Source organism: Pelophylax lessonae (assembly GCF_965119305.1).
Source record: "Pelophylax lessonae genome assembly, chromosome: 11".
NCBI classification, from domain to species: Eukaryota; Metazoa; Chordata; class Amphibia; order Anura; family Ranidae; genus Pelophylax; species Pelophylax lessonae.
In genome coordinates, this window is record NC_138778.1 from 159,501,783 (window position 1) to 159,573,871 (window position 72,089).

The window sequence follows — 72,089 nt, forward strand, 5'->3', positions numbered from 1 at the left end:
AGAAGACTTAATTCTTCCATACAAGTGGCAGTATGGGTAAAAGCAGTGTGTCTGCTTCCACAAGTAATCTGGTGAGGCCAAGTGAGAGCTAACCTTACCTACTGTGAATAGTTCATTTGGAATATCCCACTATTCCCTTCTCCCATCCAAGTTCCACAATAAATGTTAAACCAAATACCCTGGACTAGTGGACTGTTTATTGAGTAACGAGCAAATGTGAAAAAACCCCAGCAAATGTCTGCAGGTAATCAGAGGGAGGCCTAAGAAGTCAACATGCAGCAAGCCCTATGGGGACAGTGCTACAGTTATATTACAGCGTTATTCCAAAATGGAGTAAATTCATTATTTTCCTCAAAATTCTACAAACAATACCCCATAATAACAACATTTTATTGAAATCTTTGCAAATTTATTAAAAATAAAAAAAATCACTTGTACATAAATATTTACGGCCTTTGCCATGACACTCAAAATTGAGCTTAGATGCATCTGTTTCCACTGATCAATCTTGAGATGTTTCTACAACTTGATTGGAGTCAACCTGTGGTAAATTCAGTTGATTGGGCATGATTTGGAAAGACACACGTGTCTATAAAAGGTCCCACAGTTAACAGTGTGTGTCAGAGCACAAACCAAGCCATGAGGTCCAAATAATTGTCTGTAGACCTCCTAAACAGAATTGGAGCGAGGCACAGATATGGAGAAGGGTACAGAAACATTTCTGCAGCATTGAAGGTCCCAAGGAGCACAGTGGCCTCCATCACATGTGAATGGGAAAATTTTGGAACCACCAGGACTCTTCCTAGAGCGGGCAGCCTGGTCAAATTGAGAAATCAGGGGACAAGAGCATTATTCAGGGAGGTGACCAAAAACCCGATGGTCACTCTGACAGAGTTCCAGCTTTTCTCTGTGGAGAGAGGAGAACCTTCCAAAAGAACAACCATCTCTGCAGCACTCCACCAATAAGGCCTGTATGGTAGAGTGGCCAGGTGGAAGCCACTCCTCAGTAAAAGGTACATGACAGCCCGCCTGGAGTTTGCCAAAAGGCACCTGAAGGATTCTCAGACCATGAGAAACAAAATTCTCTGATCTGTTGAAACAAGGATTGAACTCTTTGGCCTAAATGGCAAGCTTCATGTCTGGAGGAAACCAGGCACCGCTCATCACCTAGCCAATACCATTCCTACAGTGAAGCATGGTGGTGGCAGCATCATGCTGTGAGGATGTTTTTCAGCTGCTAAAACTGGAAGACAGGTCAAGGGATAGATGAATGCAGCAATGTACAGAGAAATCCTTGATGAAAACCTGCTCCAGAGTGCTCTGGACCTCAAACTGGGGGGAAGGTTCATCTTCCAACAGGACAATGACCCTAAGCACACAGCCAAGATGGCAAGTGTATTGCTTACAGCATCATTGTGTCACTTCTGGTCCGAGACCATGGAGCGCATTTGCGGTCCCGTACCTCCTGATTTTTATGCTGAACATTATTTTAAACAATGTAAGTGCATTTTAACAGAAGTTTCATAATAAATGGTTAAAACAGATTTACACTATGGGGCTTGCCTGCTGTTGTCTCTGCATGTGAGAGATTTGGATGGACATAGTTTCATAGCACGTCACTTTTTTCCTGTATTTTTTTACGGATACTAAGGAAATTTTTTTGGACATGGCACTTGCCACTTTACTGCATTTTTACCTTCTTTTGCGCAGAGATATATTTTGATTGACTGCACAGCTTATGATTTTTTTTATTTCTACTTGTGCAGAGACATATTTTGAATGCTTGCACAGTTTATGGTCCTTGGATTAATTATTTAAGAATTTGTAATATGTATATTTATTTATACTTTGCTCAAATTTCACTTTATACCTTTGTCACTTCACAAACACACCAACTTTAGGTGTATTGAAAGGGGCACACACTAAAAACAAGTAGCGCCACACCCACTTCACGAACCTCATTTTGCTCACTTTGTTGGCTCATGTCTCAAGTAATACTGATTCTTTAATGCCCCCGTAAGGACTGCCAGTTATTCACTCTACCCCCCTGAGTTACCAGCACATTGTAGTCATGACAGAAACAACTTCTTAATTCCTCCATACTGCTCACTCCAATAATCAGTCCAGGGGTATTTGGTTGTTTTGTGGTTTATTGTAAATTGGGAATAGGAGAAGGAAACAGTGGGATTTAACTATAAACAATGTTGAGGACTCCTATCTTCTGATACAGCCAGGCTGTTGATTCACCCTGCAACTTTGGATGACTTTGGATTGAGTCTCCTTTCCTCATACGACTCGGTGAACAAACAAATTATCTTCAGGACACTCTCCCCAGTATCCTCTTTCTCTGCTGACACCTGTCCAGTGACTATCCGACAAGCAGGGGTGGCCCTCCTCTGGTTAGACCCCTTGACACAAGTCCCTGTACTCACGATACTGCAGTCCTAGGGTCTCCAGTGTCTCCCCTCTCAATCAGCTCTCCTGGACCTCCTGTGACCGCATGATACCTCTACAGAGGAGGCAGCTGCCCCCCTCCCTCCGGGACTCTGCTCTCCAGCCAAAGACCCCACAACACATGTGCTCCTGGATTTTATACAGTATCCCAGAATGCACCGAGGCGACTTTCCCTCTTCCAATCACCAGGACTGTTTTAATAGCCTATGCACCCATTCGTCAGGTTTCCTCCCACAGTCCAACATGCCTCCCTATTGGACCAGCGTGAAACACTCTTCTGACTGAATGAATCACATACTGAGCAGACCTCACTAATAGATCCTGCACCCTGATAGGCAGAGAGCAATATAGATTTACCTGCAGCTCCTCTGGTAAGCAGACAGAGCTCAAAACTATACTCTCTCACTAGCACCTACCTAGGAGGGTGCTACATATTATAAAGATTATATCCTTATTCATTATTTTTCAGCTGATGCACTTTCACTTAATAGGGTGTAACATATTACCAAGGCTCAGTTTACATATATGCGAATTGGATGCAGTAAACAGGCCAGGGTCAGTTAACGTGGAAGGTAGAGTCATGGTCAATTGAGGCAGCAAGCAAATGATCTGCACAAGTATTCGAAACGGGGATATGGCAGGCTGTTAAAAACAAGGGGAACTAATAACTTAGGGATGTGTAATAACTTCTGAAGCATTCTCTGATGCATAGGCCCGGTTAGGAGGGACATTGGGGACAATGATAATTGGTGTCTCTTCTACCTCCCCCTCTGCTGCATACACAACATTTTTTGGGGTGCCTTCTTTCTGATTCTGTGGGTGGAATGTTTTCTGGAAAATGTTGCTCATGAAGTCGACCGACACAATCACAGCAAATGCTTCCTAGGGGGATCCTTGCTGGTAGATCAGGGCAGTGCCAATTTCTTCAATAAATTTTAAGGAAGGTGCTAGGTCTTTCTGGTAATTTTGAATAGATGGCGTACACACTGTACATCGCCATATGAAAAGGTAAATGGCAACTTTTTTTTACACCAGTATAGGGACTTTCTAATTGATAAATAGGGCTGTAGCATCTGTTCATTTAAATCCACCCCACCCAATGAACAGATTATAATTGTGGACACATTCAGGCTTTCTAATTGGACCATGTCTTCCATGATTCTCCACCAAGGTGTCATTGTGGATAGTGGACAGGATGTAGACATCTCTCTTACCCCTCTACTTTATGGCCAACACTTCCTCTGTCCTCGGACATGCTGATTACCTCCTTTGTAGCCTTGTTGTCACAAAATTTTGTGGCAAGCCGTTCCTGTTTTTTTCTGGTATTTGCTGCAATGTAAAGTAGTGGGTGTACAGCTTGTATAAAAGTGTAAATAGGCTGTCCCCTCAAAATAACTCAACATACAGTCATTAATGTCTAAACCGCTGGCAAGTAAGTAAAAATGTCCAAAGTGAGCTCAATTAGCCATTTACCGATGTCATGTGACTCATTAGTGTTACAAGGTCTCAGGTGTGAATGGGGAGCAGGTGTGTTAAATTTGGTGGTATTGCTCTCACCCTTTCATACTGGTCACTGGAAGTTCAACATGTCACCTAATGGCAAAGAACTCTGAGGATCTGAAAAATTTGATTTTTGACTTACCGTAAAATCCATTTCTCTGATGTTCATTGACGGACACAGATCCTGGTCTTCCTAACCATAGGTTTATACTACCCCCTACAGGAGTAGGACACTAGGCAGAAAAAAAGTCTGGCTACGCCTATGGGCAGTCCCAAGGGGTATAATCTCTCTCTCTGCTATGGTTCTCAGTTTTGTTACAAGCAGTGTCAGAAGAATTACAACTCCATAGAGGGGTGAATGCTGTGTCCATCAATGAACATCAGAGAAATGGATTTTATGGTAAGTGAAAAATCACATTTTCTCTTTTGTTCATTGAAAGACATAGCTCCTGATCCTCTTAACCATTAGGACGTTCCAAAGCAGTGTTAAACATGAGGGGCGGGAACAGCAAAAAAAATTCCCAAGGCTAACTATATCCAGCCAGATGAACAGGAACTCAACCAAAACAACCTTGCGGCCAAAGGAAACAGCTGCAGATGCCAACACATCCACTTCCTAGAACTTTGTGAAAGTGTAAAAGTGTGCACCGATGACCAGGAGGCCGCCTTGCAAACCCACGTCACTGACTACTGATGAAGGAAAGCCCAGGAGGCACCGAGCACCCGAGAAAAATGCAACTCGACAGGGAAAGAAGGAACCTGACCCTGGATGGAATTGACCTGAACAACCATCTGGAAATGGTCGCAGAGGAAATGGACAATCCTCTCCGAGGCCCATACGTGAGCACAAATAGTGAGTCTGACTCTCTAAAAGACTCCGTAGCTGCCAGGTACACCCTAATTGCCCCGTCAACATCCAGGGCATACAAAGCAATTTCCTTCAGATGTGTTGGCCTGGGACATCGAGAAGACAACACAATGTCTTCATTCAAATGAATATCAGAGACAACCTGAGGAAGGAATGATGGACAGGGGCACCTAATCACTGTGAACCACCAGTAAGGTGAACGACAGGATAACACCGCCAATTTTCACATCCTGCCTGAAGAGGTGAAAGCCACCAAAAAGGGCACTTTCTGGGACAGCGTAACCAGGGGAATCTCCCAAAGATTCTCAAAAAGAGGCTTCTGGAGAACTGACAGCACCAAATCGAGGTCCCAAAGCGGCAACAGAGACCGCACTGGAGGTGTCAAATGCCTAACTCCCTGAAGAAAAATACGCACCAGAGAATATGTGGCCAAGGCCCCTTGAAATAAGACCGCTAAGGCCGACACCTGAACCTTGAACCCATTGAAGGAAGGTAAAGATCTGAGCCACCAAACAAAACAAGGATGAACCCCAAGAGACTCACACCATGCAATGTACATCTTCCACGTACGACAGTAGATCTTCCTAAGAGTAGGTTTCCTAGCTTTTAACAGCGTTGGAAACACCAACTCACAACTGTAAAGCAGGATGGAAGATTGGGACAGCAGATCCTCCCTGGGACGGAGCTCCAAAGGAACGTTGGCGACCAGCCGCACCAAATTGGCGTACCAAGTCTGGCGAGGCCAGTCTGGGGCCACAAAGATGACCGGAATCCCTTCTGCCTCGATCCTGGATAGAATTTGTGGCAGAAGCTTGAGAGGAGGGAAGACGTAAATCAGACGATACTGACCCCACAAGGCCCCCAGCTCATCTGTGGCCTCCACCAGAGAATCCCGTGACTGAGCCACAAACCTCTGCACCATTCTGTTGAGCCAGGGAGCCAACAGATCCACCTCGGGGATGCCCTACTGGAGACACAACTGATGAAATATCTGTGAATGAAGGGACCACTCTCGCTTGTCCAACGCCTGCCAACTGAGGTAATCTGCCCCGCCAATCTTCCACCCGGGAAGGTCTACGGAATGAACCGTTCTGCCCAAATTAGAATGCCGGCTACCTCCAGAGCCGCCAGGACACATCTTGTGCCCCCCCCCCAGTGACTGACCTATGCCACGGCCAAGGAATTGTCTGATTGAATACGCACTAGACATCCCTGAAGACGATCTGTGTTCCAGGCACAATCTGATCGCGTTCCAAGACTTATCAGTAGCCTGGACTCTTCCAGTGTCCAGATCCCCTGAGTAGAATAGTAGTGGTCAGGTAGGTCAGTGTAGGTGTCGGTATAGTGATCAGGTCGGTTAGTGCAGGAATCAGGTAAGTTAGTGTAGGAATAAGGTAGGTCTGTGTAGGTGTCAGTGTAGTGGTCAGGTAGGTTAGTGTAGGAAAAAGGTAGGTCTCTGTAGTGGCCAGTGTAGGTGTCAGAATCGTAATCTAGTAGGTCAGTGTAGTGGTCAGTATAGGAATCAGGCAGGTCAGTGTCAGTATGGTAATCAGGTAGGTCAGTGCAGTGGTCTGTGTATTGGTCAGGTAGGTCTGTCTAGTGGTCAGTATAGTAATCAGGTAGGTTAATGTAGGAATCAGGTAGGTTAGTGTAGATGTCAGTATAGTAATCAGGTAGGTCAGTGGAGTGGTCTGTGTAGTGGTCAGTGTAGGAATAAGGTAGGTCTCTGTAGTGGTCAGGTAGGTTAGTGTAGGTGTCATAGTGATCAGGTAGGTTAGTCTAGGAATCAGATAGGTCTGTGTAGTGTTTAGGTAGGTCAGTATAGTAATCAGGTAGGTCTGTGTAGGGGGCGCAAAGTCGCAAACTACTTACCTTGGCATAAAAAGCACAGAGAAAGAGTCCATCTACACATTGATACAGTCACCTATACCATCCAATATGTCTATGCTCTGAATTTCCCCTGAGGAAAAAATCAATATAGATTTTGAAACATGTCGGGATGTCTATATATTGAGGTTTGGTCAGTTCTCCCACTTCAGGAGACTGACTACATGCCTTAGACCATGAGCAGAATCTGTAACAGTTTGGTATTGTGCTATATATCGTGTCTTGATATTATGTGATGTTTATTGGATAATACGTGCACTGATATACAGATATTTTTTTATCTTTTGGTAAATAGTTTTTACTCCATTATACTCTCTTTAATACTTTTTTTTCACCTATTGGAGGGTCATGTCCATTTAAATCCCTGAGGGACTCTTTTTGCTTTGTGTTTTTATGCCGGTTATTTGGGGAGGTGACTGTATGCCGCCTTTAGTCGCACACACCTATCCAGTTTTCATATTTCAAATTACTTACCTTGCCCCGGGCGCTGACAACCCATGCTACGCCACTGTCCAAGAAGGAAGCCTCTTCTAAAGATGATGCACAAGAAAGCCCACAAACAGTGTGCTGCAGACAAGCAGATTAAGGACATGGATTACTGGAACCATGTCCTGTGGTCTGAAGAGACCAAGATAAACTTATTTGGTTCGGATGGTGTCAAGCGTGCGTGGTGGCAAACAGGTGAGGAGTACAAACACAAGTGTGTCTTGCCTACAGTCAAGCATGGTGGTGGGAGTGTCATGGTCTGGGGCTGCATGAGTGCTGCCAGCACTGGGGAGCTAAAGTTCACTAAGGGAACCATGAATGCCAACATGTACTGTGACATACTGAAGCAGAGCATGATCCCCTCCCTTTGGAGACTGGGCTGCAGGGCAGTATTCCAACATAATAATGACCCCAAACACATCTCCAAGACGAGCACTGCCTTGCTAAAGAAGCTGAGGTAAAGGGGATGGCCTGGCCAAGCATGTTTCCAGACCTAAACCCTAATGAGCATCTGTGGGGTATCCTCAAAGGGAAGGTGGAGGAGCGCAAGGTCTCTAACATCCACCAGCTCGGTGAGGTCGTCATGGAGGAGTGGAAGAGGACTCCAATGGCAACCTGTGAAGCTCTGGTGAACTCCATGCCTAAAAGGGTTAAGGCAGTGCTGGAAAATAATGGTGGCCACACAAAATATTGAAACTTTGGGCCCAATTTGGACATTTCACTTATGGGTGTACTCACTTTTGTTGCCAGCAGTTTAGACATTAATGGCTGTGTGTTGTTATTTTGAGGGGACAGCAAATTTACACTGTTATTCAAGCTGTACTGTACACTCACTACTCTACATTGTAGCAAAGTGTCATAAAATATTTAAAAAAAATGGAGGGGTGTACTCACTTTTGTGAGTGTGTGTGAGATAGAGATATATATATATATATATATATATACACACACACACACACACACACACACACACACACACACACACACACACACACACACATATATATATATATAAAATATATCACACATACATTTACAGTATTTTTGTCACTAATACAGAACTATGGTGGGTCCCTGTGTACAAACATGGTGCACTAGTCTCTACAGTATATCTCTGTGGCCCACACAATACACTGGAATTATCCATGAGTTTTGTTTTTTTGTGATCGATGCTAAACTCTTTAGTCCCTTCAGTTTTTATACACAATAGCCTGTAAACTGAGATCTAGGAAATATAGGAATAGTCACTTCTGATTAGGACGTCAGCAGCAGGAAAAGCCATTCCACTACTGGGCACCCATCCTAAAGTCAGTGCTTTGATAAATACAATGGCTGCCGCCATCTTTTTAAAAAGCTTTTAAAAAGCTGGCTGCCATGCTAATGCAATGGCTTCAATATTTACTGTCCATCCCTGGACATAGATTGCATGCAAGGCCAAACATCTATCCCTAACAGCAGGTAACTGCTGGATGTGAGGACATTAAGCCCCAGTTCACACTGCCTTGACTTTGAATCCGACATGTCGGTGCAACTTCATCGTGGCTTGCACACAACTTCTTTTACAGAAGTCAATGCAAATCGCATTGAAGAAGTCGGAAAAAAATTAAAATAAATAGTGCAGGAACGACAGAGCGACTCAAGTCCCTCCTATAAAAGTGATTCCATTACCACTAATGGGACTTTAAACTCTCTCAAGTCGCATAACAAGTTGCAGCAGTTTGAACCAGGGCTTACAGCCGCAGACAGCCCCAGCTTCTTTCAGCCTACCATTGAGTTGTACAAGCTTGAATGGCTCCTGCTGATTGGAACACCTGGGATCCTGGCCAAAGGTATCCATAGTATACATACCTCAGCATTAGCAATTTAGGATGTGTAAAATGAGGCCCCATTCCTACATATTTGCCTTAGCACAGGTATCCAGTAAGAAAACGATTGAACATTTCACTAACATAGGTGGTCAGGAGAAGGGGGACCTTAATTCCTAGAACTACCCATGTTTCAGGCTGCACTAGTTTTATAAACCTCTTCTTGAAAATGGAAAAGATACAGTTGCATATACACATTTTAGTATGCTGAACACAAGTATGAGAAAAGACTAAAATGATGGTTTCATAAAATATTTTATATTTAGCACAACCTCTGATATACACACAAATATTTACACAATGGTTTCCACTGTATGACAGTAAAGTATGTACAGATGTATACGTATATAAATATACACATTAGTCCACAGGTCTTGCTCTCATAAGTGCTGATCCCGTCTCTTTACCATTTCCTGGCTTTTATAAGTCTCATATACTGCACACGCCAATCCACGGATACATCACCGTCACAAAGTAAACTCGCGACACAATGAGCGTTTTGCAACCCCCAATCTCTCTTGAGGTCTCTGCTAAGTGATCTAGTTTTCTGCAGGGAGTGACAGAGTCTGTGATGCCATCCTTACATGACCATCCTTAGTTTAGTGCCTGTACTTAACCAGTCGCTTATTGAAGTCAGTGTGTGTCCACACGGAATGACAGCAGTTTTTCGGAGTGCATGCTGTTTAGGGTTCGCAAGTCTGGAAGTCGCAGCAGCAGTTTGGTAAACCGTGAAGTGTCGTTTGGAGTGTTTTTCAGGATGAGGGAACGGAGGGCGCGTATCAAAGTCTCTTGCAGCTGCTCTACCAATGAAGCGTTTTCCATTCCGGAGCGATCTGCAACAAAGGAATTGAAAAAACCCTCAAAAATGTATTCTGGATTTTTTTTTAGTTTCTACACCATAATTTTTCTTTAAAAATATTGATACAACAAATTTTTCCTACACTTAGACTTTTTTGTATTTTAGCACTAAAGAAAAAAAAAAAAAAAAAAAAAAAAAATTGACAATTCTAGTTCAATCTGCAACCATCTATTTTCTAAAAGTGGCAAGGAAATTTAAATATGGCTTTCTTGTATGGGTTCCATGCACTGGTACAACACTGGGACAAAATCATGTAACTATAGCTGGAAGACAAGACCATCCTCTTCAGGAAAGAAATGGAATCCATGTGCAAGTTTCAAAAGAAATGGCAGCAGGTAGGATTCAGCAATGAAGTTTAAAGGGGTTGTAAAGTCAGAAAGCTTTTTCTCTTAATGCATCCTATACATTAAGATATAAAGCCTGTGTGCAGCAGTCCCCCTAATACTTACTTGAGCCCTCCCCTTGCTATCCAGCGATGTCCGAGAGTGCCTCAACCGTCTCTCGTGATTGGCGAGACACAGCAGTGGCGACATTGGCTCCCGCTGCTGTCAAACTCTAGCCAATCAGGAGATAGAAGGGGCAGGACCAAACAGCAACTCTATGTCTGAATGGATACACAGAGCCGCAGCTCGGCTCGGGTGCCCCCATAGCAAGGTGCTTACTGTGAGGGCACGCAACAGGAGGGCGGGGCCAGGAGCTCCAGCCAGGGACCAGAGAAGAAGAGGATCTGGGCTGCCCTGTGCAAAAGCACTGCACAGAGCAGGTAAGTATAACATGTTTATTTTATTAGAAAAAAAAAAAACCCACAAGGCTTTACAATCACTTTAATAAAATGAGTGTAATGTACAGTATGCAAGCAAAACTAAAATTGTTTTTGAGCTTTGCTGGAAGGTTTATGCGTAAACATTAGCTTGCTGTAACAATGTGGTCAGAGATGTTCACTGATTAGTGCCCTTTTTATACAGTTCTACACACCTGCCAATCACCTGATTCAATTTCTGCTAGCTTTGCTAGTATTAAAGCCAACTAAGTGCAAAAAGGGAAAGTTATCAAGAGCTCATGCAACCAAGAAGTCATCAATACGGCAGCAGTAGACGGCTTTAAGCCTAGCACACACGGGCCGAATGTTGGGCGACATCATCTGGTTCAATAGAAACTGGACGATTGTGGCCCGTGTGTGTATGGCTGCCCGGCTTCTGATCAGCGCTCTCAGCCAATGACTGCGAGCACTGACCAGAGTGTTCTGGTGGGGGGAGGGGGGATCAGAGCACAACCACTCAGAAGGGAAGATCGCTTTACTAACTTCGGATCATTAGTGCAGTGGCTCCGACCTGAGCCGTCAGTTTTTTTTGGGTTGAAAAAAAAAAAAAACAAAAAAAAAAAAAAAAAAACAAACAAACAAACAAACAAAAAACAAAACGGATAGGACTGTGTACTAGGTTTTAAGTACTAGGTTTTAAGATCAAGGCAAACGAACCCAGTTCATTCTACCATGCACCTCAATCTTCATTATATGTTGTAAAAAGAAAAAAAAAAAAAAATGAATACCTATTTTTTGCTCTGTGTAATGGTTTTGCAAACAGCAGCCCCGATCCCACTCTTCTCCTTGGGTCCTCTACTGCCGCTCCTGGCTCCTCCCCCCATGCCAAGTGTCCCTGTAGCAAGGCGCTTGCTATAGGGGCACTATCACAGGCTCGATCCTGAACCACCCTCGATGTGTCCATTGACACACAGAGCACAGCTTGGTTGTGCCTCCCGCTATCTGCTCTCTGGCTGTGATTGACAGAAGCAGGAGCCAATGGCTCCCGCAGCTGCCTCTCTGTCCAGTGAGGAGGGAGAGAGCTGCTGCTCTTGGGCACATCGCTGGATTGAAGTCAGGCTCAGGAGGAGGTTGCATATACAAGTTTTTTTTTACCTGAATGCAGAGAATGCATGAAGGTAAAAAAAAAACATCTGCCTTTAGAACCACTGTAAAATTATCTCCAAAGCCAATCACAAACCTGAAGCATGCAGAGGAAAAAAAGATTCTCAATTTCCAGTAAAATGGTGCAATACTGACCTGCAGATACCAGTACAAGTGCAGTGAAGATGCCCAACTCCTCCTGACTTAGGTTGAGAGATGCCAGCTTTTCACTGAAATCAAACATTGAGCTGAGAAGCTCTCCCATTCCCATGGCTTGAAGTTCTGGCAGAGAGTATGTTGCTCCACTCAGGAACCTCAGAGAACGCTCCCGCACATCAAACAGGGTAGCAAACCGCACCATGAGGACCTATAATGTGAAAGAACATAGGGGCATGAGATAAACAAAAAGCCAGAAGAATGTAATTATGGGGTAAAACTTGCAGAGGCTATAAACTAGGTATTTTTTATGCTAGGCTGACACTAGACAAATGACGTACAGTACATATTAGGTTACCCCTGAATAAGAATATAACTGCTCTTTCAAAGTAATGGAAAGCTGCAACACATTTGGGCCTATGTGTTTTTGTCTACAACCAATGTCTGCTTGGGGTCATCTGGCCTCCACTGGGCAGTTGAGGCAATGGTATAATAGCCACTGCCAAAATTAACCACATGAATATTTAAGTACATGAGGCAGTTATTGGAAGATCCCATTAATTTGTGGTTTTGCCTACTAAAAATAATTTTCTCTAAATATGCTTGTACAAGTCTGTGCGATCAATGATGAACTACAGGAAGTCCTGCTTGCTGGATTTGGACAGTTATTACCTCATAACCTATGCTGGCCTTGAACAACTGTCTGATAAATAAGGGACATGAGACTTTCATTTGGGAAAAATAATTACTGAGCAATATGCCCACAGGCAAATCACTCACCTCAAATGTACCAGCTTTCAGCAGGGTGACCTGGTCTTGTTGTGTTAGGTTCTGGAACCCGGGAATGTGACGTGCAAATTCCACCACCTCTCGTACAGCTGGTGTAAAACTAAGTGAGAACTCTTCCCAAACTTCCTGCACAGAGCGAAGAGGACTCCCACGGGGCAAAGCGTTCATTGGACAGGCCTGGAAAGAGGTATTAAGAAATCATTAGCATTACCCTGACCACGGAGAACCAAACTGAAATATACTTGTGTATTTGCCAGTATACATGAGGTACTTTCAAAAACATTTTCCGAATTATAAAATGTACAGGTCTAGCAAAGACAAAGTGGAACAGTAGTTAAGCGATCCCCGTGCACCCACCCTGCTCCCTAAAGTCATAATAAGGAACACAAATCCTGAAATCCATTTGTACTGAAACATAGGATACTACAATGGGCAGGCATGTCACTGAATTCCTAGGCCTTGGGATCTTGTGACCACATGACTGGGCAAAATAGCTGCTTTCACCAAGTGTAGCAAAAATAAATGTGACTGAAATCAGATATTAGAGAAATCACCCTGCTCTTACCAGAAGCACGCTGCGCCCGCCTCTGGAATCTCCACTGTCCTGTGCCCAACATGGAGGTGGTGGGTTGTTATGCTGCTGCTCCCAAGATGCAATGTTTCTACTGATTTTTTCATGGGCATACACAAAAATCTGTCGATGAGCTTGGGTCACCTGACCAATGACGTCATCAACGTGGTCTGGGCTGGGGGATCGAGGTGGTGTGAGTTGTTGGGGGTAGTGTGGGTAAACTTCTGGCATGGAAGGAGGTGAAGGACAGGAGGCTGGTGCCACATGGAGAGGAGAGGAAGGCCGAATCTGTTGGGGCTGAAGAGGGACAGGGCTCCTTCGGCCAAAATGTCCTCCAGTGATGTGGCTCATTGCACTGTGCATTTCAGCCAACATACGCTGCTTCTCCCTCTTTGGGATTCGACCAAACCGCACAGCTGGAGAAAAAGAAAAGAAAAACCATGCGTTAGCCTACTGAAGATCATGTCAACTTTAGATGTCCAAATCATATGGAGCCTCATTTATCAAAGTGTCTTAAAACAGTTGTTTTTTGATGCCTACAACACCCAGATTATTCTTTATGTTTTCAAAGAAGCCACATTAAAAAATGTTCTATGCATGACAGTGACAGCTATTTTTATTTAGACACTTTGTAAAATGAACCCTGAACAGAAACAAACGCTATGCCAAAAGGAACTTACCATCCCTAGACATGCCCACTGAGAGACACTTGCGGAAGCGGCACTGCTGACAGCGGTTCCTATTAATGCGCACAATGGAGCAGGTCTCATTCTTCAGACATTTTTTGTATTGAATGTTCTGCTGAATGCTGCGCCGGAAAAATCCCTTTAAAGAGAAAAGAAACGGGGGTGTCACAAAGATAATAATCTTTTATTTTTTTTTTGTTTTACTACACCAATTACAAGATGAAAACTTTATTTTTTTTTATTTTTTTTTTTTTTTAAATCAGGAAAATGTGTTATGGTTTAAAACCCTTAATGTAACAATACAATACAATCACAGTGCATTGGCAATCCTCCCTTTTTTTTGCATTTGCATTTGTGGGCATAGAAGTCATATAAATATTGGTATCTATATACAGTCAGACCATTACATATATATCAGAAATTATACTACTGTAATGCAACCCAACTAATAATCTACAAGAAGTGCAGCTATTGTTATGCAACTGTTAAAGACATATCTTCATTTTCAAAATAATTTTTTTAAGATAAAAATAGACAAAAGACCTAACTCCATAATATATTTCCAACAATTCCTAGATTTCTGAAAGCAGAGGATGGTGGTGAGATCGTACGTTTTTTTTTTTTTTTTTTTTTAACGTAGATTAAGTGTCCATTCACACTGGTACGACTTGGTAGGCGACTTGGTCAGCCTGACAAGTCATGCACCATCGCTCCCATAGTGTAGTACAGGAGCCGTTCTAATAGGAGCGACACAAGTCGCTCCGACTTAGAAAAAGAGTCCTGTACTACTTCGGGGCGACCTGGAGGCGACTTGCATAGACATTCATGTTAAGAAGTCCGTGCAAGTCGTGCCGAAGTCGTGCTGCACGCGACTTCACAGGTCGCCCCCGAAGTCGGAGCGACCTAATGTGAACGGGGGCTTAGTGTTAGAAATGTAGTTTGGCTGCATATGTGGATATCCAAAAGAAATAAACTCTTGTGTAAGGAAAGGTTTGAGAAACGTGGATATACGGCTTATCCTTTACATCCAACATTAGAAATAGGCCTATTAAAAACTGTATGGTACAAAGAACAATGACAGGTTTGTTATCTTTAATACCTGCAATCTGGAATGGAAAAAAGATATTCAAAGCAATCATTCTCACTACCGGCTAAAACTAGAACCTCCCTAGATACCACTAATCGGCTATCAATTTCCCAGCAACCAAACACCTATTAAAGATTAAAAGAATTTTTTCTTAAAGAGAACTAGTATTTAAAAGGTCACTCTTATGTGACCTGCATCTTCATTCCTAGATTTAAATTAAATGAATCTGGAGCTCAGAGTTAGCAATAAAAAGTCCCCTTAAGTGTAACACTTGCTATCCTGTCAAATGCTTAACCTCAAGCTGAGAAGACACGTTGTCTCCCTGCTCATGAGTGTACATAACAGCTTAGGAATTGTGTAGGTAAAGTGGAACTTCACTCTCCAAATCAACATTGATAATTTTTAATGCTAATCCTGCTAGCATTAGTAAACAGATAAGTAAATATGATATACTTTACCGTTATAAAACTTTTTTTTTTTATTATAATATATATATATATATATATATATATATATATATATATATATATTTCTCCAGTTACTTCCTGGTTTCTTGCCAAGGCAAATGTCATACATTACAGAAATGGATTACATGGGAGGAGGAGTTTTCTCAGCTAGGCATGCCTTGCTGCCTGCACCTGCCCTTACTCAAGATGGCCAGAGTCAGAAATGCAGGGGGGGGGGGGGTTTCAAAGTGATTCATCAACAAATTAAAGCATGGAGACATGGATGAGTGGGGGGTGGTTTGGCTTTGAATATCAAAAATGAATTAAATATTGTTCGTGGTGTTTAGATGCAGTGTAGTTCTGCTTTATGAACCAAATGTACCTACAACCCTTCAGCGAGGCGTTGAAGGTAGCAGTCAACAGACTGCCAGAATTATCAATTCATAATTCAATCCATCACACATTTATCACCTTCTGAGTCAGACTCACCTTGCAGCCTTCGCAGGCATGTACACCATAGTGAAATCCAGAGGCTACATCTCCACAGACTTTACACAACAAGACCATGCCATTCAGCTCTGGAAAAAAACATAAAATAGCCATAAGTACAAACATCACGACATTATATTAGGTGTCATATGTTATGTGGCACAGGTCATGCTATTTTGAGGTTCATGTAGTTTATTCAGGGAACACATATGATATACAGATCAACAAAGAAAATTCTGCTCTTAGATGCACAAAAGAGTGCATGGTCACATGCAAATAAACAGATATACTTCCAATGACACGTATACTGCACCTATAACCTGATAAGACTCGAATAAAGAAAGGAGTCGTCGATAACGAGGGCAGAAATTTTTGAGAAAATGCTGCTCCAGTCTTTCTCCAGTGCTGCTCACATAACCAAATAGCATTTCTGATGTTTCGACTGGCTGACCTTCACTTACAGCAGAATTCATGTGCTTAAATGGGTTTTGTTTATGGGAGAAGCACTGGAGCAGCTTTGCCAAAAGACAAGTATGCTTGTAGGACTAGGGATAAAAGTCAACTAAAGATTTATGCAATAATTGACTTTTCCCTTTAAAAGTCAAACCAGGCCTTGCATCTTCCACTGTCCTATGCGCCCAATCGGTCCTGAATGTGATTGACAGCCTCTCAGACCAATAAGAAAGTTTGATAGGTAGAAGGCTTCAGAATCAGTTTTACTTTTACATGAAAAGTTGAGACTATACAACTTCAGCTGCCTATATTGTTTGGATCAACTGATTGTTTTGGCCTATGGTTTTCCCTGAAGGCAAACATTGCTTCTAAATTGCCCAGGTTTGTGACAGGCTTCAGTGGGTCCTAATTCGAAAAACATTATTCTGCTTTTTAATTTTACAGGTTAACGTTGCAAAGGATTAAGCGTTTACTCACTTGTAATGTTGCTGGAAGTTTTGCTAGGTGAAACCCTGCTGCCATCATCAAGAGCAACATGAAGCCCTCCAGGAGAGGAAGCCAAGCCATAGGTTGATCGTGGAGAGGTCTCTCCTAAGGAGCTGGAGGGACTGGCACTGTAAGAGTTAGTTGGCGAGGGGGGCAAGTATGATGGATAATGTGTGGCGCCACCCTGAGGGCTCCCTGTTGGGCATTCACTGTATAGAGACAAGGGGCTGGTCCGGCTGGGGGAGGAACCACTGGAACCAACATAGCTTATGACGCCCCCTAGAAAGATACAGATAGAACAAGGTAAGGACACAGCCATAACAAGCCTTTTAAGAATCCATTTTCACAATGTGCATGCAATCTATGATTCAAAAGGAACCTGCATCACTATTGGGCCATACGAGTTTAATTTTCTAATCATAAACATTATGCTCTGACTTTATTAGATCAAGATGTGCTTCGGTCATCTCCCAGTGTTTTATATTAATATATTGGATTCTCATAACTGCTTCTGATGTGTAGCTTAAAATATGCAGCATTCAACCTCTTAATCTGTCTTGATTGTCTTTGATGGTTTCCATTAGTCTTAGCCAACTAAACTCCCCATTCGATGGTGCCTGCATAGTTCCAGGACAAATGTCACTTGGCAAAGCCAAAAGCAGGACACCAATGATTTTTTTTTTTTTTTTAGCCATCTTCTAGAGCATTCTGAGCATCACCATAATAAGGGTTCCCTTCTTCCTACTGACCACCAATGTAAAAGGCATATTTCCCCATTGACCCAGTTTTAGAAAGGGTTCCCCAAGACCTGAAATTTATTTTATGGGTTTTCCTGGGGTAAGAAGATTGAGAAAGGCTACTCTAGGTAGTACAGTGACTCTAAATGGCCAAATCTCAGGGAAGAGCATATTTAATTAGTAGAATGCAAAGAGAAAAGATGCTCAGGAACCACACAACCCAACCAGCAACAAGCTTTTATGAGCCTGATCTTAATACTTATTAAAGACCTTTCATTTGTTTGGTTGGCAACGATTATAGAACCACATCTAGCACAAGGGCTCATTCCCAATAGATGCACTGTCATGAATTTGGCTACAATTCTTTACTGCAGGAAAAATGCAAAAAAACAAGGAGGAAAAAAATTGATTGTATTAAACACGAGGTGCTCCTACCAGTGCATTGCTTTGCAAACTTGGCAATTGCTTTGAACTTGGCAATTTGGATGCAATGACCTGCATACTGCCATTTAAGTATTTTTATACACAACTTGTCTAAAATGCATGTCAACGCAAGGTACGTTAAAATGTCCTATTGTGTGGCTGAACCTTAAAGAATTTACGAGTATAGTGTCTGCAAATTATGTTCTCAAACATGACTTTAGAATATAAAAAGGGAAATAGGATTGGGAAGAAAAAAAAAACCTTTTCCTTTATAAATTTTCCTCAAAGCCTTCAGCACACTGGTTAATGAAAGGTTAATGTCTCGCAAGAGGTGGAGCATCTAGGACTCTGCAGTGCAGGAGCCGCTCAGCATGCTGGGTAATACATGCAGAAAGGGAAAGGCGAGCAAAGGAACTCCCTTCCACCCACATGCCTGGAATTCACCCTGTTAATGGTTAGCTGTTCTGGTGACAGGTTAGATTTGTAAGCAGCTAACTGCATACATGAAGGCAATAAATCTGGACAAGTTTCAGCAATAGCAACCTGGTTTCTAATCACCTATATAAACATCTAATTGATGCATACTGTTGGCAACAATCATTGCCTGGAGCAAATTGATCGCAAGAGGAACCAAGGTAAAATAGGGCAACCTGGCTTGTGCATAACAATTAGGGAACAGCAGAGACAAACAGCCCTACTAATCCCAATAGCTACATTTGGCAACACTAAACCCTCCATATTATTTTTTTCGAAGTATAATTTTTTAAAAAAAAGTAAACATTCCTTTCACAGCTATGTCCCCACAGGGTGGCACTGGCACAACAAATCAGCGAGGATATTGATGATGTCACTGCAGACATTACGGCATTCTCCCTAGCTTTTCCTTAGGGTAAATACAACGGAGGAGGACTTAAAATCTGCAGCAAGAAAAAGGGGGCTTTTTTTTTTTTTTTTTTTTTACTGTAGAAACCAGGTTCCAGCTGTCATTTTTCCAGCCTAGTTAGAATAAGACAAATAGAATGGTTGCTATGGGCAATCCAGATCCTTTACCCCTGTAGTTCTAATAAATGAAACCCATTGAGCGTATCTAGACTACGTGCTTTAGAAATCTCTCCATGTTCCAATCTACCTCCTTTTCTTTCCTCCCAACCCTTCCTGAGACAGCCCGAATCTCACCAAGGAAACTCACAACTATGCATCCCATACCTACCTATGCATGTTAGGCTGATGTCAGATTGGCCATTCTGCTGCTAGAGACAAATCGCCAGTGTCAGGATTGCTAAAAAGGCTGCTTGCCTTTTGAATTGCTCCCCTCAGTAGCCAGATGCAGCGAACGGTCGATCTGTCGTTGGCCTGTGCGCTGCTAAATCTCACTCACTAGCGATGGAAGCGACATCTCACTGCCTCAGCTACTGAGCGAGCAAATCCATAGGGACAAACGGGCTTCCCCATAGCGATCCTGCCACCGATGACTTAGACAAAATGTCCATCTGACTTAAGCCTTAGTGCAGTGTCACACATGCAACTATTTGGCCTCATGCACATAGAGCTTAAAAAAATAAAAAATAAAACCGCCAAGGCATTACGTTTTTTTTTTTTTGCCTGTAAAAGCACCTTAATATCAGGCTATATGTGCCCATGTACACAAGCGTTTTCAGGCATATTAGAAAGGGAGAGACTTCGGGATAACAGCTGAAGAGCAGAAAAAAATGCGCCAAGGAGCATAAATGCTTGACGCATTCAGGTGCGTCTAGCATTTCAGTGTTAATGAATTCCAATGGTCAGAATTCATTAATATTCTGGCTAATAGAATGAATTCCAATGGTCAGAATTCATTAATATTCTGGCTAATATAATGGATTAACAGTCAAACACTAGATGTGCATAAAACAAGTGCAATATACACCTTTTTAAAAATAAATAAAATTTAAGCATTTTTTTTTTTCCTGCCAGAAGTTCTGGTGTTGAGAGGAGCTCAAAGACATGCTTTGTGTGAGGAGCCCTAAAGCAATGATCGGTGACAGATGCAAAAACTTTATTACAATTTGTAGCTGTCTACATAGTTGCTACAATGTTTCACTATGCAGCAATCCATCACTAGTGTGCCATTATCATTAGCGGCTGAACTGGATAACTTAAGTAGTTATCTTCTCTAGTGATTGTACCTCCAAAACTATCAACTGAGCTAAAAAAAAAAAAAAAAACAATTCTGAAACACAGAGCCATCACTGAATAAAATGTGTTTTCTCCTAGCAACAAAAACTAAGGAGAGCAACTTTCTCGCTGTATTAAACAGTGTAGAAGGCTTCACACACATTTCCATGCATGAATGTATAATGTTCCAAGGAAGCAGTCAGCAGGAAAAAATAAATTAAGAAACACTTTGCCTGCTGCATTTTCACCCAAACGCAGCGCACAAAACACGGTGCATGCCTTTTGATGCACTATACAGCAGGGGGCAGCTTCTTATAAGTGTCCATTCACATTTATGAATTTTCCACTAAAATCAACAGAAATGCTTCTACTCATGTTAATGCAAAAGTGTGATTGGACTCTGTGTCTAGGAAGAAATTCTAAAAAGGAGTGAAAATGAAACCCACATCACCATAAGTGAACATGGATATCAGTTACACATTATCACACTGCACAAGTGTAGAGCCAACCTTTAAGGGCCCGTTCACTTCAAATCACATCCATTGGGCTGAATTGCTCCACACAGGCCCAATGCAATATTTGCTATAAAGTCAGGTAACACCAATGTGTTACTTTGGTATACACCAGATTGAGATAAAACACGCTACATTTACACCAGTATGCTGCAATGCACGTGAAGGAAGAGAAAATATTGCATGTTGGGTCCTGCTTGGGGAAAAAAAAACAACACTTCACAATGCAAACACACACACACACACACACATTATATATATATATATATATATAAACTCTTGTGCATTTAGCGTGCAGCAATGCAAGCTAAAAGCAACTGATGTGATTTGAATCCTGATAGAATATATATAATCTCTATCTATATCTCTATCTATAGTCCCTGCTATCCAAATGGCCTGCCTTGGACAGCCTTTCCCCCAGAAGCCTGAATTCACACTACCGTCTGTTGCATTAAGCTTGTCTTAAACGTATTTGAATTGATGTACACTGACATCCATGTTTTAAGGCACTCTATTGCCTCAAGGGTTTTTTTTTTCCCCCTCCTTCTTATGCCGCAGGAGCCAAAATTCAATATATTATTTCCATCTTTTGCATTACACTGCACCTAAATGCAGCATGTTCTCTTTTCTCACAATAATGTAATATTCTGTAAATGGAAACCATTCATGTTCCTGCAAACCACTTGCACATGCCCCATTCCCTTGGCACATTGTATTACTGACATATTTGTAAAATGCTGTTGCTCTTAAGCAATACTATCTCAGCCCAATGCAAAACCATTGACCTACTAATAGCCAACTCCGTCATAGTGATTCTTAAAATTTGTGCACAAAGTATTTTAACAAAAGTGAAGAGAAGCAAAAGGCTTCTTATCAGAAATACCAGACAGAGCTTCACAATTTCCTTTAGACTGCTGTAGCTCAGAATGACCACACACCAACACACCGCACATCTATTTTAAGATCACAATACACATTTCCAAAATTGATTTTCTATTGTAGGTTATTTTAGCAAGGCTTGGTGGACCCAAAACCTATCTGTTCTACTTGTCTGTCATAGGTAGAAATGTAGATCTGACTAGTATTTATTTCTCAACAGGTAAATGGGAAATTCATGCTCATATTAAAAAAGGAAAAAGAAAAGCTTTATTTAGCCATTACTTATGGCTGATATAATGCTTGACTAATGTAACTGCAATTCAGCAGCCTTGCTCCAGTCAGTGAAGTCAATGAATGAGCAGATATTCATTGACAAGATCTCTCTGCTCATACCTTATCCCCCATAGTGATTCATAAATACTAATACTACTACTTATTGCTACTCTGCCAAGTTTAGGATCAGATCAAAGCTTATCCAGCATCTTGGTAAATTGGAGGTGGCTTTTGTAAGGCATGCAGAAAAATAAATGACTCAATAAAAAAGGATGGGGGGGGGGGGGGGGTGTATCGGATATGCATGCCTGTTTCTGGTTACTTTCAAAGATACTGAAACCGAGGTGCAAATCTACCCAATTTGCTTTGTCAGACATTGCTGGCAACAGGGACCTATATAAGATATTCCATAGATAGCCAACTACTAGATGCGTTCCTTACATCATACAAAAAGGTCCATTTGGAATCAGAAAAGACCTGGCCATGTGCCATAACAGGTGCACACCTTCTATATTCTCTATATCAGTGGTCTCCAAACTGCAGCCCTTTGCTTGCCTTTGTCTGGCCCTTGGGGCACCATTCCTCCCACTGACACTAGAAATGGGGCACTATTCCTCCCAATGACACCAACAATTGGTACTATTCCTCCAATACCAACGACACGGCACTATTGCCATTCCTACTCAGCAGAAAGACTATGTCGGTCTTTTATTTATTTTTTTTACTCTTTTACTTTTACTGACCACAAAAGAGAGACACTGTTTACTCCCACAAACGCTGGGGCATTTTCTTCTCCCAGGGGACCACAGTCCAGCCACCCTAATGTTTGAAGGACAATAAATAGGCGCTTTGATTAGAAAGTTTGGAGACCACTGCTCTACATCAACCTCGCTCTAAACCGTTTTACCCCAGAGGAACCCTTGACAATATTTTCAGGTCTCTGCTGAAACCAAATAATTGGTGGTCAGTGAAGAATGCCCATCCTAACAGTGATGGTCAGAATGCCACCCCCCACAGACAGCTCATAGATCAGTGGCATCATTCAGCTGGCTCTGCCAACTGGCATTAGCTCCAGAACTATGTGGGCACCATTAAATGGAAGGTCAAATCGACCACAGTACAAGGAACCCCTAGCAAACTTTGGAGGAACCCTGGTTGAGAATGGCTGTTTTACAGGTACATGTAAGGGAAAAAAAGTGCCAATTGGACAGGTTTTTAGGCCACCTCCACTGGCTGGAGGTTGAGAAGATTTAACCACTGGAATCCTGGAAAGCAAGGAAGAGCTAAACAAGGAATCAAACCATTCCCCAGTCCAAATTACATGGAAAATCCACTGCTCCTTTTGGGAAGGGTTCGACAACATTTAGTTCTCAGGCTGGGCTAAAGCGCCCCTAAAGAAAACGTATAGTAGATCTAAAGCCTAAACTTTTTTCCTCGTTTTGGTGTTTTGTTAGCCATGTGTCTCATTAGGGAGATTCCCTTCACTGACTGTTCAGTAGACTCATCTGGAAGGGAGATGAAGTAGTAGTGACCCCACTGGATGATTTTCCTTCTTTTCCTGTTCTAGTGACAATTCAAACTTTTGGATTTAACTTTCACTTCTGGTGACAATGGTAATCATGACAAAATAGGGAGAACACATTTCCTTAATGGAGACACAAGACAACAATTAAAATCTTGCATAGCTTCTACCCCTTCAGCACTATCCATGTTTTGCCTTTAATTATACTTTAAGCAGACTTCAATAAAGCAAAGCAAAAACAGAAATAATATTCTAAGTGCGGTCACCCATAGCAACCAGATTTATCAGTCACATAATTTAAGTTTTTGTTTTACTAAACTTTGCACATTGCCTTACTGTACAAGTTGTGACCCGTGACCCTATTTAATAAAGCTTTATTATTTTTAAGTGCAGTAACAAATAGCATAATTCATCCTGTATTGGTCTGAACAAGTTCTGATTGATTGCAATGGGTTACTGCACTTAAGGAAAAAAATATTTTCACGCTCTCAATGAGATATCTATGTCAAGTCGATTGTCATTCTTCATAACCGCTCTTCTAGTTCAGTGACTGTCAATTCCCCAATTTAGATCTTCCTCTTAAATTGCTGCACCCCCTTCTCCTGCCACCTGTCCCTTCCTCGCCCCTCCTGGCTGTGCTCTCTCCGTCACTTGTCCATATCTCTTTTCCCCAGCTCCTCTATCCCTGTCTTATATAAAGCCTGTCCAGCCATGTGTAATGAACACTAACTGACCTCAAGTTACTCATCGCCTCCTGCCTCACGCATACACTCCACGTGTTCCCACTGCACATGGATTGCAGAGCCACACCTCCCATCTCTGCCTGCGGCCAATGCTGGAATGCTCATGACATGACTCCACCCTCAGTTTACTTAAAATGTTCGCTGCTGGCACACAATCTACACTGAACACGTGCACTATTTAGCCCCCCTGTCCCTTAACAAACTGCTGACCTGACCTATTAACCTGACAGGAGAACTGTCTATGTTGCATACAGCAGAGCAATCACATAGATTGACTTAAGCTGGCCATACATTATACAATTTTCTTTAGATTTAACTCCACCTATGTAGTGCAAGGGCCTGCATGATTGCATATAAATTATAATCTCCAACGAGCAGGGCCCTCTGATTCCGACTGTAATAAAGTGTATTGTATTTGTCTACCCTCAAGTTGTAAAGCGCTGCGTAAACTGTCGGCGCTAAATAAATCCTAAATAATAATATATTATTATTATTATTATTATTATTATTATTGAGGCATGCATGGCCAGCCCCAAATTACAGGCAATAATCTGTAACAGAAAATAGGGTTAGTTTGTATTACAAACTGATTAATCGCTGCATAAGGAAGGGGGGGGGGGGCAAGGGGTGTGTATATTCGGCTATCAGCATACAAATCATTATAGAGTTACTACAGAACATCACCGCATCACCACTTTGCTTAAAGCTTTTCATTTTTATGTTTAGCAACGAGGCTGCTTATGCTGTGGCCCTGTCTCTACTGGGGGAACTACAAATTCATGGAGGCCCTGGAAAACGCACACTGGGGCATGAAAAATAGAGGTCGTTGGGAGCCTTAGGTAACAGACTGTTATTAAGGTCGGGTTCACTTTCCCAGTGCAGTGCAATTTTTTTGTTTGTCATAAGAATGGACTGGCAATACCCCAAAAATAAAATAACAGGCATGCAATATTTAGGGCAATGCAGCAAACCACAAAGCACATTAGTGGGTTTCCGTGAGTTGAGGTATGCTGCAAAATGTACACTGGAGCTGCATTACCTTAGTGCAGTGGTCTCCAAATTGCGGCCCTGAGGGCCAGATCTGGCCCTTTGTATGCCTTTAGCCGGCCCTTGAGACACTATTCCTCCCACTGATACGAGGCACTATTCTGCCAATTTACACCAACAATGGGGCACCATTCCTCCCACCGACACCAACAATGGGGCACCATTCCTCCCACCGACACAAACAATGGGGCACCATTCCTCCCACCGACACAAACAATGGGGCACCATTCCTCCCACCGACACAAACAATGGGGCACCATTCCTCCCACCGACACAAACAATGGGGCACCATTCCTCCCACCGACACAAACAATGGGGCACCATTCCTCCCACCGACACAAACAATGGGGCACCATTCCTCCCACCGACACAAACAATGGGGCACCATTCCTCCCACCGACACAAACAATGGGGCACCATTCCTCCCACCGACACAAACAATGGGGCACCATTCCTCCCACCGACACAAACAATGGGGCACCATTCCTCCCACCGACACAAACAATGGGGCACCATTCCTCCCACCGACACAAACAATGGGGCACCATTCCTCCCACCGACACAAACAATGGGGCACCATTCCTCCCACCGACACAAACAATGGGGCACCATTCCTCCCACCGACACAAACAATGGGGCACCATTCCTCCCACCGACACAAACAATGGGGCACCATTCCTCCCACCGACACAAACAATGGGGCACCATTCCTCCCACCGAAACAAACAATGGGGCACCATTCCTCCCACCAAAACAAACAATGGGGCACCATTCCTCCCACCGAAACAATGGGGCACCATTCCTCCCACCGAAACAAACAATGGGGCACCATTCCTCCCACCGACACCAATGGGGCACCATTCCTCCCACCGACACCAACAATGGGGCACCATTCCTTCCACCGACACAAACAATGGGGCACCATTCCTTCCACCGACACAAACAATGGGGCACCATTCCTCCCACCGACACAAACAATGGGGAACCATTCCTTCCACCGACACAAACAATGGGGCACCATTCCTTCCACCGACACCAACAATGGGGCACCATTCCTCCCACCGAAACAAACAATGGGGCACCATTCCTCCCACCGACACCAACAATGGGGCACCATTCCTCCCACCGACACCAACAATGGGGCACCATTCCTCCCACCGACACCAACAATGGGGCACCATTCCTCCCACTGACACCAACAATGGGGCACCATTCCTCCCACTGACACCAATGATAGGGCATTATTCTTCCCCCAATACCAAATGTGGCAAAGTTTACTCCCAAAGATGCCAGGAAATTGTCCCTTCCCACTAGACACAGTCTAGCCCCCTAAAGTCTGAAGGACAATAAACTGGTCCTCTGTTTAAAAAGTTTGGAGACCCCTGCATCCGTGCATTGGGGTGCCATTCAAAAGAAATCGTAGTTCTCGTACCCCCAATGCATTGTTGAGGCTATGTTTACAATTACCCTTAATGCATTGAGGTGGCATTCACAATGAGTGGTACTGCAAGGTGCTAACTTGTTAACTTACGCATTACGGTAAGTATGAACCCAGAAAAGAAAAAACATGGGGTGGTTGTACCATGATGGAAGCAATCATTCGCTAATGAACTACATAATACAGGGTTTCTCAACTTCAGTCCACAATTATTACCCCATAACTCCTTTTCAAGGAATCCTCCAGCACAGTAACATGAAACTTCTCATCCTGAAGAATCACTTGGAAATACACAAGTTAAAACCGGATAACCCCTTTTTCAAGGAACCCTTCAGGACAGTAACATGAAACTTCCCGTCCTGGAGGATCACTGGGAAAAACAACTTTTATTACTTGATATCTCCCTTTCTATGAATACTCCAGGACTGTACATATCATGTGATGGTTCTGGAGGACAACTTCTTGTTATTAATATTATTATTATCTAGAGACACTGGGTAAATCATCTGTGCAAAATTAGTGAAATCCTGATAAAAAAAAAAAAACATCATATTAATGTTCTACCAGGTCAATTAATTTACTGACTAAACAAATATGTTTAGCTTCCCAGACTATTATGTAGTGCACGAGTTAGGGATTGTGACTGCTTCCATCGGAGCCTTCTCCTACAGGCGTCTTACTTTGTGCTAGATTCCCATGGGCAGTCTATAAAATCTTATATCTTACAATCAGATAGCAGGCCATTGTGGGATTTCTAAGTCCAAAACCTCTGCAAATTCATAAACTGACAGTTGATGAGTGGAGTTGAGATCGTCAGTATATAGGAGATAAAACATAAAACAGTACAGCTCGTTGGAAGTGATCAAGTTGTGTGGATTTCTATGTCTATCAGTTGAGTGTCACACATCCATACACAAACTGAAATCTTCCAGTTTAAGGTCATGGCTAAAAGAGGTTAACACTCCAGCAAACAGACCCAGATGAAGGAGTGTCTTGTGAACTAGTTACGTCATCAGAGGAGTGGATGAGCTTGGCTCAAACCGTCCAATGACAGCTCAGCCTGGGGGAAGCAGGAATGAAAACACTGTGCACATGGCTAGGGCGGGAGAACACGTGAAGCCGCTGGGAGGATCTGGCTCACACACAGCCTGGATGACCTACTTTCCCTATTCCATGTGACTGCAAGCTCTGCAGGCCAGGATCCCCTCCCATTGAAACATTAACTTTTACAGATTTACATAGTAACCTGAAATGTGTTTACAATGGGGACAAACACACATAGGATACTGCTTTTTCCAACAAGCCTATACTGTGAGCACAGGATAAAGACCACATAAATTATATAAAATTTATATATTTTTTTCCCCCCATAAAAACACACATAAATCCAATCTAAGAAAAGCTAGCCACACAAAAAAAAAAAAAAAAAAAAAAAAACAACAACAGGATTTAAAATATAACCTAACTTCATAGAACCACAGATCAGTGAAATAGAAATAGCCTCAATCAAGGTGGGCTGCGCCCCATGAAACATTGGATACGTAATACCAGACATACGTCTGTTTGGGCGAAACGTGCCCAGGAGTATTCTTGGCAACATGTGCAGCTGCTCAAGTTTACACGTGTGTATATATATATATATATATATATATATATATAAAATATAAAAACCACATACACAAATTATTCCCCACCAAAAACATGTTCCACTTAATTAACAAAATCTATTTGGTTTTTTTTAAAAAACACACACACGCACACACACACACACACACACACACACATATATAATTCTCTCATTTAATTATTATACAAAATTACTCCCCCCCCCCCTTACACATATGTTCCTAAGAAAAAAAAAAATTATATTATATATATATATATATATATATATATATATCTCATGACTTTACCTAAATTACGAATAAACAAGATTTCAAATTTTAAAAGAATAATCTAACTTCCTAAAACAACATCTCCAGCAATAAAATAAATAAAATAGAAGCCAAGTAGGATTAAAATTTAGGTTAATCTAATTAATATACAATTTTTAGGAAACATATTTCCTTAATTATCTGATCATTTATAAATGACTGAAAAAACATTAAATGTTTTAAATAAAGACCAAGATTGTGTTTCCAGTGGTTACCTTCAGATGTCAAGCACTGGAAATTCTATATCGTTCTAAAACATCAATGATCCCAATGTTGGGATCTAATCCCCCCCCCCTTCCTTATAGCCCCATCTTACCTGTGTTATTACTGCAGTCCATAGTTGTCATGGCTGAAATCCTCAGATCATCCACCACCAGACTTGGAATGTGACACTGCAGTCCTGCTGTCCTTTATATACCCCCTGGGTGTAGAGATCCACTGTAGTAATTCCTTTTACATGGACAATTTGTAGGAAATGTTGCCAGCAGCTGCTGCATTGGTATAGAAATAAAAATCTCCTCTCACCCTGTTAGCTTCCTGAATAATGATAAATACTGGAAGCTGTGTCCTCAGCAGAGGTGAGATCTCTGCAAAATCTACAAAAATAAGGTGGCAGCTGCAATGCTCACACCCTGATCTGCAAATATCAATTAATTTCTAGCGGTTCCTGGAAAAAATTAAAGATCCACAGACTGTAAATATTCCTTTATAGCTAAAAAAATAAATGCCAATGCACCTGATTTGCAAAAATAAAATGTCTGATCATGCACCTGATTGCAATGCTGTGAAAAACAAGTCCAGTGCTGCAGCCTAGCTTTGCCTGTGCCCTGGGAATGAGGAGCTCAGTACAAGCACGTCCTGGCTCTCCACCCTCCTTGCTCTGCAATGCTCTCTCTCGCACACCTCCTGCTTGCTTTAGCCAGCTTGACAGCCGATCACTGCAGCACTGCGCCGGCGCACAAGCTGCCGTCCTCCCAGGGCCCTGCACGCGGCACTGAAGCAAGAACCACGTGATCCCAGGGAGAGCCTCGTGCCCCAGTGACACACTTTCTTCAGCAGCCTCGCACTGCGCATGCGTTAGAGGCTCTGCGGCCAGGGGAGTCGGCTAGACTTTTCTTTTTTTACACGCTCGGATCTGTAAAGAGATGTGCACGTGATCCATTGTCACACATCTGAGATTCAGCTATTCATAGGGTTACAGCCAGGGATGTATTGGCAGGACTGGCACTCCTAGGGAAGAAGCAAACCTCAGAAGTGGGGCTCATTCACATTGGTGTCAGAATTGTCACATGCTAATGCTATTTGTGACATGTGCAACACATTCTGGTGGTTCTGAAGAGCAACATTATGGAACAAAGGCTGCACAAAATGAATCAGTAAATACCTCTGTGTCAGAGAAAAGGAAAACTGCGGTGAAAAAACCAACAGCGTTTTGGAGTCATTCATGTTGGGAGTTACGGCTTCCCCTCCCCCGCACACACATTGTTGGTTGCTAGGACTCTTGCGGCTTTGAAGTTGCTGGTGTCCTAACAACCCATCAGGCTCAGCTGTGCACAGTCATTGGTTGCTAGGGCCCCGGGACATCAGTGTCCCAGCAACCAAAAAAGCTCAGCTGTATGGTTGCTCTGCTGCTCTCCCTTAAAAATCCATGTCATTGGCTGCTGGGATGCAGATGGCCTTGAGGTCACCTGAATTCTAGTAATCAATCAGGCTCAGCCACACAACATCATTAGTTGCTAGGACACTGGTGGCCCCAATGGACGCCAAGTGCTAGGCCGCACAACATCACTGGCTGCTAGGATGCCAAGGCCACCTGAATCCTAGCAATCAATCAGGCTTAGCCACACAACCTAATTGGTTTCTGGGACGCTGGTGGCCTCAAGGCTATCTGTGCCCTAGCAACCAATCAGGCTCAACTACACAACTTTATTGGATGCTAGAATGTCAGTGCCTCAAGGCCATCTACATCCTAGCAACCAATCAGGCTCAGTTACACCACATCATTGGTTGCTAAGATGCTGGTGGCCTCAAGGCTATCTGTGCCCCAGCAACCAATCAGGCACAACCCACACAACTTAAATGGCTGCTAAGATGTCAGTGCCTCAAGGCCACCTGCATTCCAGCAACCAATCAGGCCCAGCCGCATAACTTTTTTAGTTGCTATGATGCCAATGTCTCAAGGCCACCTGCATCCTAGCAAACAATGAGGCTCAGCTGCACATCATAATTGGTTGCTAGGATGCTGACGGCCTTCTGGCAGCTATGTCCTAGCAACTATTTAGACTTGGTGGTGCAACATTATTGTTTGCTAAGACGCCATCAGGCCCAAGGACATCAGTGTCCTGCAACCAATAAAGCTCAGCCTCATAATGTCCTTGGTCGTTAAGATGCTGCCAGCCTCAAGACATTCTGTGTCCTAGCAAGTAATCAGGCTCAGCCACGCAACGTCACATCATTGACTGCTAGGAATGCCGCTGGCCCAGAGGTCATGGCGTCCTAGCAACCAGTCAGGCTCAGTCGCACAATATCATTGGTTGCTAGAACTCTGATGGCCTTATTGCAACAAATCATGTTTGGCTGTGCAGTGTCTCTGGATGCTAGGATGCAAGTGGCCTAGGGGCACAACAGTCTAGGGGACACTTGCGGCTTTGAAGTTGCTGGTGTCCTAACAACCCATCAGGCTCAGTCTGCAAAGTCATTGGTTGCTGGAGTCCAGGGACATCAGTATCCTAGCAACCAAAGAAGATCAGCTGCATGGTTGTTAGGAGGCTGGTGCCTCTGCTGCTCTCCCTCACAACCTCATGTCATTGGCTGCTAGGACGCAGATGGCCCTGAGGCCACCTGAATCCTAGTAATCAATCAGGCTCAGCCACACAACAGCATTGGTTGCTAGGACACTGGTGGCCTCATGGCCGCCAAGTCCTAGCAACTATAAGGCTTGGCCGAACAACGTCACTGAATGCTAGGATGCCAGCAGCCTTGTGGCCATCCGTGTCCTAGCAAACAATCAGGCTCAATCATAAAACTTAATTGGCTGCTAGGATGCCAAGGCCACCTGAATCCTAGTAATCAATCAGGCTTAGACACACAAAATTATTGGTTGCTAGGACGCTGGTGGCAACCTACACAACTTAATTGGCTGCTAGGATGTCAGTGCCTCAAGGCCACCTGCATCCTAGCAACCAATCAGGCTGAGCCGCACAACATCATTGGTTGCTAGGACCCTGGTTGCCTCAAGGCTATCTGTGCCTTAGCAACCGATCAGGCTCAACCACACAACTTAATTGGCTGCTAGAATGTCAGTGCCTCAAGGCCATCTGCATCCCAGCAACCAATCAGGCTCAGACCGCATAACTTTACTACAATCTAATAAAGAAGGAATTTATGTACATCATACTCACAAACGAGATGACTTATTCAAGCATGATAAATGTATATATATATTAAGATATAGATATGCATAGGTCCACCAATACAGCATAGTCCACTGGTCTGAAACAGTTGTGGGATGCCAATCTCCAAATGAAGCGACACATTTCGAGGGTGACCCCTCTTCCTCAGAAAATGGCAAATAGCTGGTCTTTAAATAATCACAATATCACATAGCTACTGGTACAAAACCCTCCTGCAAAGGGCAGGCCAATAAATTTGGGTCATGTAATTGGATACATTTAAATTCATATGTATATACTCATAATAATAATAAAAAGACAGTAAAACAGAAACATTAATATGCCAAAATCTCTCTCTCTCTCTCTCCCTCTCTCTCCCTCTCTCTCTCTCCCTCTCTCTCTCTCTCTCTCCCTCTCTCCCCCTACCTCTCTCTCTCTCCCTCTCTCTCTCCCTCTCCCTCTCTCTCTCCCTCTGTCTCTCTCTCTCTCTCTCTCTCTCTCTCTCTCTCCTTGTATGGGTGACCTGATTACCCCTTTTATATACCAGCTGTCATTATGATGAGTGAGTGTTTAGACTTGATAACTGCAGCTCCCACTAGGACCAGAAGATCACAAGTGAATATTTGGGAAGTCAAATGGTTACTACATTACCCAGAAAGGTGCCAGAAAGACCTGTTTGGAGTGGCAGCACAGCCATAATTAGCAGCTAAACAAGTGGAATCGCTCTTCTATAAGACCAAGCCACTAGCAACTCTCAAGCGCAGGAGCATTTATTTCTTTTTTTTCTTGCATAACTTTGTTAGTTGCTATGATGCAAATGCCTCAAGGCCACTTGCATCCTAGCAACCAATCAGGCTCAGCCGCACATCATCTTTGGTTGCTAGGACGCTGATGGCCTTGTGGCAGCTATGTGCTAGCAACTAATCAGACTTGGAGGTGCAGCTAGGATGGCATCGGCCCAAGGACATCAGTCTCCTGCAACCAATGAAGCTCAGTTACATAATGTCCTTGGTTGCTGGGATGCTGCCAGCCTCAAAACTATCTGTGTCCTACTAACAAATCAGGCTCAGCCACACAGCGTCACGTCATGGCTGCTAAGATGCCGGTGGCCCAGAGGTCACAGTATCTTAGCAACCAATCGGGTTCAGTCGCATAACATTATTGGTTGCTAGAACTCTGATGGCCTCATTGCAACAAATCAGGTTTGGCTGTGCAAACTCACTGGTTGCTAGGATGCCTGTGGCTTCTGGGCTATGTGTGTCCAAGCAACCAATCAGGATAAGTCGCAGAATTTTATTGTTTGCTAGAACTCTGATGACCTCATTGCAACAAATCAGGTTTGGCTGTGCAGCGTCACTGGACGCTAGGATGCCAGTGGCCTAGAGGCCACCTGTGTCCTAGCATCCAATCAGGCTCAGCCACACAAAATCTCTGGTTGCTGGGACACCAGCGGCCCCAAGGCTGCCAGTGTCCTAGCAACCAATGAAGCTCAGCCAATTTTTTTGACATTTGTCATATAGTGGCGCAGATACTGTTCTTAACAGTATCAGTACCACTCAATGAATTCCAGGAATAGTTTTGTATGCAGCAGTATAGAAGGCTATGGGCCCATTCACATTTAGTTGTGGTGTACACATTAGTTTTCTTTTTATAGGCTTTTTCCCCCCTCTATTTTCACCTGGTGATCTGGCCAGTAACAAACCTCCTGTATTAGAGTGCCCCCATTCTGAAGGAATGAGCACAGGGGACTCATTTGGACAGCAATCAGTTACAGCAGTTTCTTTTGGAATAAAGGTTTTTCATAAATAAACAAAAGATAGTCACTGTAAGCACCCCTGTCTGTGTTCAATGGTTTGTCTCATCCCTGATACATCTGGAAGAGAGCTTGTAGAGCTTGTTATTTTAAAAAACAGACTTATTGGCCAGATGAAAACAGAAGAAAGAAAGCCTAAAAGAGAAAACAAATGCAGCCAGCATATCTTAGAAATGGTAAGCTGCAATTTAACCTCTTCATCTGCGGAGGATGTTACTCCCTTCATGACCAGGCCATTTTTTGCTATTCGGTACTGCGCTATTTTACCTGGTGATTGTGCTGTCATGCAACGCTGTACCCAAACAAAATGTATTACATTTTTTTTTACACAAATAGAGTTTTCTTCTGGTGGTATTTGATCACCACTGGGTTTTTTATTTCTTGCAATAAAAATTAAAAAAGACCAAAAATGTTGAAAAAAAAAAACAATAATTTTTACTTTCTGTTATAAAGCATAGCCAACAAAAATGGCCAAAATATATTCTGCTACATGTTTTTGATTGGTTTGGATGAGAGTTATAGCATTGACAAACTATAGTATATATACTGGAATTTTTATTTATTTATTTATTTATTTATTTATTTATTTTAAACTACCAATGGCGGCGATCAACGACTTATAATGGGACTGCGATAGTGACACTAACTAATGCTGGGGGGAACTGACTAACTGCCACTAACATCACCAGTGACATTAATACAGTAATCAGTGATAATGCTGTATATATTGTCACTGTACTAATGAACCTGGCTGGGAAGGGGTTAACATGTAAGGCGATTAAGGGATTAAATATGTGCCTAACTATGTTTAATGTGTGTAAAGTGTGCTGCGTTTACTAGCTGATCTCTTAAGTTTCTCATCCCTGCTTGGCAGGGATGACAAACACAGAGACCATTCCCTGCGTACAGAGCTCTGTGTTAAATGCCAACACAGAGCCAACACAGCTCTGGGCTGTGAACGTACACAACCAATCAGCATGTCGTGGCTGAAAATCATTGGCTGAGACTTGCTGAACGGCTCCCGCTGTGTACAAATACGTTACTTTGCCTACAGCGCCCGCTCGTCCACAGTGCGTTGCGGGTGGGTGGTCTCTAAGTAGTTAATGTTTGCTTATGGGTTTAATATGACTTTAAAGAAATAAAAAAGAAAATAGCAACCCTGCTCAGAAAACAGACCTATATTGAATCAACCAGTTTGATCTGAGACTTCAGTTACTATTTGAAAGAATTTTTGCTCCATTTTGTTTTGCTTTTCTGGTCACCCTTGGGAATGTGTGGTTAAATCCAGCAAGAAAACTATAGGGAAGAGGGATTTTGAGCAGTCAAAAAAAATTACTACAGTTTAAGAAAACTATCTTTCCCTTCTGTTGTTTAGTGGTGTTCACAATTAAAAAAGTAGATCTGCCTATAAAGCAGACCCCAAGATGCTTCCAATAGCTCATTCTAGGGCAGCCTTTCTCAGCCTTTTCAGCACAGAGGAACCCTTAAAATACCGTTCTGGTCTTAGGAAACCCCTCCTAAAAATTACTTTATCTGCAACTCATGATACATGAGTGTGATGGTCAGTGGAAAGAATGCCCCTTACATTTGTGATCATTGGGAAGAATTGCCTCCTTACAGATAGTTAAAAAGATCATTGGTGTCAGTGGGAACTTATCTGATAGGCAGAAATCGCTTAAGGAACCCTAACAACCTTTGGAGGAACCCTAGTTGAGAAACCCTGTTCTAGAGTGTTTTTGCCAAATTAATCATATGACACAAGGCAGAACTTTTAGAAAATGGAGTCATCCAGAAGGAAACCTAGGTAGAAGCCTTGGACCTGGTGGATGTTCAGGTCTGGATAAGCACCTGCCTGTCACTTCACAAGGGATTATGTACCTATAGGAGGCTATTGGTTTCTGACGGGGTGAGCTATACAAATACAGACAGTGCAAATGGGATGGCCTCTCTGCATTTATTGCAATTCTTATCAATCTTTATTGAAGGAATGGGGGGAGGCAAAGCTACTACCATCTTTGGTGTCATCATTCATGTGTTAGCCATTTGGAAGGTTCTCCAGCATGTTCACTTTCCCAGATGACCGGGTTGCTTTGGGTCCATTGTGGATCGATATGCTTTAACAATTTCAGTTTTTGTGAGTATATTTCTTCTCATTTCATTTTAATAAACTCCAGTTGGGTAATGCACAAGGTTCTTTGTGCCCTCTTTTTGTTCTTTATACAGTGTTCCCATCAGGTTTCCCCTGACCCCAGGAGGGCAGCAAAATATGTGCTTATACCCGGAGCCTTAAGCCCCGTACACACGATAAGATTATCGAACGATCTGTCGTCCGTTTTTTGTGGCATGCTAGTCAGATGTGGAAAGTGAAGAGGTTATTTTCATACGAATTTTCCCGTACGACAGAATTCTACTTCAGAAGTGATGTCATGTGTTGGATTGCTTTGTATGTGTTCTTTCGTCTCTGAGCATGCCTAGTCTTGCTCTTAAGATTTTTTTCCTTCAAAATCTGTAGTAATAAGACGAAAATCGGACGTTGTATTTGTCTCCTTGTTCACACATCATTCATGTGTGCCTATGGCAGCATGATGTCTGAATATGAAACTGGTTTCAGCTATTTTCAAGTTGCTACAGAGACTCTATAAAGGATAGGTGTATTTTTTGCATGCAAGTGCAGTGTGTAGAATGTACTCATACTTCCCAACATTTTGAGATGGGTACAAGAGACTCCTATTAGCAAAAGTATGTAGGCATAGGACACACCCCATCACGCCCCCTTAACGAAGATTTATACAAATAAAAAAATATATATTAGTTTTTAGCCACATTTCCAGGCCTTGAGCCTGATGTGGGTCTGCCATTGCTACCGGTGACACTTCCAACACATTTAAGTTGTGAACCCAAGTGAGAGAGTTGAGACAATGACCACTCCGGCATCTTTGGTTGGTTTTGTTTAATGTATTTTGGGGATGGGAGAAGGGAATGAGTGGGATACTCCTCTGGCTCAACTAGGTTAACTGGGACTTTATGCAAAAATGTCTTGACACCAGGTGAATGCCAACCAGCGCTTCCTGGCGTTTGAAGATACTGTTAGAGCCGGTTCACATACAGGCGACCCGACTTGCCGGGGTGACCTGTGAAGTCGCGGTGCACAGCGCGCACCGCGACCTCGGAGCGACATGCACGAACTTCATATCATTGAAGTCAATGCAGGCCGCTCCAGGTCGCCCCAAAGTAGTACAGGACCCTTTTTCTAAGTCGGAGCGACTTGTGTCGCTCCTATTAGAACGGGTCCTGTGCTAATCTATGGCAGGCGACCCACGGCGACTTGTCAGGCGACCAAGTCGCCTGACAAGTCGCCCCTGTGTGAACCGGCTCTTAGACTGAACCTGTGCTGGAACTTCGACTTTAACTTGCTTGTTTACTCAGAAGATCCAGGACTGTACAACACTTGACTCCTGACACTCAATTTAGCTCAGAAGTCAGCTCCCTTCAGTCCTTCACTGACCGAGGTAGCTCCTTATCACTGCTTGTGCCCCTGCAACTCTTAACTCTGTACACTGCACACAGCTCTTCAGGGCCCAACCACTGGTGCCCCCTCTACACTTCAGGGTCCTCTGACTAGGCAACTCCTTTACAGCCAGCTGACTCCTGGATCACTGGAACCTTCTCTGGAGTGGTCCCCTCTACACTTGGCAGACCCCTAGGGGCAGTTCACAGTACTCACGACCTTGGCAGGCTTTCTTGGAACTGGACCCCCCTTCCTCCCCTGGTCCTCAGCACACCAGATACCCTCTGCAGGTCAACTCAGCATTCTCTGGATTCCCAGGCAGACACCTGAGACACCAGATCCTTCTGACAGGAGGAGAGACAGCCATACTCTCCCTCCTGGGACTCTGCTTCCCGCGAAAGACACTGCGTCATGCGTTCCCCTCAAACATATACCCACTCCCAGAATCCTCTGTGGCAGAATCTGCCTTCTGGGGTAGATACAGGCCTGAATGTGTCTCTGATTGGATTTCCTCCACTGCCCAACCCTCTCATGGAGCCAGTGGGGAGACTCCCTTCTCAGCAGACACACCTGGGAGACATGACAGCCCAGCTGAAATTATGGCCCTGCTGTTAGGCAGCCATTGCCCACTATACTTTTACCTAGCACCTACCTGTAGGGTGCTACAAGTTAAACCCACAAGAGCTGCAATTTATAAATAGGATGAAAGGTTTAGCACTGGGAAACACTTTTTGAAAGATAAAAAGTTCAATTTTATTTACAAGTATATAAATCAGACCAAAATGAGGGACACATGAGGATGAATGAGGGACAGATGAACTTTATTCCAATTTAGGGACAGTCCCTCAAAATCAGGGACAGTTGGGAGCTGTGTACTTATCACACACATTTGCAGACTTCCGTACACAAAGGTCACTAAGTTTACACAGATATGCGTTGTACTATAGCAAAGAGCTGACGTCTTTTGTTGGCCTTGAAATAACTTACAGTACAGGTTTTATGTTGTTTAAGCATTTTCCTTTAGCTCAGCCGCTCCCCCTTTGCTGCTCCTATTAAAGTAAGAAAAAAAGCAGTGTTTAGGTTAAGGGTTATGTATTGTGGGCTTTTAAGAATTTGGGCATTATTTTGGGGATTGGGTTAAGTATTTAGTGTACTTTTAGTGAACTTTTCTTTTATAGTCCTCTTCCGTAAAGCTTAGTGATTATTTTCAGTACTGAAATTTAGGATGCTCTAAAATACCTATACTGGAGAACATGCTGCTCCACATTCCTACCAGTGCTTGCCAAATGTCTAAAAGCCTAGACACCTGATCATGTGATTTCTGCAGAGTACTTAAAATTCGGATTAGCTGATCCTCCCCTGCCTATATCAGGTTTTATATGCAGGGACGTTCCTTATTTTTAATACAGAGGATTTTCATGTTCCTAAAAAAGGGGACACTTTTTATGGCAGCAGGAATGCCGATCCATGGGGCCGGCAGCAAAGATTGACACCGGGCACCCGCAATCGCTCCCCGCTGAGAGAACGACGGTCTGCTGTTGTAAACACAGCAGACCGTTGCTCTCTCTGAAATGAATACAGAGCGCCTGTGATCCTCCTATTTAGGATCACAGGTCTCTGTGTTCATTTCACAAGTCCCTCCACCATACAGTTAGAAAACACCCCCTAGGCTCAGACTTAACCCGTTTAATCACCCCTGGATTAACCCCTTCCCTGCCAGTGTCATTATTATAGTAACAGTGCATTTTTTAGCACTGATTACTGTAGTAATGTCACTGGTCCACGCAAAAGTGTCAGAAATGTCAGTTAGGGGTCCGATCTGTCCCCCGCAATGTTGCAGTCCCGCAAAAAAAAAACGCAGATCGCGGCCATTACTGTTAAAAAAAAATAAAAATTACATAAATCTTTCCCCTAGTTTGTAGACTCGAGAACTTTTGCGTAAACCAATCAAAATAAGCTTTTTGTTATTTTTTTTTACCAAAAATATGTAGCAGAATACAAATTGGCCTAAAAGGATGAAAAAAATAGATTTTTTAAATTTTTTTGGGGGGGGATGTTATATTGGAGAAAGTGAAAAATATTGTTTTTTTTTTCAGAATTGTCGCTCGTTTTTTTGTTTATAGCGCAATAAATAAAAATCACACAGGTGATCAAATACCATCAAAAGAAAGCTCTATTTGTGGGAAAAAAGGACATCAATTTTATTTGGGTACATCGCTGCACGATCGCGCAATTATCCGTTAAAGTAATGCAGTGCTGAATCGCAAAATGGCCTGGTCATCAAGGGGGCAAATCCTTCCGGTCCAGAAGTGGTTAATAACAAAGGATTAAAAACACTCACAAGAAATATAACATGTAATAGCTCATCTGTAGTTGTTGTCTATGGATGTAGGTGGAACACACGGCAGAAGGGATATCATTGGAAGGATCTGAGGAATCAGATGAGAATAGAAAGCAAGGCTACGTGCTCGGAGCAATTGGCTCTTTCTATAGTCCTGTAGAAGGAGCCAATTGCTCCAAGTGCGTAGCCTTGCTTTCTATTCTTGTCTTATTCTTCTGATCCTTCCGGTGACATCACTTCCGCTGTGCATTCCACGCTAGTCAGCATGGCTTCCAGGGGCTTCTCCGGGTTCCCCCTCCCCCAGCATTCGGAACGGATGACAGCGGTCCGGCAGGACGGGCTCAGGAGGACCTACATCCATAGACAACAACTACAGATGAGCTATTACATGTTATAGCTCTTGTGAGTGTTTTTAATTCTTTATTATTAAAACGCTATTGGGATACTACACTTAGCTGGCGCTTCCTTGTCTTGCTTGACTTCTCTCAAACATGGGCACCCACACATTGATCAAAATTCGAACAGTCCCTACTGAACCAGCCAAATCTTGATCCATCTATGACCAGCTTTACATTTTGTGACAAAGTTACATTTTTTTGGGTAAAACAGCCAGCCATGGAAGACCATAGGTTACCAATGCAAGATGTTTTTCAAAGGCAAAGTCAGGCTTTGAAAAATCCATTGAAAATCAATAGGATTACAAGGGCAAAGTGTGGAAAACCAAGTTTGGCGCTGCCAATTCCCATGGGGAGAGCAGTTTTAAAGGTTTTCTTGTATGCTTTTATGTTGAAAGGAACTCTGACCTTTTGTGCTGGTCCTACACAGACTTGTCCTCAGAATCTCTTTTGCCTACGCCCTGAGTGATGAAGATCAGATTACAGGAATGACATCACTGTGTGCGTTTTCTTCATTGAAATTCGTGCATTTTTTACACATTTTATTACACTTCTGCAAGTCTGTTTCCTTGTAGGTTGCATTTAGTAGTGTTAACCCTACTATGGAAAAGTCAGAAGCTGTGTTCCTGGGCAGTATATACTCTACATACTCCTACAATACAATTCAAGACAAGAGGGGTACTGGGGCCCTGACCGTGAGAGCTTACAATCTAAAGTGTGTCTATCGCCTAATTTATAGATGAAGAGACCCCCTGTCTGATGACTATTAACACTGGAACAGAATGTGTAGGGGAATCCAAAACTTTACAGCTGTTACCTGAACAGAAGAGTGCTCAGGTGTGTTCGGATCCTAGTCTGAACCTACCTGAGTGGGCTTGCCAAGCAGATGTCACCTGCATTATAAAAATCATCTGCAGCAGGGACATTCTCCATTTACATGTACGCATGCCTATTGTATGCCTTTGGCGCTGGAGCTGGGAATGCTCTGGCTGCAGATGATTGGCTGAGTGCAAGTGACAGTGTCAAAGTCAGAGGTCAGGCCCATAGACTAGTAGCTATAGCAATTGAGGGGAGTAAGCCAACCAGATGGATGAGTGAAAAAGCAGGTTACCCTGGTGAAGGATGCAGGCTCACCTGAGGTGCGGGGGTCTAAATACTTTTCAGAGAAGCCTATCCTACCAACACCTAACAAATGTACCTCCATTTTTTCTATGAACCCATCCCCCACGGTTATTGCCTTTTTTTTCACTTGACCCTCCCTTCTAGATTGTAAGCTCTAACGAGCAGGGCCCTCTAGTTCCTCCTGTTTTGAACTGTATTGTAACTGTATTGTCTTCCCTCACATTGTAAAGCGCTGCGCAAACTGTTGGCGCTATATAAATCCTGAATAATAATAATAAATAATAACCGGTGTTTACTAGAGCTCCTGATGGTGCAGATGGGTTTTGCTGTGTGTACCAGGTCACAGTCCTAAGGATTTTCCCACCAAGGGATGAGCAAGCAAGGGTTCAGTATCAGATATAGCAGGAAAGGATCAAACAGTAGCATAGTTGGGGAACAAGCCAAAGGTCTGTAATGAGTGGTAACGAAGATACGAACGGCAGCAGGAGTGACACGAGCAAGATATTGGCTGGAGAGAGCACAACAATCTGGCAAACATGAAGTGCAGAGACATGGCTTTAATAGGATGTTCATGGGAGGAGCAAAGATTTCAAGGTTCAAGAGAAACAAGACACAAGGTAAGGTTGTCTAAGCAATCAGGCAGGGAGCTGTCCAGAATCTTAGGTGGCTCAGCAAGAAGAAGACTTAGGCTGGCCATACATTATACAATTTTCTTACAATTTTCTGTACAATTTTCTTTAGATTTGCCTTAAACTATGTAGTACAAAGGCCTGCCTAATTGGATACATTTGAAAGTCTTATCCTCCTATTATATGGTTTTTGGTAAATCTAACAGAAAATTGTACAAGAATATTGAACATGTATGGCCAGCCTTACTGCCAGACACAGCACACAGCAGAGGCACCTGTTCAGGTCCAGGCTCTGATAGACAGCTTTCTAGCAGGCCCACTCCGGCAGGTTCAGACTAGGATCTAAATACTCCCAAGCTCATCCCTACTAAACAGGAGGTGTAGGGCAATCTCTTTCAAGTGGAACATCTGTTGTCAAACAGGAGATTTCCTTTACTTTGGAGAGCTTTTTTTTTCTGTTGAGTCTCTATACAACAGTCCTGATGAATTTTAACAATGCAATTTTCTATACAAACATACAGTTTTGGCTTTAAATGCAATTTCAAGCAAAATTGTACTTTACTCATGCTGAACATACTACTCTTTCCTTCACTTCCCCAATAAATGACTCAGCATATGCTATGGGGCCTCATCAGGTAAACACGTATCTCTGATCCCAACAATGTAGTGAACACAAATAGGTTATACAGCACTCTAAACCCTTTTTACCCTCTACTGCCTTTAAGTTGCACCTTTCTATGCTATTTATTCCACTGCAGTTTTGTTTCCAAAGTTGGCAAAACGTGGGGTCCGGGGAAAGGGATGTCACACGTTGCTAGCAAACATGGTTGGTAACACTTAAATGGAGAGGTCAATATCCTGTGTCCCATAACAACCTATCTAATGTCAGATTTTATCCATTTAAATTACTGGTCATAGTTGGATATGGCACATTCATTATGCAAATCAGCATATTTAGCATGTTGACATAAAACGAAATGTACTTTTCACCATAGAGCTTACCTGCAATTTCCAGTGCAGTAGAATGAGTCCACTTTATAGTAGCCAGGATAATGAAAGTTGGTTTACAACTGATTCACCATGGTTTGATTCCTGCTCTTCCCTTGCTGTAAAAAAACCTACAGTGGGTATAGAAAAGAATCACCCCCTTTAAAATAATCACATTTTGTTGGGTTGCAGCCTGAAATAAAGGCAGACACAGCTTTTGTTTTATCCAGCTGTGTTTACACAGTGCAACCTATAACATCTAAGTGAAAGATGTAACACTAACATGTCAAAAAAAAATTTTTTTTAATTTAAAAACAGAATCACTGAGTTGGAAAAAGGATCACCCCCTTGTGTCAGTATTTTGTTGAACCACTTTTTGCTTTATTACAGCCTTTAGTCTGTTGGGATATGTCTTAACAAACTGCCCATCTAGACTGCAATATTTGCCTACTCTTCTTTGCAGAACTGCTCAAGTTCTGTTAAATTTGATGGTGACTGTGGACTGCAGTTTTTAAGTCATTCCACAGATTTTTTATGGAGTTTAAGTCTGGGCTTTGACTAGGCCATGGTATATATGTGAGCCGCTCAGGCTGCTAGGAAATGTAGTCCTTTGCCTGCTGCTGTGAGTGCTTGCTGGGAAGAAGCCCGACCACGCTCCAGACAATGACAGATGAGAACAGAAGATCCTGAAAGCCTAACATCAGAACAAGACCGGCTGTATGTAGACAAGTGGCAGTCCCAGCCGGGACCCCCACCAGGCCATGCCCCTAATGTGTTTCACTCCGCCCACGGGAGCTAACTCATGGGGTTGACTCTGACTGGGCCATGCAAGGATATCCACCTTTTTTACTTTTAACCACTGTGTGGTCATTTTTTCTGTGTGGGTTTGGTCATTTTTTGTTGGAAGGTAAACCTTCCCAACAACAAGTTTCTGGCAGAGGGCAGCAGATTTTCCTCAAGAATTTGATGGTATTTTGCTCCATCCATTGTTCCTTCTATCCTGACAAGTGCTCCAGTCCCTGCTGCAGAGAAACACCCCCATAACAAGATATTACCACCTCCATGCTTTACTGTAGGAATGGTGTTATTTGGATGGTGAGCTGTATTGGATTTCTGCCAGACATATTGTTTGGTGTTGAGGCCAAATAATAACGTTTTAATCTTATCTGATTAGAACACCTTTTTCCATGTGGCCTAAGAATCTTCTTAGAGCGTTTTGGTAAAGCTCAGTCATGACTTCATGTGGCCTTTCTTGAGGAGTGTTTTTTTTTCTTGCAACCCTCCCATACAAGCCACATTTGTGGAGAATTTGTAATATTGTTGTTACAAGCACACAATAATCACTCTTTGTCATAAATTCCTTCAGCTACTTCAGAGTTGCTGTAAGCTTCTTTGTAGCCGCTCTGACCAGTTTCCTCCTGGCTCTTTCATCCAGTTGGGCACAACGTCCTGAGCCAGGGAGAGTCTGTGTTGTACCAAAAACCTTCCACTTATATAATAATAGACATCACTGTGCTTCTAGGTATTGATAAAGCCTTTGACATTTTTTTGTATCCATCTCCTCACTTTTGCCTGTCCGCAACTTTATCCTGGAGATCTTTTGACAGTGCCTTGCCACCCATAGTTGATTATGTGCTTCAGTTGCACTACCAGGGACTGAAATGCTCCAGGAAAGCTCTTTTCATGCTGAGCTAATCAAAACGACCATGCCTGATCACAGTTAAAATTCAAATGGCTTTGTGTGCCATTGATAAGGTTATAAGCTACATCCGATTGAGTCATTTTTTTAGGAGGGGGGGGGGGGTGATCCTTTTTCAAACTCAGTGATTCTATTTTTTAACTGTTTCATTTTTTAATGACATGTTGGTGTTACATCTTTCACTTGGATGTTATAAGTTGCACTGAGTAAATACAATTGGATAAAACAAAAACTGTGTCTGCCTTAATTTCAGGCTGCAAAGCAACAAAATGTGATTGTTTACAAGTGGGCGATTCTTTTCCATACCCACTGTAAGTGACCCCTTACTGAGATTATAAGAACTCTGGCCTAGTCAAAATATTATCATGGATACTGGCTGCGGGTTCTGTCAGTGCTGCAGCCCATTCCCACAAATGTATTCGCTGGGAGCAAGCCCCCACCCCCTTGGCTTGGCACAGTGGTCACAATGGGTCAGCGCACAAAATGCAAAACAATTGCTGAGCCCTCAAACACAATCCCAACTACCAAACATTGTATTCAGGCACAGGCCAACTGAGCTGCCCTTTAACTGATACAAGAGACACTGAATGGTGCCAGTGATATCAACAATGCACTATAGGCTGTTTGATTACTTATGTCAGGTATTCATGTGTTATGACTTATTTTTATTGTACTCAATATATAAACCATTATTTATGAATTATATTGTTATATCATTTCTATTTTTTCCTGCTCTCCTCAATAGACACAAAAGAGGAACGCATGATAACAGTGTCCAGAAACTACCAATATTTTCAAAAACCCATCCAATAAGCTACATTAATGAACTTTTAGATACAGAATATTGCAAAATAGATAATGCAATCTGCCTGTTGTAAATTCAGCAATAAAATAGTTTGTGAATAGATTGAGGGGATTGTAGCCGCAACAAAAACTAGTACTGTCCATGATACTTTTACATTTACACTGTTTTTGGGGTGTACCCCCTTCGTCAAGGTAGTACTGCCTTGACCTTGAAGACCCCAAAAGCCCGTCCTGAAAATTTCGAAGTTAGGGCAAATAAAGTATCAAAAACAGTACTCAGTTGTTTTGTGAATTGAGAAATATATTGGGGTTGATTTACTAAAACTGGAGCGTGCAAATTCTGGTCCTGTTGTGCAAAGAAACCAATCAGCTTCCACGTTTTCTGTCAAAGCTTAATTGAACATGCTGAAGTTAGAATCTGATTGGCTACCATGCACAGCTGCACCAGATTTTGCACTCTTTAGTGCTTAGTAAATCAATGCCATTGATTGTTAAAATGGGAGGTAAAAAACCGCATGAATTATAATTTTCTCTATCAATGCTAAAATATTTGACACTGCGTACTATCTCTGTTCTCCTGATTCCTTATAAGAAGAGCCTTAGGCTTCATTCACACCAAAGCATTATTTCATGCTTTTTGCAGAAATGCAGGACATTTTGTTAACATGGGTTTCTATGGAACCCATTCAAATCAATGCATTTTTGTGCCACTGCATTTTTGGAAAGGGTCAGGGACTTTTTTAAATGCAAAACAGTGCTTTTTTTGCTTTGTTGGTACAATAGACTTCAAAGCTGCAGAAAAGCATGTAGTGCGTTTTCCTGCATTTTTACCACAATTTTGCAGCGATTTGCATTTTTAAATCTGCCCAACAACAAATTTTCCAATAAAAAAGCATAGAAAATACGAATCGCGGAAAGCACAGCAAAAAGCACTGCAGAAATGCTCAAAATCAACATGCATAGATGTGAATCAAGCCTTAGTGCTCTTTATTTCCCTTTCTGCATATTACAAAGTGACAGTGTTTCCAAAGGGACTCTGTGCAGCTGGCCTCATTTATATGTCAGGCATGCTGTGTCTGGGAACATCCAGTTCATGCTTTTCTACCTGTGTGCACTCTCGCTTATCCTTTTATCACTCTGCATTTCTGTGTCAAGGGAGAGGGAGAAACAACATTCCAGGACTCACCTCCTGTTGCCTTTGTAATATATTTTACACCTAATAATGCCTACTCCCCCCCCCAACCCATAATAACTCCTTAATTGCTTTGGCAATGCAAGAATGTATCTGGCCTTGCCAATAAAGCTTATTTGAATCTGATAGAGAGAGAGAGGGGAAGATGGAGGGATTGGGATGTGGGGGGGGGGGGGGGAGAGACAGAGAGAATAGTGTCTGTTCCCCCACAGTGACTCATCTACCCTCCATCATGTTTGAGACTTGATGGACAATGTACACACCTTAAAGCGGAACTTTACTTTACCCATAACAACTTGATAAAAATTTTGGTTTTTTTTTTACAAGAAACATAAATTCCACATTAACCTCCCTGGCGGTATGATTCTGTCAGGAATTCTGTACCAAAAGCGGTACAATTTTTTGCATGGAAATATGGCGTTATGTATTATAGGCCTACAATTCTTAGTAATTACTGACTTAAACCTGACCAAAACAAGACTCTAGTAGACATCGCAGATGTGATAAATTTGAAACACAAACGCATGAATTATAATCTAATCAATAATATAATTTTATTATATAATATATAATATATATATTATATAATAAATTTATATTATTGATTAGATTATAATTCATGCGTTATATATTGGGTATATATATATATATATATGTGTGTGTATATATATATATATATATATGTGTGTATATATATATATGTGTGTATATGTGTATATATATATATATATATATATATACACGTGTAAATATATATATATATATATATATATATATATATATATATATATATATATATATATATATTAGGGATGCACCGAAATGAAATTCTTGGCCGAAGCCGAAGCCGAATAATAATGAAATGTTTGGCCGAATACCGAACGCGGTGTTTCGCATTTTTTCCATTTATTTTGCCAATTTTTTGTCCTCTCGTGTCTCTCTCTCTCTCTTGTCCTCTCACTCTCTCTCTCTTGTCCTCTCATGTCTCTCTCTCTCCCTAAATGTTACTGTAGGGAATGGGATTCAGTGCACACTGCAGCCTTGTACCATAGGGCTAATGTTAGTGACACTGTAGGGATTGGGAAGGATGCTGGGAATGGAAATCAGGAAGCATGCAGGCAGCCTTGTAAATTTTAATTGCAGATACAGGGCACTGGGCAGGTCAGGGTTAATGTGGTAACATCAATTACTCAGTGACAGTCAGTCAGTGTCAGTGTGGATCGATCAGATTATAGTGACAGACAGTCTCTCATAGTGGTGGTAGTAGGAGGCTGGAGGTGGACTAGTAGGAGCCTGGAAAGGAGCACAGCCGCATACATACATTACTCACTCGTGCACTGCAGCCCGCCCCACACATTCAGTGAGTCTTACTCTCCTCCCTAGTTTTTTCAATGGCACATTCAGGAAGCCAATCACGCCGTCAGTAGCGGCACAGCGGAACCAATCAGGTGTGCAGGCACGCGTGATTGGTTCGCTGTGCAGCTAATCACGGCGTGATTGGCTTCCTGAATGTGCCATTGAAAAAACTAGGGAGGAGAGTAAGACTCACTGAATGTGTGGGGCGGGCTGCAGTGCACGAGTGAGCAATGTATGTATGCTCACTGCTGAAGTGTCCCGGCTTCCCCTGCCTAACACGGAAGTCTGTGAGTCCTCCTGTCCTCCTCAGAGTCCCTTCCCCCTGTAAATATCGTGACCTCGGCGATATGAATATCGCCTACGGCCACAGAACGATAGTCGATATCATATCGACTATCGTTCAGCCCTATTGTTCGGCACAAAATTATTCGGCCTTTTGACTTATTCGGCCGAACACCGAAAGTGCCATTTTCTCTATTTTCGGCCGAATAATGTTCGGCCGCCGAATATTCGGTGCATCCCTAATATATATATATACATACGTGTATGTATATATATATATATATATATATATATGTGTGTGTGTGTGTGTGTATATATATATATATATATATATATATATATATATATATATGAATAAGATTATAATTCAGTATTTTGTTATCGAAGTCACCTCCTCAAGGTCATCCCCCGCAATCCACGCGGAGGTGACTTCGATAACAAAATATTACAACAAGAGTCAAAGTGGATTTATAGATTGCAAGCCACTGCATGGCCAGGCCTGAATACGGCTGTATCTTTTAAGCCATTTTTGTAATGGGTTGCCCCACTCTTGCTCCCTCTACTTGCATAATTATTTCTATTTTTTTTTTTTTTCTCGGTTTTTTTCTTCATCATATAGAATTTATATGTATGATTAATATGTTTGATCTAAGTTACTATTGGTAAAGATTTATCCTTTTGTTATATATTTGTGTTTTGTATTTCTTGTGTCTGAATTTGTATTCTTGTAATCATTGCTCCTCGATGGGTGACCCCACGGGGGACTTTCAGTCGTAGTCCGCCTAGTGTAGCCTCGGGCGCAAAGCAGAGGCAGGCACCCCCTAGTGGTTGCTGCGCCTCTTCCGGTCCTTTCGACTGGAGTGGTTGAATGCGCTGTGGGAGGCGGGCTCGTCCCCCGTCGCGCAGAATACTATGCAATGCGCCCGCGCCGGAAGTGACGTGGGCGGGTGTTGCGTCACTTCCGGTGGGACCAAACATATAGCGGAGTGCACGTGGAGGACGCCGGCAGCGGCTCCTCCTGCACATCCACAATGGTGAACGGCAGAACTGGATGGATCTAATGGACAGGTACGCTATGGACAATCCCCCCAATATTTAGCATTATGTTGACGGTGTATTAAGCATACAGCCTTATTAGACTTATGAGACCCATTATCTGAAAAATGATTCTAGGACCACCATCCAACTAATTTAACTATGAGTGAATGAGCCCATGAGTATTTATATATGTCTTGGGGGGTCTAAAACCGCCTCTAGGAGCAACTGTTTTTGAACCTAGCAAGGATATGGTTTTCTCTGCCCTCCATTTGGGTCTTTCTGACCTTTCTTTTTGTTCAGCAATATGGGCATTATCACCCAATATCTAATTCAAATGCCTTAAGTCTTTGATTCAAATTGGCCATTACGCTGGCTGCAATGACAGCATTATTGGGCTTGTACTGGGTAACATTGGCTGGTCTGCTTAAGTAGCAACATGGGATGCCTTGCTTATTAGCGAAGGTAGATTGAGATGGTGATTTTTTCCACCAATTTTTCTTTGAACCAGATCCCTATCATCTTGAGTGTGAAGCCCACTTCCTGCCACGGGATGAGCCCGTTACAAATGTTTGGTCCAGTCTACACCGTATTGGCCAACCCCTAAATGGGACACATGGACCTTTTGGGTGGTATGGCTAGGACCCGAGCTTGTCGACCTAGTGGAGTCACCCCCCGTTTCTTGGAGTCTGCTTTGATTAAAAACTATGTTAAAAGACATCTGCAATCTATGGTAAGCTGATGACATTATGTTGAATTTCAAATTACTCTTCATAGTATCAACTATGATGAATGTTATGACTTATTATCTTTTTTACAAGTATAATAGATGAATTTTTTCCTCTCATTCCTGATGAAGCAATATTCAACATATGAATCTGCGAAACGCGTCGAATGAGGGCAAATAGTCTTATATCTATTCATCTATATGTCATTCTCTGCAATGTCTCTGTATTATCTTGCATCAATTGATGTTTGTTTTTATGCAATTTTGCAATAAATCACTGCTTTTACAATATATGCTTGCCTTACTGTGTAACCTATCCTAAAAAGTCCCACTTTAACATGATCCTACTGGTGACTGGGACCAGAGGCTCAGCCCCCTTTTCCTTATATATATATATATACACATATATATATGTGTGTGTGTATATATATATATGTATATATATATATATATAAATGTTATGTGTTTGTTTTTTGTGCAACCTTCAACGTTTGAATTTCCCTCCCTAGTTCCGCTCCCATGCAGCATTGCTGCTGCAGGGAACAGAACTAGGAAATCATCAGACCGACGGAGGACGGACGAGCGGCGGGGATCTCGGCTGGCGATCACAGCAATGGGAGATCATCGCTGGATCGCCAGGAGAAGGTAAGAGACACCGCTGCACGCTCTGCACATCCACCCAGAGCGTGACTCGGGATACCGATAACAGCATGGAAAATCCACCCCGAGTCATGCTCGGGGATACCGCTAGACAGGTTAATAATTATGCTACCAAAATGAGTGTGTGCTGTAAAGTGCCTCCAGAATTGCTCTTGTCTGTCCTTGCTGGAGACTGCCATTTTGCTGAAGCCCAGAGCCCCTGATCAGCAGTAAATCATAAAGCGGATCTAAACTCATCCATTTAACAGTTTTCAAATGGAATGCCAGGATAGCTAACTGTCACATTTGCTTGTGTCCTCAACCAAACTGTCAAACCATCAAATATTGGCAAAAATCATAAAATATGTCATAACTGATCACATGTGCAGCACCATGGCAGTTGCAAATCAAACAGAAGCAGCTTCCCTGGCTGTAAAGTATAGGAGAGTTTAATTCTGCTTTAAAGCTGTCAGGGGATCAGCCTCTACAAACTTGTCCGTGCTTAAAGAGGTTGTAAACTCGTTCAGAATTTTTTTTTTTTTTTTTACAACCTGCAAGAGAAAGACATAATGAGCTAGTATGCATCGCATACTAGCTCATTATGAAATACTTACCTTAGTACGAGCCCCCGCCGTGCCGCTCTCTTACCTGTATGATGGGCGACATGTTCAGTCGCCCGTCTTCCGGGATCGCGGCATCCGGCCATCTGATTGGCCGGAGCCGCGGTGACGTCACTCCCGCGCACGCGCACGGGAGCCGACGGTCACGGCACGGGGCTCTGAAGGAACGGCACGATCAGCCGTTCCTTCAGAGCGCATGCGCCAGTGACGTCACTGGCTGCATTAAAGGTAAATATCTCCTAAACCGTACATGTTTAGGAGATATTTACAGTACCTATAGGTAAGCCTTATCATAGGCTTACCTATAGGTACAACTTCCTGAGGAGGGTTTACTTCCTCTTTAAAATTGGGAGCAACTGAGAGAATGTGCAGAGCAGCGTGAGAGTGTATTACTGGATTTTACACAGTATAGACACTTATTTTTAACGTTTTACATAGCTATACCTGCAAAAGGGGCCAGCCTGAAGTTATCTAGCAGGACTTAATTTTCTGACTAAAGTTACACTTTAATGTTTTTTGTTCTCTATGCTATTGTGATATGGGAACTCCATTTATGTAGATTATTATGCCACATTGTATCACAAAACAATATAGTTGTCTTTTCACAAAAACACAGTCTGAAGAATTTGGCAAAGGATACCGTCAAGAAGTGGCATGCACCTCAATACCAGAGCAGACCACCTGCACCAATTTCCACTGCAGAGTGAAATAGAAACTAGCACTAGTCTATGCCTTATTAACAGAGGGAATATGGCAGATTTCAGTATAGAACACAAACGCAGATTCCTGCCAGGTGAGACCTTGTGCTACAGAATGTGAGCTTTCAACACGCAGCTTACTAAAAAAAGGGGAGTATTTGGCGCAATGGGAGGGAGGTGGGTATCAAAATTCCTGGGAGGTAGTCCTAAAACAGGGCAATGGATGATGAGTCCATGCTAACCAATCTGGTCGGTAAGAAATGCCCACTCAGCAGCTGCTGTGTCGAAAGAGCAAGAAGCAACTCTAAGAAAAGGTACAAAAGGGGAGAGGGACAAGCGCCACCTAACTGTAGCAGGTTAAAAGCAAATTTATTTGACTAAAAAGTTTTCACTAACATGTTGAAGTAAGAGAAAAGGTGGATATATACAAAAATAAAGTCCGCTTTTGTAAGTCCCGGTCCGCCAGGTAGGTGAGGCAGTGGTCTCGCTGTGAAGCTGCACTGGGAATTGCAAGGGCTTCCTGGTTGGCGGGCGGATGTGACATCATGACCGGACGTGACAGACAGGCAAGGCAACACGTTGCAGAAAATGCACTCCTTCATCAGGCCTTAGGAACGCCATATTGGAGATGGTATTTGTGACAGAACCCACTGTCACTGTGTGATTTGGAGGGGACTGTGCGCAAGCCTCCTACAGACAGACTATGGGCCAGAAGATACTGGAGACCTGGGGACATGCTGGCATTGAGTTAATGTAATGTAATGCTACAGCCCTTCTCCCCCATCCCCCCCCTCCTGTTTCTGTGTCTAATTGTGTGGATTCATGACACATAGACAATGGTCTGGACTGGAGACATCTCTCCGCAGGGGGTGTGTATTGAGAGACTGCCTGTTTGCCATAAGCTCATTAGGTTATCTGTAGCCTGTTTCAATGTACAAATGTTCAGTTCCCATTGGTTGTTCCTTGTCCCCTTCCCCCTTTGGCAAGGGTAAGGGGAGTGTCCCTAACTGTGTGTAAAACTGTATGTCTTGGAATTTAATAAACAGTTTAAGCTCTGCATGTTGAACCCTCAACACCTGTGTGGAATGTCTCGTGATTGAGAGGTTAAGGGCTGGGTATGGCTTCTCTGCAGGCTGTGGGTGCGTTTGGAGGACAGGAGACACAGGTCCGGCGGATGTGCCCACCTGGGGTACTAAGATCCGTTACAGTATTTATGGGAAAAAGTTTTCCTGAGAGTCCTGATGGTTCTCCCAACATAGAAGAGGCCTCGTGGGCAGGACAAGCTATATATGACAAAGCCAGAGGAACAGTTGTAAAAAGCATTAATGGAATAATTAATGTGCCCTTCACAGTGAAGTTTTTTTGGGCCATGTTTGATCTGCTTACATTTTAAGCACTTGGCTTTCTGACATTGGTACATACCTTTAAGCGTAAGGAAGGAGAGCTGGTGGTTTTTATGGATAATGTTGGATTTGAGTTTACTGGGTGCTATCAAGCTCTTGACATTATGAGCCTTCCTATAAGAGATTTGGGGTTTGGAGGTCAGTGATGTTTTTAAATGAGGATCTTCAAGAAGAATGGACCAATGTTTTTGGAATATGTGCTCCATAGTTTTGAACTGTGCGTGAAACTGGGTAGTAAATCTCACAGGTTGTGGACCCAGGTGGGTAGGGTCTTTTTGACAATCTAGGTTCTCATTGTGAGGTAAAAAGAAAAAGCCTCCTCTACCAGAAGCCTTCCGTAACCTTTGTCTATAATTTTTTTTTTTTTAAGTAAATCACTTTGTGCTCTGTTCGCCAGATGAACTGGGACTCCCAGAAACCCAAAGTCAGGTTAACGTAACTGGGAGCAAAGTTAGCCCCCATGGCTGTGCCAGTCACTTGTAGATAGTAATTTTCATGAAACTCAAATAATTTGTGTTTCAGGCAGAAATGCGTGGCATCAATAATGAATTGGGCTTGTCTGAAATTTAGTAAACAGACTCACATCCTTCTCTCTGCTTGTGCATGATTACACTACACGAGCAGAGACTGCACCCCCTTCCTCCCTCAGCTCTATATTGAGTGTGGATGGGCAGAGAGATTGAAGCTTGCAACTCCAGTTCTCTGTGCTGTGCCTGTCACCGCCACAGAACAGAACACTCCTTTTGTATATTAGGAGCATCTGTGTTCTAAATTTAGAAGAGTCGTGCAAGCATTGTGCTTAAACAACCCTTTGTGATTCCCCTCGGTGTGTCAAAACATCTCTACTGACCTTACCCAAACTAAGAACAGTTAGGAGATATGGTACACTTGTCTGCTAATGCAGTAAGGCAGTTCGAAGAATCATGAGCAGCGGCCATAGCAAGCTGGCAGGGATGCTTACTGCTGTAATTGGCATCTATGTTTTACCTCCTAATATGAATTTTTTTTCGTCTCATGAAAAAAGACTGTAATGTGATTAGCACAATGTGATAAAAAAAAAATCTATTTTTTCTATGAAACCTGAAGAATAAATGGGTAACAAATGAGTGTTTGCAGCACAAGGGCCACCATGCTGGTCAGAGCATTGTTATAAAGTAATTGTAAATTATCACCTTGTAAAACAGCCCATTCAGTTTAAAATAGAAATGCAAGGCAAAACATTTTTGTATAGATAAAAAAAAACCTTATAAATACCTTTTTCCCTTTTTTTATAAGTGATCACATTTCCTCTGTTCTCAGATACATAAGAGCTGGGGAAGGAGAAGCAGCATTACACTAAGCTTCCCAGTGAATGACTGTGTAGCAGGGGCGTGTCAGGAAAACTGATCATTGAAGGAGAGTACACTGTGTTCCCAGCATTGCTAGAGAACTGACCACGCTGTGTTCTCCTGCTTAGTGTGGTCAGTTTTCAATAGGAAAGCAGAGGGACTAACAGGAACACCAGGAATTTCAAATAAAGGAAGCAATACAAAGAGAACAGGATACTTTCTCATATAAGTATATGGTACAGCAGGCACATATTAGGCATTTGAGGTTTTGGGGTAACAAATGCTTTAAGCATGTTGAAAAAATGATTGTAATTTAAAACAGAATTAAACCTTTCTATCATTTACAGCCAAGGAAGCTTCCATCTTACGCTCTGTTTAAACTGCAGTTGCCACAGGCAACTGTGGCAATTATTATTCACGGCATGCCTTGATTTCTGAAACAGTTAATGTGATATTAAAGGTTTCTTTTTTTAAATAACAAACATGTCATACTTACCTGCTCTGAGCAGTGGTTTTGCGCAGAACAGCCCCGATCCCCCTCTTTTGGAGTCCCCCGCCGGCACTTCTGGCCCCTTCCTCCTGCCGAGTGCCCCCAGAGCAAGCAGTTTGCAAAGCTGTAAGGAACACAGTCATTCTTTTTTACTCCAGTTTTTATTTTTAAAAAAAGCCTTGCTTGGTGTACCAAAGTGTTCTTACTAAAAGTTGGAGTTGTTTTTCCACAGATGCCAATGAAATTCAGATTTCTGACCGCTAGCTAAGGGAATAACTCCAGTTCCTAGAAAGAAACCATTGTGAAATCAGGCCTTTTTAGATTATATTTTACGAATTTGTCTGTTTGTTCTTTCACAAATCATCAAACATGACCAGCTACAATCTGTTTCTTTTAGTTCAACATTGTGGCAACATAAGGTTGCTAAACCCTTAAAGTGTCACTAAACCCACAACAGTAAAATCATTGTGTATATATGCAGTAAAGTATGCTTGTTATACTCACTGTTGATCCTAAGGGGTTAATCCTCCGTATTGTGTAAAAAGGCTGTTTGATCCTGTCTTCTCTTGTCCTCCCCTTCTTTTACTGTCCCGAATCCATCTTCTGATAGTACAGAGCCTTGGAGGCACTCTGCACATGCTCAGTTTGGCATGTATAGAGGTTTTTTTTTTTTTTGGAAGGGTGCATGTGATCAGCACAGGGCCAGACAGAGGGCCAGGGTACATGTAGCCTCATAGGACAGCCAGAGGAGAATGAAAATGCCTCCTACAAGCTTTACCCAGTGCTCGATCAGACACTGAAAGAAGTCACAAGACTGCTATATACTGCCAATGAGAAAAGGTATTTAGCAGTTTATTTTTACTAAAATAATTGCATTTTCATGTTCTGTGTAGTGTGGGAGAGCAGATATAGTGAATGCAGGGTCCTGGGATTAGTAACTCTTTGAAGAAGTTTGGCCAAAATCTTTTGGCTATGCTTCTCCTGTAGGTCATAAGAGAGCACTTAGTCCTGCACTCCTGTGACCCAGATTCAGCTGACAGTGGCCTCTGTCAGCTAACGCAACAGAGCCGGTCCAGGATCTGCAGGGATACCGACAATAGGTTAAGATCTGCCCAGATGCCTGACTGGAAGCTGGCTCAGCATCTCAGTGTGCTGCTGAGGGTCTGAGCCAGCTGCTCCCCCCCCCCTCCACAATCCGGGCGCACCAGTGAGCGCTGGAGGGGCAGAGCACAGAGCAGTGACTGACAGTCAATGCTCTGTGCTCAGAGTGGACCTGAGAACTGAGTGATCAGCAGTCTTTGCTTACTCAGTTCTCAGTGTAGAGTTTGTGGGGGACAGCTGCAACATTAGATCAATGCTGTAGCCATCCAGGTGAGTATATATGTTTGTTTTTTTTTTCTTTCCTGTACTTCTCTTTTAATTGTATATAAAGGCGAGGATGCCTGAAATGGTTGCTCTATGTTCCTTGTGGTATGCAAAACTAAATAAAGAAAAAGCAAGAGGATCTGTGTGTGTGCAGGTGCTAGGGAGCCTGCTGAATGTTAGTGTATGTAGTCTTGTAAACTCCAAGGCTTCTTTGTATCAGCGTTAATCCCTGCATGCACGTACCACTTACTTCCTCCTGAGTGTGAAACTTTTGCGATTGAGAATTACATCATATGTCACTTGTATGACAAGTTGTACATGGCACCTACAGTGGGGAAAATAATTATTTGATCCACTTCAGATTTTGTAAGTTTGCCCATTTACAACAAAATGAAGGGTCTACAATTTTTATCATAGGTGTATTTTAAATGACAGAATATCAACCAAAAATCCAGAAAAAAAACTCATAAAACAAATGCTATAAATTAAGTTGCAGTTCAGTGAGTAAAATAAGTATTTGATCCCCAAGCAAAACATGACTTTGAGGGATTTTTGATCCCCTTAGGGAAAGAGAGCCTTGACTATTGGGGGCATGGCTTGAAGGTGAAAGGTATCCTTAAGTGAGCGGAGCCATGGGGGATGGGTGGGCTTGAGGTAAGGAAAAGGCTGCCCCTAGGGAATGCTGGGCCTTTTTTCGGAAGAAGCATGGTGAGAATAGCTGCCCACCCGCCCGCCCCCTTCAGATGGTACATCGCAGCTTAGCTGGGGTTTTTTGACCTTGCCAGCATTTGAAGTTGCAGTAATGGGATATGCCCTTAATTGGAAATTGGATGTAGGCTGTCTGTCCAGCACTTATGGTAAGGACAGGTCCCCTTTGGAATTGCCTTGTTACAATTTTACAACTGTAACTGGCACTGGATGTTCTGTTGGATGTTAAATAAAGCTGTGGCCTTTTCCCTTTCCAACTCAATGGCTGCATGTGTGTTTTTTTTTTATATGAGGCAAGGGAGGGTGGTGGTATTATTATGTTAATAATTTGGTTTGCCTGGGCCTATGCGCCTCAGCAGTCAAGTATTTGGTGGAGAAACCCTTGTTGGCAAGCACAGAGGTAAGATGTTTCCTGTATTCGGTGACCAGGTTTGCACACATCCCAGGAGGTATTTTGGTCCACTCTTTTTTACAGATCTTCTCTAAATCCTTAAGATTTATTGGCTGTCGCTTGGCAACTCGAAGTTTCAGCTCCCGCCATAAATCTTCTATATGATTAAGGTCTGGAGACTGACTAGGCCCCTCCATGACCCTAATGTGCGAGTGGAGTGGAGTCATCGCAAGAACTGAGGCTGTGCATGGTGGGAGACCCTTGTGGGGTAGATAGACAGCACAGCCTCCTGGCTCTCTACTGCTCTCCTCACTGCTCCCAGTGCTTGGCTGACAGGAGTAGTGATGCTGCTGTCAGGCATATAGTCAGAATAGCACGGCCCCACCCTTAAAGTATATAACTGCGCCCAGGACAGCCGCCCCTCCTGCCTACCCATTGTCCCGGCCCTGCATGCAATGTCTTTTCTGAAATAAAAGAAACCTTTTCACCTGCTTGCAGTCTTCTTTGGAAAGCACACTGAGCTTCGCAAGTGCGTCTCAGTTTACATTCCAGCACAGAGCATGTGCCGGGATAAATGAACTCCTGCGCTTGCGCAGAAGTGAGGTCATCCTGTGCTGGCCAATGAAGACGGCTGCACCCTGGCACTATAATGAAGCTGGGTAAAAGAGGCCAGTGCCAGCAAGTGACTTCGGATTATTGAAGGAGAGGTATCGCGCAGGTTAGCTCAGTTTTAAATGGACTCAGATAAGCAGATACCAGACTGTGGTTTTGGCAGTGTTAGAATGTGCAGCATAGGTCTTCCTCCCATGTGGCAGTGCTGATCCTTGGTATTTTCCCACTCAAGCACCCCGCAGGCACTATCACATGAGGGCAGGAAGAGAGTCCTTAGCCTTGTGTAAGCTCCCTAGGCAAAGCATGAGTTTGTTTTATTCATGTATAAATGTTCCAAATGTGCAGTAAATACCTACTAAAACTTTTTGAAAGGTAAATTTGAACTGTGGTTGGTCCTGCTTAGACCACCCAGCTCAACAAACTTCGATTGTGGGCTGTAGTCACTGTTTGGGTATCCTGGCAGCCGAAGGTGCCAGCTGTCGGAATATAATAACCAGTAGGGGCGATTCCTCCATCCACTCTGTTTACTCTTTTGGAGGAGTCTATAGATTGCTTTCAATCAGTTCAGTAAAAGTGGACCTTGCATGGTAACAGAAGATCTTTAAAAAAGTCATTTGTAAACAAACAGATCCCTCAGAAAAAAATTGCCCCCAGCCTCTGATGCATCCAGAAGGCACGGGAGACATCCTGCCTCACCACTGCTTCCTAAAATAGCTGGGCACTCAAAATTCTGCAGAAATGCACACTTTCAATGGGCTTGCATGTATTATAGTAGGATTTTGAGCTTACAGCGCTGAAGGAATAATGGGACATCACCCATGCTTCAAGAAGTGTCGGAATCGGACGCAGTAAGTCATTTTTTTGGGGTGATCTGTTTACAAATGGTGTTTGTGTATTCGTGTTGACAGGGGCAGGGGGGCTTGCAAAAAAAAAAATTGACCTTTTGTTTTACATGGAAGGTCTGCTTTAAAGCGGAACTAAAGTCAATATACTTACCTTCCCTCTAACGTCCAAAGTCCATGAGATGTCCCTTGCCGGTGCTGGAATCTTCTCCCTGAGTGACGGTCTTCGGGCATTCTCATTGGCTGGCGTGGAAGAACCTAACTCCTGAGCATGCACAGGAGTCGGTCATCCCAGTACCCATGGAGCGTGCCGGAGCATGCGCAGCTTAGTTTAATGCTACGAGCAGACAGGTAGGTGTAGGTGTAATTTTAGAAAAATTACTTCAGTTCTGCTTTAAAGCAAACCTATGCTTTGCCCAATTAGAGCAAAACAACAGGTTTGCTTTAACCACCTCCCCCCTCAAAGAGCTGAATTAACAATCTGGTACTGTCCGGTATGAAGGGACATGTGACTCACTTCATGGAGACATCACTGGCCAGTCAGCTTTGTCACAGGGAAGTTTATAGCCCCATGTGGGCTACAACTAGCTTAAAGGGGAGCTCCAGTCTTTAAAAACAATTTAAAGTCAGCAGCTACAAATACCGTAGCTACTGACTTTTAATAGAAGGATACTTACCTGCCCCTAGTCCAGCACTGTCCTCACCAAAGCCAATTCTTCAATTCTGGTGCAGGTGCCGTCACCTTCACTAAGGGAATCCGGCTTCCAACTGCACATGTGCGAGCCGCACTGCGCTTTGTCATTGGTCCTGCAGTCTTCTGGGCCCTGTGATGTGCCCCAGAAATCTGTGGGTGGTGGGGGCCCAAACTTCCTCTCAGACCTCCACGGCGATCTGACCAGAAGTGGGGGAGCAGGTGCCTGTCAAAATCAGAAAGTGGCAAATGTAATGGGGGGTGGGAGTTAGAGCGGAACTTACCCTTTTAGGTGAAGTTCTGCTTTAAGCTGGCCACAGATGGCTAGAATTTGAAATGAAAAGTCTTAGGAAAATTCTTACGAACATTCCTAGAACATTCGTTTGAAATATTTGGTTTAATTTTAACATTTGATTTTAGAATGAATAGACTTTACTGAACAAAAATCACATACATGGTAAAGCCCCTTTCACATAGACGTTCTGATCATGAAAAACTGACAGGCGGACCCGATCAGAACCTCCATTCTACTCTACGGATCGGTGGATGTCCCCGCATGTGTGTCCGCTGAAACCCACCGGCATCCAATCCGTTCCCCATCCATCCGGCGGATCTGATGACAGTGGGATGAAAACAGACAGGTGGTCCATTTCCATCTGACTGCCCCATAGAGAACACCGTGCTAGGTCCATGTCCGCTCTGCATCAACGGAGCGGACACATACCTGTCATCCGCCTGCTTAGCGGGCAGATCCCGTGTAAAAAGGGCCTAAGAAATTTGTTTGTTGGAAAAAAAAATTCCAATCTGCTTCTTTGAATTTAATCGTCAGTGCAGTCAAATACAAATGTTGATTTCACCCCAATAATGATCAGAAAAAGGACAAACTTTCTTAAAACCTTCTTTTCCTAAGTATTTTCATTTGAAATTCTACCCATCTATGGCCAGCTTTACACCTTTCATTTCTAAAGGTTGAAGCGAACAAAAAGGAAAGAAAATATATGCGTCTATGGAGGTCTGCAATAAAGTAAACCTGTTGCTTTGTTCTTCATGGGCATAACACAGATTCACTTTAAAGCATCCACCTTGTCAGAGGGTCTCTGCCCATCTAGAAAGAGGTCATGTCATAGATACTTTAGCCGTACACGTGCGCGATACACAAGCAGCCCACAGGTCAGGTAATCCTTTGCAGCCTGCTGCTGGAGCAGGATGGGTTAAACACTTAGTATAAGAGCTTTGCTCTGTGCTCTGCTATTTGACTGCAGTGTAGCTCAGCCAGGATTAGCAGTCAGTCACGCGTGGATTGTGACCGGCAGGCGGCGGGTATCTTTGGCCTTGTAACAGATTCACTGACAGTGCCGCACGTGTCCTCTGCAGTGCCTAACGCTTTAGGCACAACCCTCACATGTACACATTGATACACACATGTGCAGACAGGAATGTCATGGTGCAAACAAAGGCTTGCATACAAGACGAACAGACTTGTAACAGTTATTCTGAAGGCGTGCATGTTATTGGGGGATAAAAGCATGAGGGCAATCCAAGACCAGGCTTATAAACAGTGCACAGAAGCCACAAGCAGATAACAAACACGCCTGTCACGCATCCATTCTACCTCCGCCATGTGCATGCAAGCTGCCATATGATTTGTGCCACAGAATGAGACCAGGGCTCGGCCGCTAATCCCTGGGTAACCGGAGCAGGCAGGATGCCAGCATGGGAGGTAGTGATTACAAGCAGCTATTCAATGGCTCTCTGCAGCAATCCACGTGACACTGGGCATTTTAGGCTGCCACTTTGCACCCAGAGCACATGAAATCTGCTTAGGTGACACCTGATGGCACCAAATCTTCCCTTTTTAATACTGCACTGACTGCACAGCAATCCTTGTCGCAAAAAGGATTTCATTGATTTTTTGTTTTATGACTGTAGCTGGGGCTTATTCACAGCAATGCAGTTTTAAAGGCATATTGCACCTTTCGGAAAAAAATAATAAGTGCACACATATTAAAAAAAGAAAAAAATGTGCATTTATTGATTTTTTTGAATTGGAGTCTGAAAAGAATTGCAACTGTGATCAAGGCCGGGACAAGGCCATCTAGAGCCCAGGGCAAACCTGTCAAACTGCGGCCCCCCCCCCAAGATGTATGAGCAATATGTGTTATGAAAAATCACACCCAATGAGTGCGCACATATTGAAAAAAAGAAAAAAATGTGCATTTATCGATTTTTTGCATTGCAAAGAATTGCAACTGTGATTGGTGCCAGAACAAAGCCATCTAGAGTCCAGAGCGAACATGTCAAACTGCACCCCTCCAGGATGTATGAGCATAACGTGTTAACAAAAATCCCTTCCCCCCCCAAAAAAAGAAAAAAAAATTAGCACCAATATGCGTGCCTATCCACTAAGAATAAATTCCTCCTCCTCCCAGGACAAATCCGCCCCCCTGCTGTAATTGTCCCTCCCAGCACAAATCTTTGCCCCCTTCATAACCCACCTCTGCATAAAAATCCAATTCCCCCCCCCCCCTCCCCAAAGAAAAGATCACTCCTCTTAGCATAAATCCTCTACCCCTCAAATCTCCCCTCCACCCTACTCGAAATCCGCTCTCCGCCTATAAAAATTTCCCCTCCCAGCACAAATCCCCCTACCATATCACTTCTTCTAGCACAAATCCTCTGCCCCCTTCCAACACGAGTCCCACCTAATCCTAATTACCTTTACTAGCAACCCCCCCCCCCTAAATTTCCCCTCCTGGAAAAATTTTTAAAGTCCTGTTGCCCCCTAAATTCCCCCACCCAACTCAAATTTCCTTCCCTGCTCCATCTCCTCGTGGTGCCCCCCCCCCCCCCCCACCTCACATGTTGCTACAATGCCCAGGGCAGCCGCCGCCTCCTTGTCCTGGCCCTGACTGTGATCATCATTGTGTGTGCAATGCACATGCTCCTGCAGGCTATTCCTCGAGCAACAGGTCTGTACCAAGGTACGGACCTTCGAGTTTGGGGCTGGAGGAAGAGACACTGTACTATAAGTGATGTTAGTGCACTTGTGCTTCACTGAAATCTATGAGTCACTCTGGGAGAGAGACTCAGATCCTGTGTGCACCAGCAAAAATTATTTGCTTGTACAGGCAGGATTGATGCTTGATTGCATGCTCATATCCTATTTATATCATATCATATATTTAAAACTGGAGTCTACAAATCTTCTAAAAAAAGGGTCATGTTTACTGTCCTTCAGACTTTGGGGGGCCGGAGTGTGGCTATCATAAGTCGAAAATGTCCTGAAATCAGTGGGAGTAAACAATGCTATGGTATTAGGGGGAGGAATAGTGCCCCATTGTTGGTGCCAGTGGGAGGAATAGTGCTCCATTATGGGTGTCAGTGGGAGGAATAGTACCCCATCATTGGTGTTATTTGTAGGAATAGTGCCCCATCATTGGTGTCATTGGCAGGAATAGTGCCCCATCATTGGTGTAATTGGCAGGAATAGTGCCCCGTCATTGGCAGAAATAGTGCCCCATCATTGGGGTCGGTGGGAGGAATAATGCCCCATCATTGGTGTCAGTGGGAGGAATGGTACCCCATCATTGGTGTCATTGGGAGGAATGGTGCCCCATCATTGGTGTCAGTGGGAGGAATAGTGCCCCATCATTGGTGTCAGTGGGAGGAATAGTGTCCCATCATTAGTATCAGTGGGAGGAATAGTGCCCCATCATTGGTGTCAGTGGGAGGAATGGTACCCCATCATTGGTGTCATTGGGAGGAATGGTGCCCCATTATTGGTGTCAGTGGAAGGAATAGTGCCCTATCATTGGTGTCAGTGGGAGGAATAGTGCCCCATCATTGGTGTCAGTGGGAGGAATAGTGCCCCATCATTGGTGTCAGTGGCACAAATAATGCCCTATTGATGGTGTCATTGGGAAGAACAATGCCCCATTGTTGAAGTCAGTGGGAAGAACAATGCCCCATTATTGATGTCATTGGATGGAATAGTGCCCCAAGGGCCGGATACAGATGAGCAAAGGGCCGCATATGGCCCCTTTGCCGCAGTTTGGAGGCAACTGCTTTAGAACATCAATCCCCACAGCCATAATGTTTGACTTTCACATGGACGCTGTCCCTGCTTGGTCCCGGGCATTGGTGATCGCATACACGTGGAAGGTACCCCTCCATGCAGAGCGAGAGTCCCTGCCCCTACAGAAGGAGGAAGCCCTGTGTAAGCTCCAAGGGTTTACACAGAGTGATATGCTTACTTCCTATCCCCATGGGACCACACTGGTATTTGAGCAGCCAATTGCCAAACACCAGCTCTGTCACGTTAGAAGAAGGGCAGTGAGTCACATGTTCCTCCATACCCATAAGTACTGGGTATTTCTCCTCACTCCCAGCAGTGAACAGATCAATGGGGGAGTTAACTGGTTCATACCAAGAGGTTTCATTAAAATTTCCCCTCATGACCAAATTATCTTAAAATAAAGGCATTGCGTTGAGCAGACGCGTTCAAAACTTCCTAAGGCTTGTCACTTTTCTAGATCTTCCATAAACATGATCAATTGGCCTGGTGAAAAGAACTGGTGAGATTACTTGCACTGCTTATCAGGGGGAAACAGTGGTGATCAGAAAATGTTCCCTAAACTGTCTTATCAGCCCTCCTATGTAGGTGCGAGGGCGCCCGCATGTTTTTGTGTGATTTCGTGAGCTGCATTTAGGGCATTCCATTCATTTCAATAAACTGACCGACATACAAAAAACAAGAGAAGTGCAAGACCCTATGCATGGTACTTTGGTGCATCTTAGCAAGGTGCTTTGAGGTGCCATTAGGAATTAATGGAACCCCCCCCAGGTGCCTGCAAAAAGGATGTGCATTTTTTATGTGTTGCAGGAATTTGTGTGATTTTGAGTGCATGCTCCCAATGCACAAATGTCAACCTAGGCCAACATAAGCCTTTGGAAAACGTGCAAACGCTACTGAAGTCAATGTTGACAGAATTCAGATGGGCTGCACATGCCACACTATCGCCGCTAAATGACAGATTCCTGAGTGACAACATTGACCAAATTTGACCAGTGAAATCCCCCAGAAATCCCAGCAGTACATTTGTATTACCACTGCCAGGAATCTTTCATCTAGTAGTGGGGGGGGGGGGGGGGGGTTAGCGTGTACAGGTTGACAGGCAATGTGGGTAACTGCATTTTAAAAGCCGAAGTAAGTCTTTGTGTATTATTTTAACAAAAGATTTTAAATTTGCTGGGGTTTTTTTTTTCTGTTTAACTCTTTGTGGGAATGGAGACAGGGTACCAATGTACCATTGTGGTTATTTCCCTGGAAAGGTGGGATATATGGCCGCCAACTTATTATAAAGGAGGCTTCCAGATTACACCATAAATCCACCCCATTTTAGTATAACCTCACATCCTTTCTGAGGTACACAGAGGTGAAGAAGAGGACTTTGTCCCTCAACATTGTGACAAGCATACTTTGCAAATGGGGCTTTGCTGCCCATCCCCACCACCCTTCCCCATTTTACTATTACCTTCACCTCCTTTTTGGGACACACCAAGGTGAGGAAGAGGCTCTTGCCCCTCAACATTGGGGCAGGGGTACTTTTCAAGGGAGGAGGCTTTGTTACTCGTCCCCACCACCCTTCCTCATTTTACTATTACCTCAACCTCCTTTCTGGGGCACACCAAGGTGGGGAAGAGGCTCTTGCCCCTCAACATTGAGGCAAGGGTACTTTGGAAGGAGGAGGCTTTGCTGCAGGTCCCCACCTCCCTTCCCCATTTTACTATTACCTCCACCTTCTTTCTGGGGCACACCAAGGTGGGGAAGAGGCTCTCTTGCCCTTCAACATTGGGGCATGGGTACTTTGGAAGGAGGAGGCTTTGCTGCCCGTCCCCACCTCCCTTCCCCATTTTACTATTACCTCCACCTTCTTTCTGGGGCACACCAAGGTGGGGAAGAGGCTCTTGCCCTTCAACATTGGGGCAAGGGTACTTTGGAAGGAGGAGGCTTTGCTGCCCGTCCCCACCTCCCTTCCCCATTTTACTATTACCTCCACCTCCTTTCTGGGGCACACCAAGGTGGGGAAAAGGCCCTTGCCCCTAACATTGGGGCAAGGGTAAATTGCAAAGAGGGAGGCTTTGCTGCCCTTCCCCACCTCCCTTCTCCTACTTACTATTACCTCCACCCCTTTTGGGGCATACCAAGGTGGGAAAGAGGCCCTTGTCTACCAACAGTAGGACAAAGGTATTAACAGACCCCCCTCAGTAACAATATACATCCCAAGGCAATAACAGGTACCCCCTAGCAACAGTAGATTCTCCTCAGCAACAATATACCCCCCCCCAACAACATAGATCCCCCAGTAACAATAGACCACACCCCAGCAACAATAGATCCCCCACATAACATTATAACCCCCCCTAAGCAACAGTGAACCGCCCGTTACAAAATACCACCCCAGTGACAATTGATTCAGCCCAGCAACAATAGATCCATCCCTGAAACAATAGACCCTCAGCAACAGCAACAGGTTTCCCAGCAGCCAGAATCAATAGACCCTACAGCTGCCAGCAACAATAGACCTCTCCCTCAACAATTGACCCCCCCAGCAACAGTAGATCCCACACAAAAAGAGATTCTTGCAAGGATCAATAGACCCTCCAGCATACCCCAGTATCCCTTGTCATTACATGCATTCAGTGCTGGAGGTTCCAGAATTACGTTCCCCCATGTTCCCTCTGAAAAAAGCCCTGATAATTACCAATACGTGCATATAACTATGCACACTGGTCAGCTTTTTGTGCTTTTTTTTTGCCCTAAATTCAATCAATTCAAATATCGCAGATAATCAATTCTAGCTTTTTAGAACTGAATCTGTGATGTTTGGGCCAAATTTAGCCTTTTCCAGAACACGTGCGGAAAATCTATTTATAAATACCTAGAGTAAAAAGATCAACGGAGCTTTAACCCACCAAACCCTACATCTTAAAAAAAAACAAGAAATTTGATAGGATGCAATGGGCAACAGCTCAAATTTTGCTGGCGTATCCATAAATGGGTACACGTGCTCGAACCGGCAGCAAGCTAACGGAGAAGAAGAGGTTAAAAGTCTAGCCTGGGAGAATTCCCGTGTATTATTTAACAGCGGTGTTTTGATTCACAGACACATGTGAGTCAAAGAGAAAAAAAATTCCCCCGCACAGCAGAAAAGGGAGCGAGACGAGGAGGAGTCACATGGCTCCTGCATGTGACACAGTGAGACACTGCCCCATCACACAGCACAGCCTGCTGCAGAGACATGTGCAGGGGGAGGCGTCACGAGGAGGGGACGGTGACTGCTCAAAGTCACTTTGCAGGAAGACGCTCGTCACGTTGGGAGGGACATTGGCCCTTAGAGCTCCTATAAACACGACGTGTGTTTGCGAGCAAGCATGTGTGTTGAATGATGGCCTTTATTTTCAAAAATGTGACTTATTTTTAGCTAAGTAAGATGATATTTGAAAAATTACAGTCACGTGGCTGAAAGTAAAGATTCTTAGCCATGTGTAAAGCGTTGGGAATTGAGCCTAGAGATGCTTGGTGGCCAAGCTGTGAGGGCCACACGCCGTCTGTAGTGACAACATTGATTAGGGTAATAGCATTGATCTCTACTAACCTCATGTAACATGTTCCCAGTTTCATATTGTCTTCTGTAGCATATCCCTAGCCAAAAATGTAGCATGTCCACACTCTCTGACCCTCATTACCAGTGACGGCTGGTGCTCAAAATTTTGGGGGGGGGGGGGGGGCGCAAACAGAAAAATGTAATAGGCATTGCTTTGCGGCAAAAAACGCTGTAAAAAAATTGCATGACTTTGAGGTCGCAAAAGTGTGAAAGGGGCCTTCAGTAATTAAGGTATAGTGTGGCCCCTTTCAATGCAGAGAGACGAGCATGCCCCCTTTCAATGCAGAGAGACCAGCGTGCCCCCTTTCAATGCAGAGTGACCAGCGTGCCCCCTTTCAATGCAGAGTGACCAGCGTGCCCCCTTTCAATGCACAGTGACCAGCGTGCCCCCTTTCAATGCACAGTGACCAGCGTGCCCCCTATTAATGCACAGTGACCAGCGTGCCCCCTTTCAATGCACAGTGACCAGCGTGCCCCCTTTCAATGCACAGTGACCAGCGTGCCCCCTTTCAATGTAGTGACCAGCGTACATGCCCCCTTTCAATGCAGTGACCAGCGTACATGCCCCCTTCAATGCAGTGACCAGCGTACATGCCCCCTTCAATGCAGAGATCAGCGTACATGCCCCCAATGCAGAGACCAGCATACATGCCCCCTTCAATGCAGAGATCAGCGTACATGCCCCCAATGCAGAGACCAGCATACATGCCCCCTTCAATGCAGTGACCAGCATACCATTCCCCCAATGCAGAGATCAGCGTACATGCCCCCAATGCAGTGACCAGCATACATGCCCCCAATGCAGTGACCAGCATACATGCCCCCAATGCAGAGATCAGCGTGCGTGCCCCCTTCAATGCAGTAACCAGCATACATGCCCCCAATGTAGTGACCAGCATACATGCCCCCAATGCAGAGACCAGCATACATGCCCCCTTCAATGCAGTGACCAGCATACCATTCCCCCAATGCAGAGACCAGTATACATGCCCCCTTCAATGCAGTGACCAGCATACCATTCCCCCAATGCAGTGACCAGCATACATGCCCCCAATGCAGTGACCATCATACATGCCCCCAATGCAGAGATCAGCGTGCGTGCCCCCTTCAATGCAGTGACCAGCATACATGCCCCCAATGCAGTGACCAGCATACATGCCCCCAATGCAGTGACCAGCGTACATGCCCCCAATGCAGTGACCAGCGTACATGCCCCCAATGCAGTGACCAGCATACATGCCCCCAATGCAGTGACCAGCATACATGCCCCCAATGCAGAGATCAGCGTGCGTTCCCCCAATGTAGTGACCAGCATACATGCCCCCAATGCAGAGATCAGAATGCGTGCCCCCTTACTTACCTGGAGCAGCAGCGGCGGCTTCTAATCAGTCCCGGTGACCGGCGGCGCGTCTCCTCCAATCCTTCCGCTCCCGCCTCCTCCTCGGCCAATGGCATGGAGTTTGCCTTGCGGCCAATCAGGAAGCGCGTATCGGACGCGCTTCCTGATTGGCCAGGAGGAGGATCGGTGTGACAATAGCGAATTTTCATGCGCTATTGTCACACAATGGGTGGGCTCGGGACGCACTGCTCTGCGCCCCGGGTCCACCCTTTGCATCACCCTAATAGAGCCTCTGGCTCTAATCAGGTGATGCAAAAAAAAAAAAAAAACCCCATTGAACTCCATGCGTCCGGCGCCCCTGCATGCAGATTAGGGGACCAGACGCATGGATGGGGGGGGGGGGGGGCGGCCCCTGCGCCCTCATTACACCAGCCGCCACTGCTCGTTACCTCTATTAGGTCAGCAGTTTTTGATAGTCCTCCCAAGAATTACATAGACTATATTGTCAAACGTATTGAGACGCCTGCCTTTGCATCCCAGTCTTAGTCCGTAGCACAGGCATAACTAGAACCTTCAGGGCCCCGGTGCAAGAAACCATGAAGGGCCCCCCAGACCCCTGGCCGGGGCCCTTCTCTTCAAGCCTGGGGCTCTTCCCACTGATCCTGGGGCCCTTTATTACGGTCCCGCAGCGGAACCCTTTCACAAGTTCTGCAGTGGGCCCCCTTCCTGCCATCTTAAGGCCTTCTCATGGTGGTGGAATGCCAGGGCACAGTAGCAAATGTGACCATTGCGATCCTGGAAGTTCACCCACTGGTGTCAGTAGTTTTTATTTTTTGGTATTTTAATTGTATTATTTTTTATCATTTTATTTTATTTTTTTACAATGTCACTGACTGACTCTGTCCATTCAGAAAAGGAAGGAGCTGGTAAATTACATATTTACCAACCCCTTTCTGTTTCTCTATTGTGACACATCCCCTGCAGCAGCCGGCAGGAGAGGGGAGGGAGCACAGTGGAGGGGGGGGGACCAGGGGAGCACACAGGGGCCCAGAGACAGCAGAACACAAGGGAACCCGTATAGGAGGAGTGACGGGGGCAGCATATAGAGGAACCAATCTTCTCCATTTTCCTCCTGCAGCTACAGGAGGAAAAAGGAGGACAGCGATTTCTTTACATGCTGCCCTCGCCGCCCCTCCGATCTAGGTGTACAGGGCAGCCGCACAGGCCCCCCTGGAGCATGGGGTCCGGTTGTAATTGCAACCCCTGTAGTTACGCCACTGGTCCGTAGGGTTCAGTATTGAGTTGGCTCACCCTTTGCAGCTATAACAGCTTTAACTTCTCTGAGAAGGCTGCCCACAAGGTTTTGGAGTGTGTCCATAGAAATGTTTGACCATTGTTCCAGAAGCGCATTTGTGAGGTCAGGCACTGATGTTGGATGAGGCCTGGCTCGCATCTCTGCTATAATTCATTCCAAAGGTGTTCTATCAGGTTGAGGTCAGGACTGTGCAGGCCAGTCAAGTTCCTCCACCCCAAACTTGCTCATCCATGACTTTATGGACCTTGCTTTGTGCACTAGTTTAAATCATTTGGCGTGGAGGGGGGATTATGGTGTGGGGTTTTTTTTTTCAGGGGCTGGACTTGGCCCCTTAGTTCCAGTGAAGGGAACTCTTAAGGCGTCAGCATACCAAGATATTTTGGACAATTTCATGCTCCAAACTTTGTGGGAATAAGTTGGGGATGGCCCCTTTCTGTTCCAACATGACTGGGCACCGGTTCATAAAGCAAGGTCCATAAAGACATGGATGAGCGAGTTTGGGGTGGCGGAACTTGAATGGCCTGTAAAGAATCCTGACCTCAACCTGATAGAACATCTTTGGGATGAATTAGAGCGGAGATTGCGGGCCAAGGCTTCTCGTCCAACATTAGTGCCTGACCTCACAAATGCGTTTCTGGAAGAATGGTCAAACATTCCCAAAGGCACACTCCTAAACCTTGTGGACAGCCTTCCCAGAAGAGTTGAAGCTGTCAAAGCTGCAAAGGGTGGACCAACTCAATATTGAACCCTACGGTCTAGGACTGGGATGCCATTAAAGTTCATGTGTGTGTGTAAAGGCAGGTGTCCCAATACTTTTGGTAATATAGTGTATATGCAAGGTCCTTACGGCACATTTTGCCAGGATCTTTCTGTCAACAAGATCCTGAGTATAAACATCAGTAAATTATTATGTCCGTGCGCAAGAGGCCTATGTGGTACCTTCACTCGAAAGTAGGGGTGGGCAATTCATTTTCACAAGGGGCCACATGAGAGACTGTTGTGGTGGGTCATATTTATCCTGCTCAATATTAATTATGGACCTGGAAAGGTCTGTAAGTATGTAAACATATAGAAAACCCATCTGGAAGAATGAGTACTACTGGATAGGATGGATGGTGGTGCGAGATGGTCCCCCTATGGGATCACTCACCTACACCATATTTTCACTAATGGTAGGCTGTGCTCCTTCCCGGAATTACAAGAGAGGTATAAACTCCCTGCCTCGATGTTCTTCTTTTACATGAAGCTATCCAATGCGGTGTACAATTGCCCGCTCCGATATTCAATTACATGTACAAGGTTGATTCATTCATCCAAAAATTTCATCTCCCAGTGTTACTCTATGCTATTAAACAATTTCCTAAAGGAGCACCCCATGAGTGTGGTATAGAAATGGGAAGGGGATGTAGGTTCTTTTGAGGAGTAACAGTGGGAGGAGGCTCCCCTGGTAGTCAAGCCGTGATCCCTGAATGTGGCACAGCTTCTGTCACAGCTATATTTACTCCCACGGGTCCACTACACCCCAGTGAGGTTATTCCACATGGGAAGAAGGCAATCCCCTACATGCTCCAGATGTAATGGAGACCGGGGAGACTTGATTCACCTTATGTGGCGCTGCCAAAAGCTGCATGGATATTGGAAAGAGGTCACTGCCACCATTGCCAATGTCTTTCAGGTACATATACCTGAGGATCCAAAAATCTGTGTGCTGGGAATTCTGAGTGACCTACAGATAGAGGATGCACCCAAGCAGGCCATAGAGAGGGCATTATTTCAAGCCCAGAAGGTAATACTTCGCCATTGGATCTCTGCAGACTCCCCTACCTCGAAGGAATGGTTAGTTCAAATGCGGGATACCCTCCGATTAGAAAAATACATTTTCCAGCACAGAGGCTGCTAGGATAAATTCAATAAACTATGGGCACCTTGGATAGACGCACCTGGTCTAGCACCGGTGGACTTGACTATGGACCGGTTGGTCATTGGTAGAGGGTTACGAATTGGTTTTAGAGGTTACCCTTGGGTAATGGGGTGTGGGGTTATGGGCATATT

At 43.8% G+C, this 72,089-nt stretch overlaps 1 protein-coding gene across 1 annotated transcript; it reads right to left on the reverse strand.

Moving 5' to 3' along the window:
* Positions 1-9,298: 9,298 nt before the first annotated feature.
* NR1D1 (nuclear receptor subfamily 1 group D member 1) lies at positions 9,299-29,592 on the reverse strand. The gene is made up of 8 exons (XM_082272333.1): positions 28,964-29,592; positions 16,977-17,264; positions 16,047-16,135; positions 14,019-14,163; positions 13,333-13,754; positions 12,759-12,944; positions 11,979-12,189; positions 9,299-9,893 (listed from the first exon to the last, which is right to left on the reverse strand). The coding sequence occupies exons 1-8, from the start codon at positions 28,992-28,994 to the stop codon at positions 9,694-9,696; spliced, it is 1,572 nt and encodes a 523-aa protein (XP_082128459.1). The 5' UTR covers positions 28,995-29,592; the 3' UTR covers positions 9,299-9,693.
* Positions 29,593-72,089: the final 42,497 nt, after the last annotated feature.

Bases quoted from the DNA above. Each gene is read 5' to 3' on its own strand.
- NR1D1 (XM_082272333.1), bottom strand. From the start codon at position 28,994: ATGACAACTATGGACTGCAGTAATAACACAG. The intron at 14,164-16,046 runs GTGAGTCTGACT...TTCTCTTTAAAG, and splicing joins ATGCCTGCGAAGGCTGCAAG to GGATTTTTCCGGCGCAGCAT. The intron at 9,894-11,978 runs GTCAGTATTGCA...CCTTTGTTGCAG, and splicing joins ACTTGTACTGGTATCTGCAG to ATCGCTCCGGAATGGAAAAC.